The sequence below is a fragment of the Periophthalmus magnuspinnatus genome, chromosome 8 (assembly GCF_009829125.3).
Source record: "Periophthalmus magnuspinnatus isolate fPerMag1 chromosome 8, fPerMag1.2.pri, whole genome shotgun sequence".
In the NCBI taxonomy this organism is placed as follows: Eukaryota; Metazoa; Chordata; class Actinopteri; order Gobiiformes; family Gobiidae; genus Periophthalmus; species Periophthalmus magnuspinnatus.
This window is the reverse complement of record NC_047133.1, coordinates 5,753,750-5,824,310: the sequence shown is the minus strand read 5'-3', so window position 1 is coordinate 5,824,310 and position 70,561 is coordinate 5,753,750. Positions and strand designations below refer to the sequence as shown.

The following is a 70,561-nucleotide window of genomic DNA, read 5'->3' as shown; positions in this document are numbered from 1 at the left end:
CTTTTATTTCTTACAACAACTCTTTAGTTCACAAAGTTTAGACAATGCCAGAAAAACTGAATGTTAAACCTGCACAAAAAGCTGCACTTGGCTCTGTCCCGGTGCACGGCTCATGTTTGTCCATATTTATTTATTGATTTGATGTTTTCTTTTTGTAACTGCAGGACTCTGGGTGAGGCCTGGACACAGCTGAAGAAGAGTTTACACGATGAAGCAGAGGTTCACCTCAAGTTCTCCAACAAGGTACACACCAGCTGTAGTAGTAGCAGTAGAGGTGTGTACTTCCAGTTAAAAACCCCGTGGAGAGTAATACCAGTAACAGCATATTCTGTCTTAGCCGTATTGTAATAAAAATGGATGTACTTGTACTTGTACTGTACTTGCATGTATTGTAGTACTGTAATTATTAGTATTTAATAATTATAAGTATCAGTATTAGCAATCACAGATGTTTCTAGTTGAAGCAGTGCAATAGTGATACTACTATGAACAATACTGAAGTAGTAGTAAGGTGAGTAATGAGTAAAAGGGTCTTGCTGGTATTCTAGTAGTATAAGCTAGTATAACAGTAGTATTAGTTGTAGTAGAGTAGTAGTAATTGTCCTTGTACTTGTAGTCACATAATGAGGTGTTGAAGCCCTTAATAGTGATAGTAGTGACGATAGTATTATAAGCAGTATAGTAGTAGTAATAGTAATGTACTTGTACTGGCAGTTACACAGTGAGGTGAAGAAGCTCTTGTTGTAGTAATAATAGTAGTTGTAGTAGTAGTAGTAGTAGTAGTAGTAACTGTAGTTGTGTACTTTCAGTTGCGCAGTTGGAGTTGGAGAAGCCCTTGCTGATACTTTAGTGGTAGTAGTCGTATTGCCGTAGTAGTAACTGCACTTGTACTTTTAGCTGCAAAGTGAGGTGAAGAAGCACTAAAAGTAGTATTAGTAGTAACTGTCCTTGTACTTGTAGTTGTATTTTAGTTTTTTTTGTTTGTTTAGTTTATTATAAGCAGTACATTATCGCATAGTAGTAGTAGTACTTGTACTTGCAGTTACACAGTGAGGTGGAGAAGCCCTTGCTCGCGTTCAGAGGAGAACACTTTAAGAAGGATCTGAAGAAGTACGACCACGACATCGCCGACCTGAGGAAACAGCTGGCTTCCAAGTACGCCGGGGTCGAGAAGGTACACGCTTTTGTACTGTAAAGCGAGGTCAAAGGTCATTCGTGCTCATGTTTTTGAAAGAAATACCCAAACAGTCCACAAATGTTTAACCTTATCATTATTTGTTTGGGATCGGGGACAGTTAGGTCTTTAGGGTTGAAAAATGGCAACACTTTCTGACGCTACTGGGGAAAATGACAAAGATGATGATGAACTTTGTGCCACTTTTTGTTTCATGTGGATAGGAACAGTGATTACAGAGATATTAACCATAAACCAGGTCAACAAATCTGACAACTAAACAGCAAATTCCACCATAGAATAAGGAGACGTTTAAGATCTTTGGCGTTAGATTCATTAGTCTGATCTTGTTGCAGGCGCGTAAAGCTCTGGCCGATCGGCAGAAGGACCTGGAGGTGAAGACACAGCAGCTCGAAGTCAAACTTAGCAACAAAACAGAAGAAGACATCAAGAAGGCGCGTCGGAAATCCACTCAGGCAGGTACGACAACACCGGGGTACTACAGACTATGAGGATGAAGTACCCCCGTTTAATTGAACCCATTTAACTCTTTTAACATGTTTGTTGTGTGTTCTGCCACACGTCTGACTCAGCTCAGAGTATTCTATAGAAATAGAAACAAAAACTGTTTGACCGTAAAAAATGAGCCGTTTTACTGAAGTCAGACTTTACTCAGCTCTGATGTTTTCTTATCATCAGTTTAAATACAGAATTTTCACTGACTCAAACAAGTATTTATCGGTAAAATTGTTAATATTCCGAGAGTAAATTTGATTGAACAAATCTCAGAAATGAAATGTGTGCCAAAGTATCATCAGTGTGAAAAACTGTGCCAAATCGAGTAAGGTGCCAAATCGGGCAGTGATAGAGCCCTCACTCCATCCCTCAGCTCCACAAGAGACAAAAGAGTGAGGTGAGAGCCCCCCCTGCAGGTCGACAGTGGTGTTACAGGAAAGTAAACTGTGACAATGAACTAAGAGGGAGGGGGTTTTCTGCTGCAGAATGCTGTAAGATATAATTTGTTTGCACATTCTACTTTCTGAAATCATGAAATATTTAATGACTTGCAGTGTAGTTATAATAAATATGTGTGTGTGTGCGTGTGTGTGTGTGTGTGTGTGCAGGGGACGACCTGATGCGTTCTCTGGACTTGTACAATCAGACTCAGTGCAAATGGTTCGAGGAGATGGTCACCAGCAGCATGGTAAACACACACATCATATCATCTGTAATACAAGGCAGTGTGTGATTTAGCAGTGGATGTAGTAACCGCAGTAGCAACAGTACATCAGTGGTAGTAGTAGTAGTAGCAGTAGCAGTAACAGTAGTAGCAGTAGTAGCAGTAATAAGCAAGGCAAGTTTATTTTTACTGTATAGTATAATTCGTACAGAAAGTAAGTGCTTTGCAAAATAAGAAATCACAATACAAACATGTACATTAAAGTAAAAGAATGCAGAATAAAAAACCTTTCAGACACCTGCAGAGTTAAACAGAACTGTTTTGAGCCTGGACTGTCAGTGTAGAGGCCGGACTCACATTTTCAGAAAGACTGTTTTTAGCTGCCTAAAGACCTGAGCACAGGATTTATGTGCTCATACTTCCTGGTTCTAGTGAGGATCTGCAGACAAATGATACGTCTCTCCAAGTCTGGTTTAGACAGTATAAAATATTTGTAATGTTTTAGATGGTAAAAAGCTGCAGATGTTGTTGAGTCCATTATTACCCCTAGATTTCTAACCTAATTTGAAGATTTTAGAGAGAGAGAATGGAGGTGACTGCTGAAACTTTCTCTTTGTTTCTGTGGACCAAAGACTATGACTTCAGAGTTTAGCCAGAGGAAGTTGTTTTGTATCCACACACTGATCTGAGTGTCATCTGCAGAGTTGTGGTAGGACACATTATTGCTGCACATTAACTGGCCTAACAGAAGGATGTAGAGACTGAACTTTCGGTACTTTCTGTCTTCTAGACTTGAACCAGTTTAAAGCAGTACCAGAGTAGTTTCTGTAAAAAGATCCCATGATCCACAGTGTCAAAAACAGCACTCAGATCTAACAGGATCAAGACTGAGACTCTGCCTGCATCAGTGTTCAGGCGGATGTCATTTGTCTCCTTGATAAGAGCAGTCTCAGAGCTGTGGTGGGTCTAAAACCTGACAACAAAAAACAAACAGGAGTCATTTGGAGAAAGTGAATAAGCTGTTGGTAAACAAGTTTTTCAAGGGCTTTGCCTAAAAATGACAGATTTGAGACTGACTGGTAATTGTTCATTATTGTGGCATCAAGACTGCTCTTCAGGAGAGACTTGATAATTATAGTTTTCAAAAATCTTGGGAACGTTCCAGATTGAAGTGACATGTTAACTATGTGAGTGAGTGATGACAGTAAACTGTTGAGCACAGACTTTAGAAATCTAGTGTGTTACACATGGAGGCAGCGTGTAGATAAACTCAGACTGGTGACGATCTCTGGGACAGTTTTGTCAGTTGTCAAGTGTGTAGGTGGCTGCAGGGGTGTTCTTTGTGTTGTGGAATTGATGGCATTTTTAATGCCCTGAACCTTCTCATTAAAGACACTGCAAACTCATTGCACTTAGATGTGGAAATTAGTTCTAACGGCAGCAGAGCTGGAGGGTTTGTTAATCTGTTCAGGACTTGAAAGTTGTTACTGCAACTTCCAATAATGTCTGAAAAATGCCTCTCCCTTGTTCTACATAAACTGTAGTTGTACATGTGCATCTTTTCTCTGTAAATCTCACAATGAACCTGGAGCCGCCCTCCAGCACTCTCTCATCTTGTCCTGGCAGAGTCATCATTCCTCCATGACGCTTTCTGCTTGTCTTTACCTTTTTAACCTTCATTGGGACAATGGTGTCCAGAACATTCAAAACACTCGAAGTCACAGAGTTCAACAAATCATCAACATTAGAACATGAGGCATTTTCAAAGTGCATCATTTCCATGAACAGTGCACCTGTGTTATCATTTATGTGTCTCCTGTAGGACCAGCTGTTGTAGCAGCAGTAGTAGTGGTATTAGTAGAAGCAGCAATAGTAGCAGTAGTAGGAGTAGCAGTAGTATGTTTAAAGTCCTCTGGTTTCTACTCCTGTGTGTTTTTTTGTATTTCAGGAGCTGGAGAAGTTGGAGGTGGAGCGTATCGAGTTCATTCAGACTCACCTGAGACAGTACACCACCCTGAGACACGAGACCGATATGTTCAACCAGAGCGTACGTACTTTAGTGAGAGGAGTAAGAGTAGAGATCAAAATGGTCATCACTGTACTAGTAGTACAAGAGGCAACTTGTTTATTCCAGCTTCCTGTTTATAGGTGACATTTTGATGACATTTGACCATCCACTAGGGTTAATTCCGGATTAATTCCGTGCAGTGTTTTTCCCGCCTTTTCTCCTAATAAACACAGTTGAAAGAAGTTTACATATATTATACAAAATGACACATATGATTTTTTCTCACTGTCTGACATGAAATCAGATTTAACTTTTCCTGTTTTAGATCACTTAGTATTAACAAAATTATTTCTATTTGCTAAATGCAAAAATAATGAGAGATGGATTTTTTTTGACATTTTTTATGACTTTCTTCAGTCAGTCAGAAGTTTACATACATTTCATTAGTATTTTATACCATTGTCTTTAAACTGTAGGACTTGGGTCAAATGTTTTGGATTTCCTTTCACAAGCTTCTCACAATAGTTGAAAGGAATTTTGGCCCATTCCTCTTGACAGAACTGGTGTAACTGAGCCAGTTTGTAGGCCGCCTCGCTGACACATGACTTTTCAGGTCTGCCCATCGCGGCTTTGTGATGACCACTCCAAAACATTGACTTTGTTATCCTTAAGTCACTTTGTAACCAGTTTGGCAGTTTGCTTTGGATCATTGTCTATTTGTAAGACCCATTTGTGCCCAAGCTTAACTTCCTGGTGCATCGTTAATTAACTCATAACTAATAACTAATGTTGTCAATAAACCTATCAGAAACATAATCATCTGGGCTTTCCCAATTTTTTTAAATGCATAGTAATCCTACTGTATATACACTTCTGCCTTTGAAGAAAGTAATGAAACATTTTATACAAAAATCCTTCTCTCATTACTCTGGCATTTAGCAAATAGAAATATTTTGATAATCCTAATTCATCTAAAATAGGAAAAGTGTAGTCTGATTTCATGTCAGTGAGAAAAAAGTGAATGTGTCTTTTTATATATTAAAAGAAAAATTCAAATCTGTCAATGAGACGTTTGGCTGCTCATCCAGGCGTCTTCTTCAGTTCTGGTCACATCACTGGTGGACACTGTTTTATATCTGTCTGAAGGAGGAGCTCACTACACTGAGACTAACACCTATTGTTTACAGTTTGTGTTTGTTTGCGAGGTCTAATGCGTTACATTAGGAGTGAAGCGACTTCGATGAGCAGTGAAACGTCTCTACTCCTACAACTGTTTGTCCAGTTGACAGATTTGAATTTTTCCTTTTACTATGGATCAGACCTGGACGACTGAGGGACACAGACATCTTTTATATAGTGTATGTAAACTTCAGCTGTAAACAGTGTGTGCAGCTTCAAAGGTGCTGAGCCCAACAGCGCAGCAGAGCTTCAGTCACACCTCAACAAAACCGCTCTGACACTGGAGTCGCAGTGGACCAGGTGCAGTCGGAGCGAGGCTTAATAGAAGTGGACTAAGTGAGTGCGATGTCACCCACAGTCTACAGCTGTGACCAAAAGCTCATCAAAGCTAGCACTTATAGCAGCTAATCTGCAACCAGGGACCATATCTGTAAATGTGAGTGCAAAACCAAAGAGTCAATCAGGAGTGTCAATCAACCTGTTGCTAATGCTAGTGGGATCGACCTGAAGGAAATCACTGTAATATATGTTTAATATGTTGTTTTTTTTCACTGTCTGACATGAAAACAAACTCAACTTTTCCTGTTTTAGGTCAATTAGGATTACCAAAATTATTTATATTTGCTAAATACCAGAATAAAGAGAGAGACACTTTTTTGGGACAAATTTTCTCTCCTTTCTTCAAAGTTTATATACAGTAAGATTATTATGCATTTAAACAATTTCAGAAAACCTAGATGATGATGTCATGTCTTTGGAAGCTTCTGATAGGTTTATTGACAACATTTGAGTTGATTAGAGACACACCTGTGGATGTGTTTGAAGTCACACCTGAAACACACTGCTTCTTTGTGTAACGTGGTGGGAAAGTCAAAAAAATCAGCCAAGATATCAGGAAGAGAACTGTGGACTTGGAATGATCTCTCTGGGAATGTCTAGTCATCACACCGCTCAGGAAGGAGACAGATTCTGTGTCCTAATTTGTGTTCGAATTTTGGTAATCCTAATCGACCTAAAACAGGAAAAGTTTTGTCTGATTTCATGTATATATGTGTAAACGTGAGCTTATTACTGTTTAGAGACGCACACTGCTGTGGTCTACATAAGAAAAGAGTTAGAAGGAAAATATAACATCAGTAGGCATGATGTTCAAACCTCCACAGCCCTGATTGTCTTTTGTGATGTCACGTGTTACTTCAAATTTACAGAGGCCACTGGAGAAGTCAGAAATGTACACAGATCAGTAGCCAAAAAGTGGATTCAGTGGATTAAAATGAGCAAATATCATCACAGTCCATAATAATATTTGTGTTGTTTTAGACTGTGGAGCCCGTGGACCAGCTGCTGCAGGCCGTAGACCCAGCCAAAGACCGCGAGCTCTGGGTCCAGGAGAACAGAACTGGGGAGGTCCGACCGGTGGACCTAGACATTTAACCCCTTCTGCTGCCCCCTACAGGACTGTCCCAGTGCAGCACCAGCATGACCCCTCCCCTCCCACACACACACACACACACACACACACACCCCCGCGCTTCATCCACGCCACACTGCAAAAAAAAAAAAAGTTATCTGCACCAGGCGGAATGGCTTCAATTTACGATACTTTCCCATGCATTTTGTGAATCAGGTATGAGTGTTTTCAGCTGGTTTTATAATATAAGACTCCACGGAGAGACGGGACTTTGTAATAACTTGTAACTTTTCCGGTGAGGGGCCTGCACCTGCTTGTCTCCATGGAGATGTCATTGCCTTGGACGGAAATATTCCACAGTATTCCACAGTACGATAAAATAATCTCTTTATTGTTTCACTCGGGACATTTATATATCCGTCTTGCATTTACGTGTTTTTATTGCTCAAAAACACTGAGGCGTGCCCTGGTGGCCGTTACCCGCTTCTTTTCTCTGTGGAGATGGATAATGCCATACTACGGAACATTCCAGGCTAAGTCGTGGTATCTTCATGGAGGCAAGAAAGTTTGATGAAGTTTGAAAGGAGAGTTATCGCTGTGGCAATAACTCATGGGGATCCAGTGTAAAGAAGGAAATACGCGGCAGTCCCTCCTCTAGAAAAGTTACGTAGTGCTCTTTAAATTCACGAAACCTGTCAGAAAGATCTTAAAAAACACGTCAATTAAAGTGCATATGAGAGATTGGACAACCGCACTCATTTTACTAAGATATTTTTGGAAATTATGACGTCACTTTAGGGGATTTCATAGCTGTTACCTAGCAACCATGTCAAACAATGGGCCAAAACTCGTAATGTACACCACAATTATTATCTGACGAATAGAAATATAAGAAAACACCTTTATTTACTATCAGAAAATCTATGTTTCTTATGTGGAAAATCGTGCCTGACCATTGGATAGAACTCTCTCTATCGTACTGTCTCCACTTCCTGTAATTTTCCAGAAGCGTTTTGCGAAGAAAAGTTGAAAAATATGAAAGTTTTCTTCGCGAATCACCTCTTGATTCATTTACAACAAGTATTATCCCGCCAAATTAAGTCCAAATTAGAAAATCATTCGTCGTACGCGCTTTAAATTCAAATCTGGAGCGTGAAAAAGATGAGTCCAAACTCTTCAAGTGGCTGCAGTTGGGGTCGGTCTGCGCGGTGATCTCCGTCGTGTAAAGATGATAGCTGTACTTTTGATTTGGTGGCAGATTTATTTTCGTATTTTTGGGTTGAATGTGGGATATTCTATTTTGATAACTTGCTGTTCGGTGGGTGGTACATGCATGTTCCAGTACTGGCTTTATCCGTGTCTTTATCCGAGTCTTTCTTTGGGATTGTGGCGCTGCAAGAAAAAAAGCCACGAAGTCTTAACTACACTGTAAAAGTTCAAAATGGAGTAAAATGAGTTGAATTCTGAATTTGGATCAGCTGATTTAGGTCGTAAATTCAGGCCTGTTGACAGACTTTGGAGCTAAACAACTTACAAAGCAAATCAATCCAAATTAGTAAAAAAAGAGTAAAGAGAATTATGCATTAATTTTGTTTTAAATCCTGCCTGGCCAAAAAAAAAGTCACCACCCAAAAAAAAAAAGGTCACACACTCTAATACTTGGTTGTTCCGCCTTTAGCTTTGATTATGGCATTGTTTCGATTTCGTTTCTGCAATGTCACAAGATTTATTTCCATCCAGTGTTGCGTTAATTTCTCACCCAGATGTTGCATTGATGATGGTCGAGTCTGACGCTGCACAAAGCTTCTCCAGCTCATCCCAAAGATTCTCAATGGGGTTAAGGTCTGGACTCTGTGGTGGACAAATGTGTGAAAATGACGTCTCATGCTCCTGAACCAACTCTGTCACAATTTGAGCCCGATGAATCCTGGCATTGTCATCTTGGAATATGCCCCGTGTCATCAGGGAAGAAAAAACCCATTGATGGAATAACCTGGTCATTCAGTTTATTCAGGCAGACTGTTGCTGAACCTAGACCGGACCAACTGCAGGAGGCTCGTACCTATTTGTTTAGTGAAATCCAGGTGGTGACTTTTTTTTTGGGCCAGCCAGCTCCTCGTACTTTCTATTTTAACGCATTGATTTATTTGTTTCACCCTTGATTGAAAGCGACGGCGGCCATCTTGTATTTACCTTCCTCTAAAAATCCCGTCTGTTATCGTGCCGCCATATTTCTTTTGGTTTCGGTTTGAAGCTCAACGGTCCTGCCCACATTGAGAAAAAAAAAGAAAAAAAAAAAAGAAAATGTCCCATCCATTTTTCCCATATAAACCTTAAAAAAAAAAAATTCCAGTTCTTGTGCTACTTGTACTTCCAGAACCTTAGAGCAGGACGGAAGACTTAAGCTCCTCCTCTCTCTGATCGGTTCCTCCATCTGTATTCCATCTGCTGTATGAAGAAATAGCACAGTTGCCATAGCGATTAGCAATTCAAAACGAAATTGAGCATCTTGTAAACGGCCTCAAAATGGCGCCTATAAAACGGGACACTCACGGAGAGAAAGGGAGGAGTTCGCCTGGCTGATGAGACTCGTCCTGACCATAACCTCAACCGAGACGGCGTCCGGAGAAGACCTCACAGTGCCTATCGCTCCACACTGAATGTTACGGTCGCCGCGACAACAGTGGACAGTGGGACGTTCCGGGACATTTTTTTTGGACAAATATTTCCGTGGGGCGTGTACAGTGCTGTTGTTTATTTTTGGTAAATGTACAGAGTATCTTTATGGAGGTGTAAAAATGTTGGCAAAACATTTTCGAGATGGAAGAATATGATGTAACGGGTCGAACGGGGCTGCTCCCAATCCAAGTGCATTCATAGTTTATTGAATTTAAAGTTTGGCGCTTAGATCTCGGCAGGTTTAGAGATGTTCGTGGCCAGTAGTAATCAGATAACACAAAAATTAAATAGTTTTTTTTTGTGTGTGCGTTTACAAGAGAAATCTGATCATCCAAAACACCAGGAGACATGTATCTGTTTCTTTTTTTAGACTAACCTTTATATTTCGAAGACAAAGTGCAATGAATTTTAAAATAACTCTTTCAATCTTCATCATTTTCGCTTTGCCTTTTGTCTTTTTTGCACAATAACTTGTCAAGACCCGCACAAGTGTAAACAATCCGTATGAAATCTGATTACTCACGTCAGATGTAACTGTTTGCGTTGCTATTTTGACAGTGCTGGAAACAGTTTTGCAGTTTTGTACGCAAGTAAAAGTACAGTTACACGTCTAAACATCTGCTCAGTACTGATCTACCAATACAGCTGCCAAAATTGTACTTTACTTTACATTTTCAGTTAAAGTAAAAAGCACACATGAATAACACTACGCGCAAATTTTGAAACAGCCTTTTAGATCAGAGTTTTGTAGAAATTAAACAGTTTAGAGATTAATTTAGTCAGTTCAAAGCACAATCTACATTTTCTCTAAGCTCTGACCAATCAGAGCAGACAACGCAGAGTTTTTATGTGAGTTTGTCAGTTTACAAAGGAGCAGAGAGAAGTAGATTTGGTTAATTGGGACTTGGGACAGTACCAGGGCCGGCTCAGCTTATAATCAGACTGAGCAGCTGCTTAGGGCCCCGAGGCCACCAGGGGGCCCCCAAGACCCCATACATTTATATTGAAAATAATATAATATATGAAGTTTTATTGGACACGGGGCTTGTGTGTTTACAGCAGCCTAAATATCCCTCTAAAACAATTACATTTGTTTTATATCTATAGTAGTAAAATATCTGCTGCTGCTACGTTTGTTTTATGGGCAGAGGTGAGGGCAGCTCTGTGTTTACACCGGAGCAACGACTCTTTATAATGTAAATGTAAGCCCACTGTCGCCAACTGGAACACATTAAAATCCACCAGAAACGAAGAAAAAAATGTCTAGAATCCAAAAAAATCTTGACCTCCCCCTTATATGTTGTTGTGACTGTGGTAGTTGTGACAATCTGGATGTTTTCAGTCTGATGTTGTTCAGATAAACACAAAAACAACTGGTCAAAGTGATGAGAGCAGAGTCAGAATGTTGTTAAATCGGAATCACCAATAGCTGAACCAGGAGGCATAAACTGTCAGGGGCCCCAGAGACTAATTCTGCTTAGGGGCCCTTGAAAGCTGGGACCAGCCCTGGACAGTACTCATGGTTTTAAATGTAACTAAGTACAATTACATGGTTAGAATTTTACTCATTTACAAGGTTTAAAAATCTACTCAGTGACAGTAACGTGCATATTTGTAATTAGTTACTTTCTACCTCTGCATTTCAATGATTGGATTGAACGCCAGAAAATCAGATCATGATGGGATTTTGGGGGGTGCGTGTAAACAACGAGACTAAACCCGGTGTATCAGGTTTAATATGACGATATCTCAACTTGTTCTAATGGAAACTTCATCAAAGAGGCACAGCTGCAGCTACAGGACACTAGCATAAAGGCCAGAGATACATTTTTTTAATATAATAGATGCACAGTATGTTATTGCAGCGTGGCAGTTTACAAGAGCACAATGCCATGGTAGAGAAGCACAGGTTATTTCTTAAACGGGCTGTTTTTACAGAACAAAAACATGAAAAAACAGAAGTGGTTCATTTTAAACGCGCTGGTCCAAAGTTACTCCTCACTTATCTACACAGTGGACTTACCTTTGACCTCAAGAGCTGCTTATACACTATATCTGTACACGTTTTGATCAAATACATAATTGTTGGACATGTTTACACCAGAAGTTTGAAAATCTAGGCCTTGATCAGATTCAATTTGATCTTAAAGGTGCATGATGTAACTTTTCTGATATGGGTTTTGGTTTGATATTGTATATGTTATTGCCGATGTTCCACAGTACATCATTTATCTTGCATTTATTTAATTACAGGTGGTTTATTGTTTGTTTTTAAGCAGTAAACATTCATACTGTGAGCTGCTTCAGAAACTCGTCATGGATAAGTTCAGTGCTTTACTGTGGAACATTTTACACAAAGCAGTAACATCTCCGTGGAGGATAAACAATCCAGGGGTTTTCTTCTTTCAAAATAAAACATCTATTACATGTGAACCTTAGGAACAAGTGAGTGAGAACTTCAGATTTTGGGAGCAGCCCTGGGGAAGGATCCTTTGTGGTGTTACTGGTCGTTGTGTTGCACAAAAACAAAACTGCATGTTCAGCTCAGCAGACGGCACTCCCTGCGGTCAGTGTGTGGTCGTCTCCTCCTCTCTGTGAGGAGGTGGTGGGTTACACTCCTGATCGCTCTGAGTGGAGTGTGTATCTCCTCCCTGTGTTAATGTGGCAGAGTGGTTTTCCTGTCTCCTCTCGTAAGAAGGTTTTGTGTGTGCCTTTAAAAAAGTCAGTGGGAGAAGAAATTATCGTTTGTACTTCACTAGATGACCAGAGGAGGGCGCTCTCTGCTGGGTTTTGTATCTGTCACATATGTCTGTCTGGTCTGTGTCTCATTTATTTAAAGCAGAGGGTCTGAAATTACAGAAAAGAGACTAAACCAGGATTAAACTGGGACTAAACCGGGACTAAACCAGGACTAAACCGGGACTAAACTAGGACTAAAGCAGGATTAAACCACGTCTTAACCTGGACTAAAATAATGTGTAACTGAACTTGTCCGTATGCAGCTCCTGAACATGCCGCAGGTCGAGCACTCTGCTTTAAAGTCTGATGTCGAGTCTTTATTTGGTGGATTTTTGGTGGAATTTTTCGATGTTTGTCGATGTCGTGGCCTAAGCGTCAAATCGTGTTCCTTTGGTTCAACTTTTGGTTCTGTGGAATGCAATGTCCAAACAATAAAACTAAAACTTTCAAAATGTGGATTTTTTAAATTATTATTTTATTTTAAAGGAGCATTTTCACAAAGATATAAGTGAAGATAAATAAATGACTAAAGATAAATATATGACTAAGCACACTAAAGCAGAATATTACAGGTTGCTATATAATATAATAATAATTATATAAGGTTGCATTTCTATTCTAGAAATTGGTTGGGTGCTCCCTTAAAGAGGTCAGTTCAGATGGGAGGAGCTCAGAGTAGAGCCACTGCTCCTCCATGTCATGGATGCCACTCGCTGGTGGGACTATGTCTCTAGGCCGGTCTGGGAATGCCTTGGTATCCCCCTAAGGAGCTGGAGGAAGTGTGTGTGGAGCGGGACGTCTGGGAGTCGCTGCTGAGACGATCTGGTCCCGGATAAATCCACAGAAAATGGTGGATGTGTATTTTCAGGTATATAACTCTATGGGAGATTCACTGTTTTTGAAAGAAATATCCCAACATAAGATTCACAAATGTATCATTATTTGTTTGGATCTGGTCACATTCATCTTTTAGCTTTAAGTCCTTTTGACTGAAAACAATCACATCTTTAAGGTTTAATAATGGCACCACTTTCTGAAGCTACTGTGAGAATATTCACTTTTGTTTATTTATGCTACAGCCAAGACATTCAATGTTGTGCCAGTTTTGTTTTTCATGTGGAAATGTCCAGTAAATAAAGATATTAACCATAAACCAGGTCAAGAAGTCGCTGACCCGTCGTCGATACCTACGGCGTTAATAAAACTCCTGTAATTTAACACATCAAACGCAAAACACAAGCAGATACCGAACCCTCCGGCAGAAAAGGTACACAGTGCACCTTTAATCAGGCCCTGCGAGGATTGAGTTGGACAGATGGACAACAACAAGAGTATTAAACTAATATAATCTGCTAAAACATGCTCCACTTTCATGTATTCAACCCAATTCAACTCATTACATCACCACTTCAACAGGTGGATTACATTTTCTGTAAACATTGCACATTTGTGTCTCCACATTTAAAGTCAACAACTTCAAATCAAATATCGGTTTTACTCATAATAATAACCCTGAACTTAATAAATGTAAGGTAGATTGTGTAACTTTTCTGCTTAAGCCGACCTCCTGCTTGGCTTTTCTCCACAGAGGTGTTGGTGCTTTGCTTGGAATGTTCCACAGTACGGTTTTAATACATCGATTATTTTCTTAGCTCACATTTATTTTATTATGAGGGTTTTAATTGCTCAGAAATACTTCGAAAAACATGCATTCTTACCAGATCCCCTCTCCACAGATCTGACCACTGATCCACTCTCTCCATGGCAATAGACACGTTAATGCCATACTGTGGAACATTATAGATAAAGGAACAATATTTTCATAGATTTTTCAATTTTTCAGAAGTGAGAAAACCGCTTGTGAGTGTTACGGTAAATGTAATGTAAAAAATAAATAAATAAACAACCCGAAAACGGTTGATAAATGTTACTCGGATGTTACGTACTCGCAGATAAACTACAGATTCAAATATTTGTGCTTAAAATGTGACTAAAAACCTAAACTTTCCCCAAAAAAACACATTAAAAACAGAGCTACTAAACTGTTCAGTAACTGGAGGACTGAAGAAAAGAGTGAAAGCGTGAAGGGGCGACTACAAACGCTTGGCTGCAATCAGGGCAGTCATACGTAATGTCACCAACTACCTAAAATGGGCAGTCACCACTAGGAGCCAGGACACACCCACTTTTACACATTTATTTGACCACAAAGCTGCAGATTTACCTAGTTTGAGCTAAAACTGCCCAAAAAAATGACGAGTTATTGCTTTGCTTTGGCATTAAACAAACAGTATCTATGTTGCATTTTTATTCAATTGCAGCTGGATTTTTACGATAGATGTTTTAAATCATACTGCGGAACATTGTGCGTGTATCGCCGGTGTGTACTGATGATGTCATTCTCCCAGATGTGTGCGACGGTCACATTTCCCCTGTACTTTAACATGAAATTTCCAAGAGGTAAATTCACAAATGTTGAACCTGATCGTTTCTATTAGTGATTAAACCCAAGAATTCACTGCACGGCAACAAAAATCTGGTTTATCTCTGTCTGTATTAAATATTATTGGTTTATTAAATGTTGTGATGTCATCTGAAACGTAGCAATGCACCTTCAAAACATTATTATTATTATTTTTTATTATTTTATTTTATATTTTCCATTATTTTCTATTATTATTATTTGGTCAACTAGATTTTTCCTTGTTTTTTCCTTAATAATTTGTCATCCAACCACCATTTTCAGTTGAACAATTGAAATAAACTTGCACATTATTATTCTATAGGTCTAAGGTGGCTAACCGGAGGCACTACTCTGTCTAAACCTCCGCTACATTTGTTGAGTTAAACATGTCCTTTTGAAGTAACACTTAAAACAGGGCCATGAATGCACAAAATGCTCCTGAAAATGTGTCGTTTAAATCAATTTTTTTGTGTTTTTAGACCAGCTAACAGCTTATCTGGCCGTGTTTGCTAATGTGTGATGTCATTCCACAGGTAAAACAAAAAATGGGGCGTGTCCTCCACCTGGGACTATGACATCATCACCATCTAAAACCTGAAAATCACCGTTTGATGTTGGTTGTTTTTGCAGTTTCGTGTATTATTACGTGACTTTGTGCGGAGTGGAGACAGGAGGACGAGGGTTGTGTTCGCTGACCTTCATCTTAAGAGGATCCAGCGGATTGTTTTCAGACTAAATCAGATAAAGGAGCTCTGCCTCTCAGCCTAATGAACCACTCATGACTGCACCGGGACAAAGCGGAGAGGAAATGAGGGTCAGGCAGTGGGTTAAAGATGTACTGTGCAACTTTTCTCCACCTGTTCGCCTCCATGCAGTTGTTTTTGCTTTGCTTGCTCCAACGTGGGGCATTAAAGTTGTATATCCCCATGGAGACAAGCAGGAGACACCGCGAACAGGTCAACTTACAGGTCAGATCTGTGGCGAGGTGACGAAAACATATAAAAAAACACCTGTAATTCAGTAAATGCAAGGTAAATTACAAAAAAAGCAATAACATTTCCAAGAGATGCGTAAATGACAAACCCTGAGTTACAAAGTGCTCCTTTAAAGCTCCTTTAAAGGGGATGTACACCCATTTGTTTCCATTATAATAAAGTAAAAAGTTTGTCTTGTCCCAGAACAGATAAAGTGTAAAAACAGCTCTTCAGGTCAAAATGAGAACACTGTGAGTTGCATCTAAGTAACAATGGAGCACTGTTAGCATGATAGTTAGCATTACTGTGATGCTAAAACCCTGCTCTGGCCTCTGTAAGTTGTGAAAATAGTTTATAAACTTATCGCGGTGAATAATTAGGATGCTACGAGGGCATTAGGAAAGTAAATAATGTTCTAAATGAAACTAGTTCTGTTTTTCATCTCGTATTCATTTATTTTTGTGTGTTTTTTTAGTAACAAATACCTTGAAAAACATGCATTCTTACTACAAGTGAGTTCACACACGCACAGATCCGACCTGTAACTTGGCCTGGTGACGTCTCCATGGTAACAGATAAGTTTAACACCGAAGCGCGTCCGACAAAAAACAGAAGTTACCATCAAAACGTGTCAAGGTAACACGTCAGCTATATTTTTCTGATATAAACGAACAGCTAAATATCAAGCTTAATGCCGTCCTGTGGAACATTCCAGAAAGTTACAATAGTGGAACATAGTTAAAGCTTTTTGTTTACATAAGAAAGGGAGATTCAGGAGGTTAATTTTTAGTCACATGACCGACAGGAGCGGAACATTTGTCGAGTCCCATGTTTTTGCCACGTCCTTAATGAGATGAGCCTCTGCGTAAAAAATAAACACATTTCCGGAGCCCGAGAGAGCGCCCCCAGTGGAGAGTCTGAGTCAGTTCTTCTTCTCCTTCAGTTTGTCCTTGATTTTCTGCGGCTCGTCGTATTGGATCAGACGCAGGATTTCCTTGTTGTCCATCACGCCCTGAATGAACTCTCCCTCTGAGATTTTATCTGCGACACACACACACACACAAAAAAACATATTTGAAGTGGGACTAAAAACCTAAACTCCGCCCACAAACACGTTTCAAATGGAGCTGCTGAACTGGGCGGCACCTGAAGGACTAAAGAAACTCCGCCCCTGCAGCCAGGTGTTTGTCATTAGAAACACCTGGGCAGTTCTGTGCGATGTCACAAACTACTGTAAGTTGCAGAGGCCCCTGAACGAGCGCACACAAGATTCAGTTTTTGAACAGAAAGCTGCAAATGTACCTCGTTTGATCTGCAGTTTGCTCTCCAAAACTGACTAGAAACAGCAGTCGTGGATTTAGTCTTTAGTTCCACTTTAAGATTAGGTAAAAATCTAGATATTTCTATTTTTAACATTTTGGTTTATGATATAATTTTACTTCCTGGTTGGACATGAGCAGCAGATTCCACAACTATTACTTAGCAACCGTAATGTTAACAGACCAAAACTTGTATACATTTAAATTAAATAAATAGTTACCGTATTTTCCGGAGTATAAGTCGCACCAGCCAAAAAATGCATAATAATGAAAAAAAAACCAACAACATATACTTCACATATAAATCACATCTGAGTATAAGTCGCAGCCCTGGCCAAACTATGAAAAAAAGTGTGACTTATAGTGCGGAAAATACCGTAATAATACCTTTATCTTCTCATATTATTTGTATTTTTATTATTGTCCCTGTATTTTGGATGTTATTTTCCGTGTTGATGACAGATTGTTTCCATTTACTCACTGCTATTTCCTTCTCTACTTTTCTTTTCATAGTTTTTTTTCTCCACAAACTGTCACTTAACTGATCTAAAACTATGATAAATATGATAAGTTTAAACATAAAACCTGCCGTATACACTTTAAATCCACAGAAACGACCTGTGAGTAAATTACCGTTGTCCTTTTTCCCAAAATAGTTCCAGATCTTCTCCGCTCTCTTCTCCGGAGTGTTCTCGTCCTCGGGCAGGTTCTTCTGGTCCTCCTCTGGGATCATGTTGAATATCGACTGTAAAAAATAAAAAATAAATCTTCAAACTTACTACTACTACTTAATAAATACATGAAGTAGTTCCACAAGTGAGAAATGATGCACTACGTATCGATATAGTTTTACAGTTTTAATTTAAGTTTATTTATATGTGGCTAAAAATAAGGAATCCATGCACAGAACATGCAAACTCCACACAGAAAAGCCTAACCTCAGCTTTTGACAGTTTACTGAATGTCTCTCCCCACTCTTTTCCCCATTTCACACATAATAAAGTCTTGAATATCATAGTTTTGTGGCCTTACAGATTATTTTACTATATTATTTTACACCTTTTTGTAACGTAAAGGCACAGTTTGCAACTTTCTGGAGGTGGTTCAAGGAAAAATTAATTTAAAGCCATACTTCGGAACGTTCTGTGGAAGATTATAGCCAAAGGAAAAGCTTCTCCATGGAAACACCTACAGGCCAAATAAGACTAAGGTTTGTGGAGAGGCAAGCCCACTCACAGTGAGGACTGTGTTTTTTTCTATATTTTCAGGGTCATAAACACGACCAAAAACAGAACATTATTGGCTCGAAACTTATCTTATTGAACTGGAAACAACAAAAAAAAACAAAACTCCAATTTACATTAATCTATTGAATGACATAATAAAACATGTCCAACTAGAAAAAAGTGACGTGTTTCTGGAGTATTTTGACAAACAGGTGAATATGCAAGTACAGAGTATGTCACCTGACCCCGCCCCTCCTGCTTTTATTTTTATTTATTTCATTTTCATTTTTTAAAATTATATGTCTGTTGTCTTCTTTATGCAATTACTTTGCATATTGAATTTATTATTATTATTATTATTATTATTATTATTATTATTATTATTATTATTATTATTAGTCAATATTTTTTTACTTTACCTATTAAAAACTTGAATAAAAAGATAAAAAAAAAATGAAAAACAGGCTTTTTTTTTAGGTTACTGTGTTGGCTAAAAAGTTACATACTGTGGCTTTAACTTAATTCAAATATATTCTAATATTCTAGTTAAAGGATTAGATTTAATTGCACACTGTACGTTATTTATCTTTAATTTGATGCATATTCTTATTCTTGCACTTTTCCCCCCACTGTGGCACAAATAAAGTTTCTCTCACCTTTTCTTAACAGGCCATAAAATTAGACGATACGTAAATTTAGTACAAAATTTAATCAAATCGGCCCTACCCTTACGATCTCTTGTATCTCGTTTTTGCTTATGGTCCCGTTTCCGTCCACGTCGTACAGAGCGAACGCCCACTCCAGCTTCTGCAGAGTCTTTCCTCCGGACGTGAGGTGCAGGGCCACGATGTACTCCTTAAAATCGAGCGTTCCGTCCGCGTTCGTGTCAAAACTGCGGAAAACGTGTCGCGCGTACGCCGTCGGATCCGCGTTGGGGAAGAAACTGGCGTATATCCCCTCAAATTGCTCTTTGCTAATCTTCCCGTTGGGACATTCTTTCAAAAACGACTGGTACCAAGTGCACAGCTCCGCTTCGGAATATTTTGTGTTTGATTTTAGCTCTTCTAAAAGTTCCTTAGACAGTGCACTACTCTTTGTATTCCCCATTTTACGAGTGAATGCTCAAAAAAACTAAAACGTAATTAGCTCGTATATATAGCGTGGAAATTGGGGGGCACCTCTGAGATGCACTGTTCCTACGGGATTATAGCGATCGGTTGCTAAAGTTATTGAGCCGCTATAGAGATAAGAGGATAGACACGTCACTGAGCTATGAGCTGTCTGAGGATTAGCCGTGACAGGTGCTAACCCGAAACTTCAACATCTGCGAAGACTTAACCATTTTAATTATAGAAGTCAATCTGGAAAGTGCTGAGTGAAAGTAATGTAGTATGAATATTAAAGGGGACAAAACACAGCGTTGAGGGACACCACAAATTCAGTTGTTTGCAGATTAATGTAACTTTCTTGTGCTGAAAGAAATCCAAAAACATCATGTGCAATAGCGTTTAGTCGTGTAAACTCTGTACAAAAACCCAATAAAAATCAACAATATTAATTTAGCTTGCTCCCTGCGTGAAAAAAATATTATTTTACATCAAGTTTAAGTAAAATATAATTATACAATATTGTAAGTCATGAAATAATTAATATATTACCTCTTTTATGATGCAGTAACACTTAAATTGTATCTTTATTTTATCAGAACATTAAGAATAATTTACTTAAAACATCTATCCAGAGACAGGTGAAAAACAGACCTCTACCAAACGCTGACATATTTACATCAAAATGTTGATTACTGTCCCTGAAATACATACAAAATAAAATAAAGAATTGAAATAAATAAAAAATAAAATAAATAAATACAAAAAATAATGCAAAAATAAATAATAAATACAAATAAAATAATAAAAATAAATAAATACAAAATAAGATAAAGAATTGAAATAAATAAAACATCAAATAAATAAATACAAAAAATAATGCAAAAATAAATAATAAATACAAATAAAAGAATAAAAATAAATAAATACAAAATAAGATAAAGAATTGAAATAAATAAAACATAAACTAAATAAATACAAAAAATAAAATAAATACAAAAAAATGCAAAATAAATAATAAATACAAATAAAAGAATAGAAATAAATAAATACAAAATAAGATAAATAAATAATAAAATAAAAAATAAATGTATGTAATTCATGTATTTATTTATTACTGTAGGACCCACAGTTTTGAACACCGCTCTTTAGAAAAAGGATCTAAGTTTGTTTTAGAGATTTGTTTTTGTTCATGTTTTCGCAGCAGCAGTGGACAAACGAACGCAGGTACTCGAGGTAATTCTGATAAACCTAAAAACATGAATCTGAACCCGTGTCTCTGTAAAAGCATGACTGTATGATGTAATATAAGAGTGTAGTTTGGGGTCACGAGGGGCAGTGGGCAGGGGATGAGCAGAGGCAGATGGGAAAGTCCAGTGTCCTGCTCCACGGAGACCCTCTAATAATGAAACAACGCGATTACATCCAACCACGAGGTACAAAAGACTAGAATTCTACCACTGTAATCGGATTGTGTAGTTTTTCATGTTAAAAAAAATTAAATAAAATAGTGGTACTGTTCTTTCTTATGGTTAATATAAAAAAAGGCTCTGTACTCACATTTTTTTTTAATGTACTGTATTTTCTGGACTATACATTGCTCCGGAGTAAAAGTCGCAGCGGCAAAAAGATGAAGAAAAAAAACATATATAAGTCGCATTTTTATTTTACAAAATCTGAGACCAAAAACAGACATTTTACCTTTAAAGTCAAGTTATAATAAAAACAATAAAATAGAGAACAACAGGCTGAATATCAGTACAGCACGCTAACGCTAACACACAGACAACAAACTGATATGTTAGCGTAAGATATTAATATTTAATCAGATAACTAAAGCATAAAAAAACAAGCTAACAAGTTTACTCTGGATCTCACTCCAAATCACTAAATCCCACTGAATTCTTCATCCTTGTCGTTTCTGGACAACTCCGCCTGCTCCAGACGTAGATGAAGCGCTGGTTTTACGTGGCTGTCGCACTGGTACGAGCCTAAAGTGTCCTCGCAGTTATATATTTTAATAATTTCACATATAAGTCGCACCTGAGTATAAGTCGCAGCCTGGACAAACTATGAAAAAAGTGCCATTTATAGTCTGGAAAATACGATATTTGGGTAAAATGTGTTTTGTCCCAGTAGAGATTTATTGTATAAGCAGCTCTTGAGGCCAAAATATGTCTCTATCTAATAATGAAGCGTTTTATTAGTACCAGGAAGTCGTTGGTAGAAAAACTAGTCTCTGATGAGCAGCACCTCACTGATGGATTAGCCTCCTGTGCATGTTTTAGGTTGATTGGGCGCAAAGTAGCAGAGTGGATCATCTTATTCTCAGAAAGGAGGTTGTGGGTTAGACTCCTGATCTGTCTGAGTGCCGTGTACATGTCCCTGTGTGACTGTGGCAGAGTGGTTATCCTGTCTCCCCCATGGCTGGAATATGACAGAGTATTTACATAATCTTTATCATGAGATTACTGGCATTTGGTGGATTTTTCTGCATATGTGGCTGCAATGAAACAAACTTAAACACTTGCAGAATACAGGATTAAAATGCGCCGTCCGCTCTAATCTTTTGTAGTGGTGCAAGCAGAGGATGCCCGGTGCATAATTTGCTTTTTGAAATGGATAATATTGCAGGGAACGATTTGAGAAAGGGGAGGAGCAAGTACAGAAGGATGGGCTCAGTTTTGCCATCTTTTTTTTTGGGAGAGAGGCAGAGACGGCACGGAGAGAAGAGTCGTGCGACAACATGGAGCGGAGGTTGTTTTGCTGTGGCTAGAATATGTGTGTTTAGTGACCCAAGAAACCCCAAAGGAAGAGTAAGATTATGAAGAAGCAGAGGGAGTCCATGGGATTATAAACCTTGGATTAGAGCCGCGCGCTGTGAAATCAGACCATGAGGCTAAAGCGTGGGCGCAGGGCTTCGCTGGCGCTAACTCTCAACTTTGTGGCATTCGCGTTCGCATTGTCGGCCGTCACCACGAGCTACTGGTGCGAGGGGACCCGGAAAGTGGCCAAGCCCTTCTGCACGGGGCCCCCTCTAAAGGTGAAACAGTCGTACTGCATCCGCTTTAACAGCTCCAATGTGAACGACTCGCGCTTGGTGCAGTACATCTTTGAGTCTGGAGAGGAAAAGTTTCTGCTCAGGAAGTTTCACACGGGGATCTTCTTCTCCTGTGAGCAGGCCGCAGACATGAACGGTAAAGGTTTAAGAGCAGGGGCTTTGAACGGGGATGTTTAAAGAGCCAGTCAGAAAGAGGCAGTTTAGACATTTTGGTGATGATATGCTCACATTTTTCATTTCTATACATTTTTTTCCTCATTGATAAATACACCAACAATTGATTGGTGATAAACTGTTGGCTTAATGTTATTGATTTACAGTTACAAATTTCCAGTGATAATTTCCAGAAATAATTATAAACCCCGATCAAAAAATGTCATATTAAAGTCTGGTGTAATACAGGAAACATCTATATTTATTTACTACTGTTTTTCTTTTTTCGTTTGTTTGTTTTAAAGCCACAGTACATGACTTTGGATGTTTTGAAGTATGGTTTTAACTTTACCTCAGTGGAATTATACAGGTGCTGCGCCAACTCAACAGAAAGTTACACACTGTATCTTTAATGTCACATTATACTGACTCTACTGACTTTTTTCACACAAACTACTAATAGAAAATACTGTTTGACTCTCTAGCAGTTTTGTTTTTTATGTTATTCCACCTATGAGTTTAGTATAAATTTGCAGTGAAATGAAAAGCAGTTTGTAAAATACTTAAAATAAATATATGTTTAAATTAGGATCATTTAAATTACAGATGTCTCTACATGTTTATAAATGTCTCCACAGGTTTTGACTGTCGGGATTTCTCAGAGATCGCTCCTGAACACGAACGAGGTCAGTTTAAGATTTGCTCATATTGTAATAAAAATGCAAATAAATATCAATTATGACAATTATGATTAAATATGGAATTATTCTTTAAAAACTTAAAGAAATGTCCTGTAACAGGTCAGTTCTGTGGAGGAATGATGCCAGAATGCATGTTTTCTAAGGAATTTAATACCAATAAAACATATGCACCGTTTAAAGCCAAACTGTGGAATATTTGGGGCAAAACATATCCAAAAGTCCACCAAAAATGATGTAGTGCACCTTTAAATATTGTTGTATCAAAAAGTCAGTTGAAATCATTTTTCTGCTAATTGACAGCTCACATTTCACAAAACACAAATGATCAGTTATTAAGTTAAGTTAAAGTTATTAATGTACGAGAAATAGAGTCCAGACTTCGTTCCTTTTGATAAGGAGCAGCGTCTCTACTCTGAGCTCATAAATCTGAATTTCTAGATCTCAGATGACGTCACAACCTTCTACTGCCAAATGGTGCAGTCATTTCTTTGTTTGAATTATAACCAGTTCCAAGATAGAATAAGGTCATTGCTGCGTAACGGCTTAAATTAGCAACTGATATAAGATGAACCAGTGACGAGGTTCTGAAGGAGAGTTATAAGGCAAAAACTAGAGCCAAAAAGAAAGAATTATTGGAGCCACAGGTAGAGCTTAGATTAACTGTACTGACAGAACGAACAAAAAATATTTACTCACAAAACAAAAACCACAATCTCCCTATCTGAACTCAGATTATATAAAGTCCTGTCGGCTTAGTAGTCTGTTATTAGTTAGTCAAAAATCCTTTGATGCAGTGTGGTACCGTCTTACCATACTCTATATACAGAGTATAGACGACTATACTGATTGTTCGTAGTGGTGGGAGAACAGTCTGCTCTCAGAAGGACACACTTTGGCTCGGTTCAGTTCAAACAGGAAGACTCGCCATCCTCCTCTTCAGCGACAAAACCAGTTTCAAGGTCCACTCTAAAAAACCCGACCTGTATGGAGAACAGGGTTGTTAATATAGAGTTTGTATTTCTAAGTTACTATGGCCTTAGTATTAATGCAAGAAGTTTAACACTAACACTTTAATATTAATGATTATTTCTATCAATCATATTCTTCAAATAAATACTTTCAGTGTAGCTTATAATCATGAGATCTAAACAATATATCCCATAAAAGCATCAAAAGTTTACATTTTACATGTATAAACCATGAACTATGGTAAACTCTACTTTTAGTAAAGCGCCTTTAAAGATGTAACGCACTGTAATAAAACATTACTCTTAATCAGGGAAAATAAGTCACATTTCTTTGCAATATAATAAATTTGTATTTGCAATATGACCAAAAATACTGAATTAAAATCGTAGGATCATGTAGAAAACAAACTATTTAAAGTCAGAACGATGAGCCCGACAGCAGCAGCGACAGAGAGAGGGGCAATGTCTTTCCAGTAGAAAGTGAATTGTAGCCAAAGTCGATGGAGCCGGAAATGCGCCCATGCTCACTTCATTTGGAACGTGATAGCTAGTGGGCTAACTATGTCCATTTATATATACAGTCTATGGGTTTGTCACTAATAGGAATTATCAGGGTAAAGTTAAAGCTTAAATCTCTCTTTCAGGTGTCCATTCTCCACAGGTTGTCTCTTGCTTCAGTCTACCGTCTGAATTTGATTATTTGGTTGTCCCCAGGTGTGCTGTGGTTGTGCATCACGGCGGAGTCCCTGTACCTGTCTTTGCTCTTCACTGGAGGATTCCTCATGATCCTGGAGACGTGTCCTTGTTTTAGCCTCATCAACAAACTCAAGCTCAGTGCCTTCGCTGCTCTCTGCACCGCCGCCTCAGGTAGTGCAGTCTGCTCCTCTCTGTAAAAGGGTTATGGGTTAAATTCCTGATGTCTCTGAGTGGAGTGTGCATGTCCTTCCTGTGTTACTGTGGCAGAGTGGTTATCCTGTCTTCTTCTCCCAATAAGTGTGCGTGTCCTCTCTGTGTTAATCCAATGTATGCCAAAGGGAAATTCACTGCTCCAGTTGAAAAAAGTTTTTGAGGAAAAGTAGATGCTGAACACTAAACATTCTTGTAAAATAGATGAGTGTTTTTTAGGTTCTTCAAGTTTTGCTGTTATGCTTGACAAATTTTGATGTTTTTTTGTTGTATTTGTTGCTACTCTTCATATTTTTCTTCACATCACATTTTTTGGTGGATACGACAACCAGGATTGTTTATACAAGAAAATATCTGCTGGATCTACGAGTAAGCGGTATCTTTGGTGTTCGTTTCGTCATCTGGTTCCAGTGGACGTAAAGAGGAGGTGCAGAGGCTGCAGAGATGGGAAACGAAGGAGGAACAGGAGATGGAGCCATGTGTGCCAAGGATTTTTATGGGAAATGTAAACTCTTTGCCAAATAAGACTGATGAACTAGAGGCTCTCATGAAAAACAAGAAATCCTATCATGAGAGCAGCCTTGTACTTTTCACTGAGTCCTGGTTGAACAATAACTTTCCAAACTCATCTGTGGATTCACACTGATCAGAGCTGATAGAGACACCTCAGGTGGGAGGAGTAAAGGAGGAGGACTTATGTATGTAAACAGCCGATGGTGCTGTCCAGGACAGGTGACTGTAAAGGAGAAGATCTGCTGTGACGGTGCTGAACTTGTGAATCTGGGCCTGAGGCCAAACTATGTGCCAGTGTCCTGATGCCCTCTTCATCATGTCATGTCACGCTAAGCTCACATGTGACTTTGTACAGTATGTTAAGTGTCCTACAAGAGAGAATAGAACACTAGATCTTTGCTAATGTCAAAGAGGCCCACTGCGATATAGCCCTGCTTCCACACGGAAAATCTGACCAGAACCTGGTTCTCCTTCAGCCAAGCCAAGTGTACTAACACAGTCAGCTGTCAGAAAGACTTATTGAAAATGGACAGCAGAGGCTTGTGTCTAAAGGACTGTTTTAAGAGGACATACTGGATTGTACTCATGGATGGATGTGGACATTGATGAAATGACAGTGTTTTACAGACTATGTTCATTTCTGTACAGAGAATGTCCTAAAGAAAACTATCCGCTGCTTCCCTAACAACAAGCCATGTATCATGAGTGAAATTAAGTCACTTTTTAATAAAAAAAAGGAGGCCTTTAAAAGCAGGGACAAAGCTAAGAAGGGACAAAGCTTAAAAGGTGCTTAAAAGAAGCAAAGAAAGACTACAAAAACAAAGTGTAGAGGCAGCTGCTGAACAACAACATCAGAGAAGTGTGGAAGGGAGTCTCTAATATCACAGGTTACAAGAGAAACAACTCTGTAACTATAGATGAAGATGAGGGAAGAGCAAATTAGTTCAACAGGTTCTTTCACATGTTTTACAGGAGCCTGTTCTAGCGCCTGCTCTCCCTTCACCTTTACCAACTTTGACATCTTCTTCTCCAGCATCACCATCATGATCAGAGACTCCACCCTCAGATTTTCTACTTCCATCTCAACATCCATCATTGATCAGCACTCCTTCTCCTCCATCTCCGCCTCCTCCTCGGTCCATATCATCGTCTTCAGGTTCCTCCACTAACAGTCCTGATCAACCCACTCTGTCTGAACCAGCTGTACTGACGTAACTGAGGAATCTGTGGCCTGGAAAAGCTGAAGGTCCAGACGGCATCTGTCCACAACTTCTAAAAGAATGTGCTGGTCAGCTCTCTGTGCCATTGCAGAAGCTCTTTAACCTGAGTGTTCAATTAGTAGGATCCCTACTCTGAGGAAAAAAGACCTGTATAGAACCAGTACCTAAAGTACGCTGAAGTACGCTGCTCAGCTGATCAGTGAGCTGCTGGAAAGAACGTCGCAAGAAGTCCTTCTTCCTGACTGCCATAAGACTGTACAGTAAAGAGGTTTATGGCAGATGAAAATTTGTGTGTGTGTGTATTGTTACAGTGCTTACAGGGGGGAGGTTTGATTCCTGCTTTGACTAAGTTGAGTTGTTTTGTCCTTGGTTTGTTGGACTAGAGAACATTTCATAAACACAACCTTTTTGCTGTAGATGATGATATTTTGGGACTGATCTGCCCATCTATTATACATGTCCTTTATCATGTGACTGACGTGATTACCACCAAACTTTATCCATTAAAAAAACAAAAAAAACAAACAAAAAACACCTTAGCTCGTCTCTCAAGTCCGTGGTAAGTCCGTGGTCAGACTCTGGACACTTGGGGCAGGTCAGCGGTGAAGTGGCAGCCGCTCTGTCCAGGAGGCTGTGGAGGATTTGTGTTTGTGGATTAATCCGATTGAAGCAGTGTTTTTGGGCCGTGTCAGGAGCCCCACCCCCCTGTCCCTCCAAGATAATCCCAGGATGAGCAGCTTGGTTTGGGCATGGTGAGCCTCCTCCAGGACCGCCGCGGAGGGACTTACAAACCCAAATGGAGGTTTAGAGGCCAAAGTATAAGTGGTGAAGCCCCCCTCTCAGACGGCGTAGAGGCCAGTACTCTGTTCCAACATTATCACCACCTGTTTCCTTTGTTTTACCCAGACCTGCTGTTGGGTGGGCTGGGAGTCTCTACCTCGAGTGGAGTTCATGTTTGGAGCGTGAGACTGACGGGGATCAGTGTCTGTAGTGATGTGGTCACTGCATCACACTGTTGTGGTGAAGAAGGAGCTGAGTTTGGTTAGTTCAGTTCATTTTCTTTGGTCAGTTAGCATAATCATTAATCATGTGACATGAATAGCACAAAAACACAAAAATAACACATAAAACTTTGGTTATTCTACAGACTGAAGAGTTTTAGGCTGAGGTTTAACACTTATTTTGCCTAATCCTCTTCACATATAGAACACAAGATGGCAGAAAATGTATTTACATAAAAAAAACAAAACAAAAAAAACAACAACTCATCTGTCATGAATGTAGAAAGAAGATCTCTTTATAAACACACACAAACACACACAGAAATCCATACACGTCGATATTCATACACACATCGACTCTTTAGGCACATTAGCTGAAAGAGACCCGATCCTCTCAGATTGTTCCTACTCTCTCTGGGTTTGAACGTCTCTTGGACTGAGGGAGGATATTATTTTGTGGCTTTAACGTCACATTTGCAGCACTGAGATCAATAAGTTCATGTGTTTTTAATGTGATGCATTTTATTGGTAGTTTCAGAGTTGTCAGTTCACTTTGAACTTTATATAAGAAGTGGTGTAGATTTTACCCAGAGCAATACAAGTGTCATCAGTGAATAAAATAATAAGACAAATACTTTCTAGATGTTTTAAGACTTTGCAGATGTCGTTTATATAGACTATAAATAATGGGGGTCCCAGTTCTGATCCTTGGGGAACTCCTTGTGTGATATACAGAATATATACAGAAATTACATTATTTATTTGAACAAACTGATCTCTACCAATTAATTAAGTTTTAATCCAATCAAGAGCAGTACGTCTAATATCATACCTCTCAGTTTATTCAAAAGTTTGTGTGGTCTATTATGTCAAAGTCTTTACTTACTTTACTTAAGTCTATGGAAACTAAACTGTACTTTCTTAAACTAAACTGTACTTTCTTAAACTAAACTATACTGTTTCTTATCAGAGGCCGTTGATCTCTTCTCCACCAAGTCCATCCCCGCCATCGAAGTGAATCTGTTAGATCTGAAACCGTGTTGTTGTTCACTTCACCGATGATGCTTATCTATGATTCTGTCGAGTCTTTTCACAGTTGGTGAAAAACATTTTTTTCTTTTCTTTTTCTTGTTGCTCCAGGTCTTTGTGGGATGGTGTCTCTGTTTAATTGTTGTTAAATATATATTTTCTTGTTGTTGCAGGTCTTTGTGGGATGGTGGCTCACATGATGTTTACCACCGTGTTCCAGTTGGCCGTTGCCATGGGACCTGAGGACTGGAGACCAAAGACCTGGGACTACAGCTGGTCCTACGTGTGAGTGTCCATTTCCTCACGGACACAACAGGAGTGGGGAATGAGTGCCAAAGCAGGTTTAGAGACGTGCACTTAAAGGCCTTACAAATGTGACATGTAATAAAACCTAGATGTGCCTCCTGTTTGTCACCATAGAGACAGATAAACTTAATGCATTACTGTGGAACATTCTAAGTAATTAATAACATTTGCACGGAGACAAACAGGTGCAATCTGGAGTGTGTTTTTTTACTTGTAGAAAATTGAACTACCAGTATTTAAATACATATTTCACTATAGGCGATTTATTGAGAATAATTGTGGACAATCAAAGTAAATATTAGTTGCTGCTTAAGCACCTCTACCTGGTCCTCCTCTAGTCCTGGTTTAGTTCTGGTTTAGTCCTGGTTTAGTTCTGGATTAGTCCTGGTTTAGTCTTGGTTTAGTTCTGGTTCAGTCCTGGTTTAGTCCTGGTTTAGTTCTGGTTCAGTCCTGGTTTAGTCCTGGTTTAGTCCTGGTTTAGTTCTGGTTCAGTCCTGGTTCAGTCCTCGTTTAGTCCTGGTTTAGTTCTGGTTCAGTCCTGGTTCAGTCCTGGTTTAGTTCTGGTTCAGTCCTGGTTTAGTCCTGGTTTAGTCCTATTCCAGTCCTGGTTCAGTCCTGGTTTAGTCCTGGTTCAGTCCTGGTTTAATCCTGGTTTAGTCCTGGTTCAGTCCTGGTTTAGTCCTGGTTCAGTCCTGGTTTAGTCCTGGTTCAGTCCTGGTTTAGTCCTGGTCCAGTCCTGGTTCAGTCCTGGTCTTGTCTTTTCCATAATCCTGGTCTTTATACTGGTCTTAGTCTTAATTTTGGTCTTGGTCTTGGTCTTGGTCTTGGTCCTGATCCTGGTCTGGTCTCTCCGCAGCCTGGCCTGGGGGTCTTTTGGGACCTGCATGGGATCTGCGGTCACGGCTCTGAACCACTACACCAAAACTATTGTGGAGTTCAAGTACAAGCGGAGAAACATAGCCAAGAACCTGGTGCTCAAACAAAAGCTACTGGAGCTGGACCTGCTGGACTACGACCCCTACGACCCCTGTGACCCCAAGATCACCTACGACCCCTGCGATGCCGAGGTGACCTTTCACTAGGGATGTCACGATGTCAAATTTTACTGAGACAAAATGACACAATTTAAAGCGGAACTAAACACTAAATCAACTTTTTTTTTTGATAAATTGTGTATAGTTGTCCCTGTCCCTGAGAAAAGTGTATAAAGTGTGTGGTGAGGGGTTTTACAGCTGCAAAACGTATAGAATAATTGTAAAAATAAAGATGACAACTTCGCAGATTTCGTCTATTGCGGGTTATTTTACGAACATAACCCCTGCGATAAACGAGGGACCAGTGTGTATAGTGTTTTAAGAGCATTATCAACTGTTCCTAGTCATTTTTTGTCAACTTTAATTCAAACTAGGTCAATTTGCAGCTTTGTTTGTTCTGCCTCTTGTGGCCTCTGCTATTTCCAGTACTTGGTGACATCACATATGACTACCCTCATTACAGCCGGGCGTTTCTGATCACAAACTCCCGGCTGCAGGGGTGAAGTTTTTGAAGTGTGGACCCCTGTTCGACCAATCACACTGTTCTTTACACATCCAGACCCCGCCCCTCTCCCTCCTTCACGGTACTGCCCAGTTTAGCGCCTCTCTCCGAAATGCGTTTGTGGGCGGAGTTTCGGTGTTGTAGTCATACTTTTCTCGTCTTTTCTGATCATACTGTGACCTGAATAATTCCGATTATCGATTAACCCGAATAATCACGCCGTCTCTGCCTCCGACCTTAAGGTGATCTGTGACCCTGAGCCGACCTTCGACCCCTGCGATCCCGAAGCTGTCTTCAACTCCTGTGACCCCGAGTGCGACCCCTTTGATCGCAGTAACCCCGAGGTGAACTTCGACCTCCACCTGAATGGACACCCCCTACAGGACGTACGCGTGGACTGAAGGTGGAAGAGGAGGAGGAGGAGGAGTTTTGGAGGGGTTTTTTTCTCGTTATGCCAGATGCCCCGTCTGTCATGTCCAGCCACATAACAGTGACTGAAGTGGACGATGGGCGTGAAGTGTCTTGCTCAAGGGCACAGCCTGAGCAGATTTGAACCTGAATCTCTCTGGTCTCAGGTCGGACATTTAAAAACGGCAGCAGTGTTCAGTCCACTAATGACTTCCGCAATAAACCAGTCGTACGGTGATTTGGCGGATTTGTTTTATGCCAGATGCCCTTCCTGTCTCAACCTGCCACATTACAGTGACTCGTGTGGACGGTGAAGCTGAAGTGTCTTGCCCAATGACACAGAGTCAGAATTCTGGTTTGTTTTGGAGTTTAAAATTTTGCAGACATCTCCTGTTTAGCTCATTAATGAATCGGCGTAAAGGTGCATTCTGTAACTTTTCTGATAAAGGGTTCTGCGCCATCTGCTTGATTTGTCTGAAATATTCCGTAGTGATTTGTCTATCTCCATGGAGACAAAAGGAAGACAGCACCAGGGAAAGTAGTTACAGGTCAGATCTGTGTAGATGCAAACCTGCTTATGGGAAGAATGTTTTTTAGATAGTTTTGCAAAAATAAAAACACCTGTAATGAAATAAATGTTAAATAGATACGTGTCAAACTCTCCATGGAGACAAGGTAGTAATGAACCTCCACCAGAAAAGTTACATAAAGCATCTTTAAAGGATCATTTTGAGACATTTCACAGTAGTATAACACTTCCAATGACAGTTTTTTTTTGCACTTTTCTATATGAACACCAGGCTGATGGTTCGGCTTTAAGGACCGTAGGCGCAGAATGACAGTCACACTTTTGACTGTTGAAAAGGGCTACATAAGATTAATGCATTGCTCATTTTATCAGTGTTCCCGTCTAGAGTTTGTGTAATCCTGATACGATAAAAAGAATCCAACCAAACCACGTGTAGGTCTCCCAAAGTCCTCGCTCTGCTCAGTGGAGTTCGTGAGGAATGTCATTCTGTGGAACATTCATTAACTGTATATATCACAAACATTCCAGGTAAAATAATAAAATCTTAACGGACACAAGGATACAGTGGGCCCTCCAGCAAAAAACAAAACAAAAAAAACACCTACACTGCACCTTTAAATGTGAATGGATAAACGGTGTAGAAGAATTTCAACAATTTATCTTCCACTTACATTTCTCAGTTTAACGTTGTCTCATAGGAACCATATTTACACTATCATCTTTCCTTGTCACGTCATTGGCACATCATTGTCTAAATTGTGGCATAATACTGTCTCACTACATTTGCTCCTCCTCTGAAAGGATAGACAGGGGGCTTGAACACTCAAAGACTCATGTTCGCTTTTGAAATAATACTATGTTCACTTTTCAAATCCCACCAGGCCCGTATTGATGGTAAATAAACTTCTCCTGCTTAAGACGTCCAGTTTGTCTCCAGCCTTTTACTTCCACTCTTTCTCGGAGAAGGTGAAAACTTCTACAACAAACAGCATCTTAAAATAGAAGGAACTGTATGTTTTGTTTTTAAATAAAACTTCGACTAACGCTGCCCCCAAATACAAGGTAAACGACATGTTCAAATCAAATATGACTTTTACTGATGACACTTGTTGATTGATAATGTTGATTTATTCTTAATTACAAAAAGAATTGAACATGGTGTCCCCTGAACTCGTATATGTCCTTTATCTGCAGGTTTAGGAATTGTTGTGATTGCAGTGCCTTTCTAAATCTATAAGAGCACAGATTACAAACAGTTACCTTTGATTATAATGTTACTCTACTGTCTACCGCGAGCAAGCACATTGATTTTGCGTAAACCTTAAACGATACAGGACAGGACAAAGTCACTTATAAAGCCTGAATGATTTATTCTGTTCCAATATGGAATAATTAAGAAATCGCTACATCAATTGAAGCATTAATTAAGTTACAAATCATTCTCCATTATGATAGAAAAAGCTGTTTAAAAGGAGTGAGGGTCATATTTAAAGTCCCTTAGAACAGGTGACTGGGGTAGTTGGTCAGCAGTAAACATGACCACGCTCTTCATGCAGCTGCCTTCCTCATGAGCGTATGAGGTCTGTGTACTTCTTCATTGGGTTTTCCTGCAAATATTTGTGGATGTACCAACAGGAGACTTGAGCCGTCAACTGCTCCTCCACCACAAAGTCCAGAGCCGCCTACAAACGACAAAAAACCCCACAAATTCAACTTTTAACACGAATGAAACAAATGTATGGTATTTTTTTGTCATATGTCATTTGTTTGTTTTATTCCTGGAGTTGTATTTTGTTTCATTCTTGCAAGTTTGAGTGCGCCTGAACGGGGGTGGGTAATACTGGCAGACATCAGTATTTCAATATTTCATGATCAGTGGGTTTCCTCCAGGATCTACAGTTTCCTCTGTCAACCCAAAACATGCACGACAGGTCAAATCCTCCAGTTAACGTAGTCCTGACCAACACTAGCACAAGAGCTGGAGATGGGTCCCACTGCTCCTGACAGGTTTAACCCAGACGCACTGAAGGATGGGGCAAATGCAGAGGGCAAATATCTCTACGGGGACAATAAAGTGTGACTTAATCTTAACCTAAAATAAATTCAATCCAACAGAAATTTGTTAAAACATGTCTTTAAATGTCTAAGTTTAGGTTTAAGCATGAGACAAATGTTAAATTGGTATATAATGTATTACCCATTACCCATAAAAATGCAGAAATATAACTTTGTACCTTTATTTGGAAGATGAAATGTAGCTTTAACATGACATTAGGTTATATCTATTACATAAAAGTGACTAGACCAGGACCCAGATTGCATTATTTCCTCCCAAGTGATGAAATCTGATGGCAGTGTATTTAGTTTGTGTAAGACAGATATGATTAGTTTAGTACCATTGAGAGCAGAGCAGCCAGGCCCCTCCCTCTGTACGACTCTGGGACAAATGTGGACATCAGCTCCACCTGCTTGTCACCGGTGAATCTGTAGGACAGCACAGCCTCCTGCCCTGGACACATGGTAAGAGGCACAATAAACTTTACAATCGATAATAACTGTACTTCATGTTTTAAATGATGCTGTATGATTGAACCAGGACCTGTATATCTGTATCAAGAATAAACAAGGAGTAATTTGTAATAACCAATATATAAACCAATTCTAAACTCTGAACTTTGAAATAACCTGGACTAAACCAAGTCTAAATAAAGTTCTAAATGTGGTCTAGACTAGCCTACATATCTGGACTCAACTTGGTCTAAACATGGATTGAATGAGGACTAAACCTAAACCAAAATCCCAGTCCAAAACACAGACTAATGCAGGACCAAACTAAAGATAAACTCCATTTAAAGGGACTCATATTTGGAATAGTCTTCCTTTGACAATAAGAGAATGTTCATCTCTGTCCACATTAAAACTGCACCTTAAACTGTGGCTGAAGGAAAACCAGGTCTGTGAGCACTTTTAGCTGCTTTTATTGTATTTTTGTAATGTCTATGTTGTATTTGTTGTCTGTGTACCTGCCTAGGGACAACAGATGGAAATTAGTTGGTTTTTTTTGCTATAATCTGGCAAATTTACACTGTGTTTACAGATGTTCATTAATATGTGCTGTCCCTATCAAATAAATAAATAGATAAATAAATAGATAAACTAGATATGAAGCAGGACTTACTCAGGAGGACCAAGGTATATACAATTGACTAAACCAGGTCTAAACTAGGATTTTACCAGGACTAACCCAAGTTTTGCTCATTTAACTTGTCTCAGATTAAAAATAAAAAGAGAAATCCAAACCAACCAGGTCCAAAACAAGACAAAAACAGACCATGTGTTCAAATTAGTAAGAACAATACAAAACTACTGCAGTAAATAATACACAAAAATATTAACAGCATAGATTAAAGTGACTGTAATGTGTTTTAAAAAGTATATCTAAACGTATTTTTTTCTGGATATCCATGCGTTCATAATATCAACAGGCCACAGTGAGACCACGATGTTTCCTAGAGCCTCTCCCCGGCCTCAGAGCGCGGTCCCCGTGCTGAGCTGCTTAGCCTCACCGCTGTCTGGAGCCACGGTGAAGCGCTGGTTCTCCCGGTCGTGTCGCACCCACAAACCGCACATTTTCCTGGAGACAGTGGTACAGAAGGCCGCAGGACGTGTCTTCAACGTCGGGTTAAGGCGTGTGAGGCCGGAGAGGCGATTAAATAACATTTTAATGATGAAACTGCGCGTAGACGTTAGAAAAGTGCAGAGGAGGCGCTGTTGTAGTGACAGAGCAGCGCCACTAGAGGGCGCACTAACCAGTCCAATAACATAATAATAATGACCTGAGTTTGACCCCAGTGACCCCAAAACAAGCCAAAAACATGATTACTAATAACAAGAAAATTAAAATACAAATTAAAAAAAAAAAAGTTTATATATACAGTGGATTCAAGTAATGTTTCTCTTTTTGTCTTTTTTCCTAAACAAGTTTTAATACTTTTTACAAAAAGTAACCTATTCATGCATTTCAGCTTTGTGTTATAACTGAAACTTGGAGAACAATTAAAAAAAAATATGGCACTTTATTTTAAATTGTTTATTGCTATGAAAACAATCAATTCTGTATCATTCTGAAACCCATGAACGTGTTTTTCTAGGGCTCTCTTGTGCGGTAAATGTTGTCTAGGTCTAATAAGTCTGTTTAAAACCTTAACTCTAGTGTAGTTTACTGAATAGCCTATGACATTATCCATTTTATTTGATGTTATTATGAAGTATGTCCTTATCGTGATTTGGTAAAATAGCTAAATGTAAAATATGAATCATTTGTTTAAGTGAAATATTATGAAATCATTAGTCACTAGGCCACAAATGGGTTTTTTTTATTGCACACATCACTTCATCAGTAAAACATGTTTCCAAAATGTAAATTACAATTATGTCTTTAAAAAAAATAAAAATAATAACACAGTAATATATAAAATACTACATACAGCTTCGTTGATAATGTTAAATCATATCAGTTTATTTCCAAACATCATATTTTTGCTTTACTAATAATTTAAAACACATGAATTAATTATTAGTTAATAAATAAAATAAAAATAAATAAATAAATAATAATAATAATAATAATAATAATAATAATAATAATAATAATAATAATAATAATAAATAAAATCCAAACATATACTCTCCCTTTTCACTTTCATAATCCATCTCTCACTGTCAGTCACAGTCTTCCTCTTTCCCTTCTTCACCACCTTCGAGCTGCTCTATCTCCACTGCAGCAGCAAAACCACCAGCCTCCTCAGCTCTCTCCTCCTTTTCACCACAACTGGAGGCAGAGATAATATCACAAACAAATCTGTCATACTCTTATCTTTAACGCATCAGTGACGTATCTACCTGCCGAGGTCTAGACGCCAAAGTTTAAACATTCACTGTCACTCACTGCACCTTTATTGTCTCTCTGTTAAAGTCTGTCAGGTAAAAGAGGGAGATTGAGCATCTTCTGTGTTTAATCGAAATATACACGTGCTTTTTTCATACTGCAAATGTCAAATAAACTGAAAAACAAAACAAAACAACCAAAAAAGAACAACAAAAAAACAAAACAAAACAGTAAAAACAAAACTAATCTAATTATTAATCTATTACTAATCTAAAAATCCATAAATATTCTAACTACTACATTACTCCAATATTAATCAGACACCTAAAACTTTTCAGGTGGAATTTAATGTTACATGTATTTCACTACATAACAAGAGTTTTTATTTCTTTAAAATACATTGATAAACATGTATTATTACTGTGAGTGGGGTTGACTCTCCACTGATCTTAACTGTAACTTAGCCTGGTGTAGTCTGCCTTTTTCCATGGAGATAAACAAATTTAGTTTATCTTACACATCAAATGTTCTTTCTGTTTTTGTTCCCTGTGGATAGACCCAGTAATGACAGAGATATTAACCATAAACCAGGTCCACACATCCACAGATCATTACTGCAGAGGGTCGGCGGCTGCATCCTTGACTCCAGCTGCCATCACAGCGAAGAAGACGTTTGGGAAAAAGGATCGCATGTAGACGGCCATTTTGGGGAGAGACGGCGCCATGAGGACCTCTCTTTTTCTATTGTTCAGCGTCTTTACGATCTCAGTGGCAGCTTCGTCCACAGTGACCCCTAGAGGCTTCCTGGAGTACAGCCCTAGCGACGAACAGGAGTGAAAAGGCTGATTAGGCCAAACTCGATTTCGATACTAAGCAATAAAAGCTCTACTCAATAATGAAACCGATACCACAGTGATAATACACGGACAAATTTAGCCCATAGTAAAACTGCAAAAAGAAGTTGGATGATCATTTTGAACCAAAACACCAAATTCTAACATAAACAACTTGGCCATAATGTCACTGTTTACGCAATTAAGAATAAATCAGAATTAGTGTTGGTTGAGTGTGTTCTCACATGACCAAAGGGGGCGCTGCTCCTCCGGTGCAGCGGTGGAGCTGATGAAGGTGTGGTTGATGGAGCTCACACTGATGCCATACTCCTCCACCTCCGCTCTGAGGCAGTCGAAGAACGCCTGCACCGCGTGTTTGGACGCCGCATCTGACAACAGCACAGGCTCAGTATGAAGTTTATATGTTTTATTAATTTCTTTAATGTTACTAAATGTTTGTCCAAGAAATAAATAAAACAATATTAAATACAAATTTAATAAAATAACATTTTTTTCAAACTGATCTATTAATTTTCTGTCTTCCTTAATTATTATTTATAAATATGTTATTCATGAATTTATTTATTTAGACCTGGTTTAGTCTCATTTTAGACCTGGTTAAGTCGCATTTTAGACCTGGTTTAGTCTAATTTTAGACCTGGTTTAGTCTCATTTTAGACCTGGTTTAGTCTCATTTTAGACCTGGTTTAGTCTCATTTTAGACCTGGTTTAGTCTCATTTTAGACCTGGTTTAGTCTAATTTTAGACCTGGTTTAGTCTGCCTTAAATTCCTACAATTTTCCTCTTCCTGAACATTTTGGGATGATTATTTGCAAATATTTTTCATTTCCACTTGTTGGGAAAATCTAATTAGTTTATGGTCAACGCACACATTAAAGCAGCATAGACTTATTTAAAAATGATAGTCATGCCTCGCCACATAAAATGATATGGCGGGCCGCATTTGGCCCCAGGGCCTTGATTTTGACACACATGGTTTAGGGTTTAGGTTTAGGGTCGACATGTGCTGCTGTTTATCAGAGACTCACACGTGGCGCGGAAAGGCACCGGGAGCTTGGCCTGGATGCTGTTGATAAGCATGATGTGTCCGGTTCTTCTGGAAATCATCGTCGGGAGCACGGCTGTGGAAACCAGACGGGAACACGGCACGGTTAACAAACGCCGTCAATACATGGGAGGCTGTAGCTCAGTTGTGTTGAGTGTTTGTCCACCGATCTGAAGGTTGGAGGTGCGATTCCAGCTCCCACAGATAAGTGCTGTCATTGCGTTTTGGGGCAAGTGTCAAGATCCTAGTCTGTCCTTGTGTTTCTGCCCATGAGCAAACCTACGCCTATTTACACAATCTGAATATTTTGAGTGTTTTACGTACTGTTCTCAAAAATGTGAAGTTGAAACTATTTTTGAATCACAGAATTCCACAAAGGGACCGAGAATCCAACGCACGTCGCCAGATCGTCCGCGTATGGTACAGTTCTGCTCAGTCTAGTATTTTTGTGTATGATCTCTGCAGTCAGCTGGTTATTTTCTTTTTTTCCCCCTTTTTCCGTTAGATCCTGGTCCTTGGAACTACCCTGCACCTCCGCCTCCGACCCAGCTCACCCCGACCGGTACGAACACCCCAGCCTCTGACCCGGCTCCATAAACTCCATTCAACTTTTTACCCCGAGTCTGAATCTTTGATGCCCCAGACTTTACGACAGCAAAACACTTAGCCCACTTAGCCCCCTGTGCCTGTGTACGCTTTTGTTTTGGGTTGCTGGTTCAAAGTCTGGCAGTTTGAAATAGTCACTAGTCAAGCGCATTCATGGGAAAAGTCCTCAGAAAGGTTTTCATTCAGCGTGTTTATAGAGCTTATAGTTTATACCTTTGGTCAGAGTCACGGGGCCAAAGTAGTTGTTGTCCATGAGCAGCTTGTCCATCTCCAGAGACACGGTGTGAGCTGGAGCCTTCACCTGAGCATCACAACGATCATGTTTTTAAAAGTCGATTACACCCGGTGACGTGAAGCAGAGACATGAGGCCGGACCTTGATGGAGCTGTTGAGGATCAGAACGTCCAAACAGCCGTAACATTCCAGGACCTCATCCACAGCCTCAGACAGAGAATCCATGTCCCCGAAGTCCAGAAGAACCAGCTTCACCGGGAACGTCTGCGGAGAAGTTCAGATAGAGAGCTTTTAACGCTATGGGAGATTCACCGTTTTGAGAAAAGTATCTAAACTTATGATTCACAAATGTTTAAGCTTATCGTGAAGTGTTAGCTCCACACATTTCTCATATTAATCTTATGGCTTCAACTGACAACACTGACGCCTTTGAGATTTCTGAAGCTATTGTGAAAAAATAATCTCACTTTTATTTTTATATGGACAGAGAAGATGTTAAAATTTGTGCCACTTTTTGTTTCATGTGAACAGATCCAGTGATTACAGGGATATTAATCATAAACCAGGTCAACAAATCTGCAATCTGACAGTTAAACAGCAAATTACATCATGCAATTTTGATTCAACACTTTGTCTGAGTCTCACCAGAGCAGGATCTGAGTTGCGGCTCAGTTCTTCAGACAGCTCCTCCAGTTGGTCCCAGTCTCTCCCACACAAAACCAGACGAGCTCCTCCACGGTGAAACAGACTTGCACATTCTGGAGATGAGAAGAGGCTAAGATTTAGTCTATAACTAGTGTATGAACTTGAACCAAACTTCAACACTGCTGAGGGCCCTGTAAGGAGCAGTTCTCCACGTCTTGGTCAAGAACTTAGCTGGAGGATTTGACCTTATGGGTTGATGGAGGAAACCCACCAAGACACTGGAAGAACATGCAAACTCCACACAGAAATGGAACCCCCCCCCCCCTGCAGTGCTTCAGTTCAGTTTAATTCAGTTTCCTCTTAACAGGGTCATGGATTTAACCAACAGAAAGTTATAGTAAAAGCCAAAGTTAAATCTGTCAACTGGACAAAAAGTTGTAGGAGTGAAGATGTTTTGCTCCTCATTCGAGCCGCTTTTTCAGTTCTGGTCAGATTACTGAGACAAACTTAGCGTATTCATACACTCATACACAGAAAGTGATAAAATCCAACACTGAAACAGAGGCTCTGGTCTAGTCTTGTGGTCTCACCTTTCCCGAGCCCCGTGAGTGCGTCGCTCAGCAGAACCACCTTGTTTCTCACAGATGTTTTGGAGAGCAGCCCCAGGACCAGGCCATAGAGGTAGAAGAAGCCCGCCGTGAGCACCACCACCGCAGGCACCAGCAGCACAGTGGTGCTCCACAACCACTCCATCCCCAGAGACGGCACCTAAAGACACGAGATTTAAAGTTACACAATATCAAAACAAGCTCAAAGATTTACTGTTGGTGAATCACTGGCTCTGCTCTGGTGTTGGGCCACTCCAGCCACTGCTGCTCTGGATCAGAATTTATCTACACTTTATCTACAAGAGCAAAAAGAGCGGAGATCACACGTATGTTTGAGTTCTCTGCTCACTCTCATAACCTGTTTGCTCCTGAGGCTTTGACCAACCAGCCTGAAGTAAATTTGCCTTTATCCAGAACCAGAACATCCCCATGGAGATTATCCATCATCAGTCTGTCTCCTTCATGTTAAATCTGCACCTCCACCCGTCACCCACACCCAACTCTCCAGCCCAAACACCTGACTATGCAGAGGACCTCCACCTGCACCTCCAAAAGCTTCAGTCTGTAGGAGAAACACTCACACCAGAGTTTCAGGTCTGGAGAAGGAGAAGGTCTCAACATGCAGCAGAAATACTCAAACATGTGAATGAAAGATTACGAGTCCAGGTGATGTGTATGAAGAAACTACTTTTAGATTGAGTTTAGTCAAGTTTTACTCAAACGTCTTTTACTCTGCACTCTGCTGAAGCCCATAGACCAGACTGTCTATGTTCAGATCAATGAAGCATCAGTGTTTTCTACAACTACGCTGTAAAAAAGGAATGTTGGCGTTAGTAAAACCTACAGTGGAATATAGGAGTTGATTTGAGTAGATTTGACACGACACAACCCAGTCAAAACCTTTAAAGTGCAGTGACAGAAATACTTTTTAACTAAAACATAGTTAACATGATTATATTCAAGATTTTACTACAATTGTACTTACCTTTTTTGTTTGTTTGTTTGTTTGTTTGTTTTTAGCTTTTTTCTGGTGAATTACATAGAGGTAATTCCATTAAACGTGTCTAAATTACACAATAATTATAATTACACTAATACAACTACAACACCTTAATTTTGTCCCTGCATTTTGTTTTAGAACTGCCTAATCCTGCCTGTATTTTTGCACTTTTTCCCCCACAAACCATCACTGAAATGATGTAAAACTACGATATATATTTACCACAGACACTTTTCAAAACCAAGTAATATTTAGAAAAATGTGAAAACCTGCCGTATAAATATTAAACTATCAAAACAACAACTTTCAGCTACTCAAATCAACCTTTTTATATATTCCCATTTGAGGTTTGACATTCTTTTTAGTGCGTCATGAGTTTGATGGACATGGCTGACGACTGCACACTTGTTTTTACCCCGATTTGTGGCTCTGTGACATTGGACTCCATCTTTACTTTTGTAACTAACTTTTTTCACAATTCTGCAACAAGAACAGACATTTTAAATGGAATAATGTGAAACAGTTTCCAAACGCCCGGTGAGCTTCATGTGCTGAAAGAAAAACTATGACAATAAGTATTTTAAAATGTGGAATTAGTAAAGACAGTGTCAGTTTCTGGTCTGTGCCTGTTCTTCATGCAACAGAGGCACGGAAATCAGAGTCTGAAGCAGTGTCTAAAGCAGAGTCTGAAGCAGAGTCAAGTGAGTAGTGTCTAAAGCAGAGTCTGAAGCAGTGTCTAAAGCAGAGTCTGAAGAAGTGTCTAAAGCAGAGTCTGAAGCAAAGTCTGAAGTAGTGTTTAAAGCAGAGTCTAAAAATGTGTCTAAAGCAGAGTGTGAAACAGAGTCAAGTGAGAAGTGTCTAAAGCAGAGTCTGAAGAAGTGTGTAAACCAGAGTCTAAAGCAAAGTCTGAAGAAGAGTCTGAAGCAGTGTCTAAAGCAGAGTCTGAAGCAGAGTCAAGTGAGTAGTGTCTAAAGCAGAGTCTGAAGAAGTGTGTAAACCAGAGTCTAAAGCAAAGTCTGAAGTAGTGTTTAAAGCAGAGTCTAAAAATGTGTCTAAAGCAGAGTCTGAAGCAGAGTCTGAAGAAGTGTCTAAAGCAGAGTCTGAAGCAGAGTCTAAAGTAGAGTCTGAAGCAGAGTCTGAAGCAGAGTCTAAAGTAGAGTCTGAAGCAGAGTCTGAAGCAGAGTCTAAAGTAGAGTCTGAAGCAGAGTCTGAAGAAGTGTCTAAAGCAGAGTCTGAAGCAGAGTCTGAAGAAGTGTCTAAAGCAGAGTCTGAAGCAGAGTCTAAAGTAGAGTCTGAAGCAGAGTCTAAAGTAGAGTCTGAAGCAGAGTCTAAAGTAGAGTCTGAAGCAGAGTCTAAAGTAGAGTCTGAAGCAGAGTCTGAAGCAGAGTCTAAAGCAGAGTCTGAAGCAGAGTCTGAAGAAGTGTCTAAAGCAGAGTCTGAAGAAGTGTCTAAAGCAGAGTCTGAAGCAGAGTCTAAAGTAGAGTCTGAAGCAGAGTCTAAAGTAGAGTCTGAAGCAGAGTCTGAAGCAGAGTCTAAAGTAGAGTCTGAAGCAGAGTCTGAAGTAGAGTCCGAAGCAGAGTCTGAAGAAGTGTCTGAAGCAGAGTCTGAAGCAGAGTCTGAAGCAGAGTCTGAAGCAGAGCCTGAAGCAGGTGAGATTGTTCCAGTGTTTTATACCCGTCCCAGAGTGGGGGGCTACACATTCTACAGATAATAAATTTAAAGCAACGCCGAACAATGTGTGACTGCAGGAGTTTTTTTTTTTTACCCTTCTCTTCGTGGAGGTCACACATTCCTGAGAAAAAGGAAACCACAGATAAGAAACGTGGCCTTAACCAAAATGACCTGAACATCTCTGTTATCGTCCTCAGTGTGATACTCGGACACTGCATCTCAAACCTGAACCAAACATCCCTTGTAAACGGCCATATTTGTTTTGATATGAACGGACCATGTGTGTCTCTGATTGGCTAAAGCACCTGTCAATCATGTCAATCTGAAGTTGGGGATCCCATAATGCAGTTCAACAGTGTGTGGGCTTTTTATGGCGACTAACTTCATCGTGTTCATTCCTGCAAAACAAACGTAAACTTTTCTTTTGTTTGATACAGGACTTTCTGAAACCAGCTCATTTTACTCCCTGAAAACTCACAATATTTAATAATCACGTTGTATTTGTTGAGGTTAAAATTGCTGTGAACATTTGTAAACATTTGTATTAGTCGACTGTATAATCTGTCTTTGTCCCTGCAGCTGTTCAGATCCAGAGCTGTATTTTTAGACGATCTCCTGAACAGATTTCACACAGGTCTTTGAATGTCACACGAGACTGAACAGCTGCAGTGCCATGACGCTTCAAACAGAGCGCTGCAAAAGAGTTATCTACAGCACGTTACTGTAGTTTAGCCTAATGAGTACGTCTAGGTTACTATAGTATATATTTTTTGACGAACATAGACTAAAATAAAAGCATGTCTGTGTATATTTCAGTAAAAAAACAAGACAAAAATGCATCTTTATAAATGCATTTCCACAAACTTGTCTGCTATTTATCCTGGATTTACCCCTGGAAATGTTCCCTTTTGGCTAGAATATTCCACAGCATGGCATAAAACTTATCTCCAGTGACAATGTTCATGCAGGGAACACCTCCAGAAAGCTACGTAATATTACTTTAAATCACCGATATGCCATACTTGTTTTCTAAAGCGACGTGATCTAAACAGTGTTGATTTTTTGACACGTTTTGAAAGGTTATTTATTAATTTTATAACAATACTTAAGTAAATCATGGACTTTCTTATTTGAAACGTTCTCTGCATTGTGGTCTACTCCATTCAGTGCAGTGGAGAAACTAAACAGCGACTCCGTAAGAGAATGTATCAACAGCGTCGAGAGAGCTGCTCGGGACCCCAGTCTGCTGTACATCTCCATCTCAAAGACACTAACCACCACTTTGAAGATAGTGAGGTGCAGATATTAGCCAGAGAAAAGAAATGATTTGAGACGAGAGTTAAAGAAGCTATTTTTGTTAGGAAAGACAATCCTTCTTTGAACAGGAATGGGAGCCTTAGATATCACCTTTCCTCTAGTTGTAACTCAGACCCAAAGCAAAACAAAGAAAATAAAGAAAACAAAGACCAAAAGACTAGACCAGAGCCTCTGTTTCTGTGTTGGATTTTCTAACTTTCTGTGTATGAGTGTATGAATATGTTAGTTTGTCTCAGGCACAGTGCACACTTAAAGAAACTGTAAACAAAAGCTGTTAACAGTTTCAGCGTCGTTAGCTCCACCCTTCAGACAGATATAAGGCAGTGTCCAGCAGTGATCTGACCAGAACTGAAGAACGAGCAGCCAAACATCTTCACTCCTACAACTTTTTGTCCAGTTGACAGATTTAACTTTGGGTTTTACCGTGTTCTCAGCGTTGGACTCACACTGTCTTGATGTGGACATTTTTAGTCATAGATGTTGAAGAGTTTCAGATCTTACATCATAATGACATCATACTCCCTTAAGGACAAGAGCCAGTTTTTCCTAGGATTTCTGTTGTATTTGAACATGAAATATCCAAAAGGTAAACAGTTGTTGGTCATTTATGTTATGTTTATGCGTCCTTCAAACAGGTAAATCTAAATATGACAAATCGTGCTGAGGAATGAATGTCTTTTTTAACATCAACTAAAATCTCTTCAACTTTTGGGATAAATTTGGGAAACAGGCTGGGAAAATAAACTCAGAAACAGATCCCTCAAAAGGAGATAAATGTCAGATTCAGAACTGCAGAGGAGTTTGAATCCAGAGCGTAAGTGTCTCTCTGGACTGAACAATCAGACAAGAACTGAGTGAACTGAGGGAGTACTGTATTTTCTGGAGTATAAGTCGCACCATCCAAAAAAATGCATAATAATGAAGAAAAAAACAAACATATTTCACATATAAACAGCATCTGAGTATAAGTCACACCCTTGGCCAAACTATGAAAACAAAGTGTCCAGAAAATAAGATATATATTTATACGTTACCCTGGGCTGATTAGAAAATGAAAGGCATTTGCAGGGAAAACAAAGAGGCTGGGAAACGGAGATACACTGGGGATAAACATAAAAACAGACAGAACTGTGACACATCGCTGTATTGTGGCAAAAGACGAAATGAAATCTGTCAACTGGACAAATCGCTGCAGAAGTGAGGACGTGTCGCTGCCCGTCCACGTCGCTTCTTCAGTTGTGGTCAGATTCACTGCTGGACACTGCCTTATATCTGTGTGAAGGAGGAGATAACTACACTGAAACTGTAAACTCAGCCTTAACGACCGTATTCGACCTCTAATGGCAGTCTATTGTTCTCTTTGTTGCCGTTTGTTTTGGGTCTAAAGGATGGAGTTGTAGATCGGTGAGAGATTATGTCCCTCATTCCAGTTCAAGGAAGGATTGTCTTTCCGAAACAAAAATAGCTTCTTTAACTTCTTTAAAATCTGCGTTTGAACAATCTGCTCCTTTAAATCAAACCGTCCTGTTGAATGTTTTGACGTCATCTGAAACCCACCGGTCGTCTTTATTATCTGTTTTTATTTAGTTTCCATCTGGTCTGTGGCGATTTAACTTAACTCAATTGCAGCGCCCACCGAACTGATGCATTTAAAGCTGCACTAAGTAACTTTTCTGGAGCAACGTCTGCCACCTACTGTCTCCATGTGAATCATTTTTGCTTTGAAAGGTCCACAGAATGGCATTAAACGTATCTATTTCCACGGAGACACGCAGGCGACACCACTAGGCCAAGTTACAGGTCAGATCTGTGAAGAGGAGAGCCATTCACAGTAATAATGTCATGTTTTATGTCATTTTGGGGGAAATAAAACATTGATAACTGAATGAAGATGCATGCTGGACAAATATTTATTGACATGCTGTGGAACATTCCAGGTAAAACAATAACAGCGCCGTGGAGACAAGTAGATGGGGGACCCTGCTCCTGAAAAGTTTCATAGCGCAGCTTTAAATACTCCAATATTCTAAATTCTTTTTGACGTGTTACTGTGTAAATCTTCAGTCTAAATCAGGACTCTTGACTTACCTGAACAGTTTTCCCAAGTCCTGGTTTTGGTCCTGGTCTTATTCCTGGTTCTGGTCTTTGTGGACCTGTTTTAGTCCAGGTCTCTCAGTCTGGACAGGTCCGAGTTTAGTTCTAGTTTCAGTCGTCTTGGTTTTAGTCCTTGGTCTTAGTCCTCTCCTTGGTGTTAATCCTGCTCCCAGTTTAGCCTCCAGTCCTGGTCTAGTCCTGATTCCTGTTGTCCTGGTTTGGTTTCAGTCCAGGATTAGTCTTAGGTCTCAAACTGGTCTCTAATCCTGGTCCAGTCCTGGTCTAGTCCCACTCTAGTCCTGGTCCAGTCCTGGTCCAGTCCTGGTCCCCGTCGTACTACAGGTCTTCCGGGTCTTTAGTCCTGTGGTCTCAAACTGGTCTAGTCCTGGTCTAGTCCTGGCTCAAAATCTGTGACAAACCTCGACTGGTTTAAAAATAGTGCAGAGCTGAAGAGAGACTGGTCACATGACATCACGACATTCCAAACTGCCCATAGTTTAAAGACACACTTTTCTGCTTTTCTGAGGTGTTACTACTTTGCATAGAATGTGACATGAAACTTTTATAACTCCATGGAGACAAGACACTGCTACAAATTTTGGATACCTGTAATAGAAAAAAATGCAAAATAGACATTACTGCACTTCACATTTCAGACAAAACTATAAGAGAAAAGTTACACAGTGCGTCTTTAACACTGAGCAGGAGGCAGGTCAGAATTTTGTGATAAAACTGACATTTTAACTGCAAAAAAAACAACATAAATTTGTGATGTATCTTGGTATTTTAAGCTGATATTACCCACAAATTTCTTTTTAAAAATAACGCATAACGATTCCAGCAGATGTTTTATTTCAACTACAAAATCTTCTTTAGAGCTTTTTATGTCACGAATCGAAGTTGCCACGGGCGACGGCATCATCATTTGGGTTGTTTAGTTTTGCGTAGGTCTGCCGGCCTCAACAGCAAATACGTTTTACGTTTATGGACGACAAAGACGGTTCAACGCCTCACAGAAAATCGGTGCAGTGTTGACTTGGAGCACATGGATGTTTAACATTTTACACAGATCAACCGACTTTACGTCACACTCCAGCTTGAAACAAATGGGATTCCTGCTTAACCGGACGTTCCAGGTCTGATCCAGAGTAAAAGCCAAAGTTAAATCTGTCGAAAAAGTTGCAGGAGTGAAGACGTTTCTCTGCTGCTTCCTCAGTTCTGCTTAGATGGAGGACAGACGGTGGACACTGCCTTAGATCTCATGTCAGACTCATCATTTTTGTCTTAAAATGATCATATTAACCGACTTTACATGATCCTGGTGTATTTATTTCACTATTGTGCCTGTAAATTAAGATATGGACATTAATAACAGACAAATCACGCACTTTCTTTCCCTGAATCTGCTTTCGTAAGACTTTGAACGACCACAAAAACACAGGCTGGAGATGAACAAAATGAACCATCTCGAACATTTTTAACAGGTCTTTTTGTTTTTTTACAGCATATCCTTCCTAGTGCAAATGTATCATCACTTGTTTCCACAGGCTGGTGTCGGAGTAGGAGAACTTTGTACCTGATGCCCTCCCTGTGAGTCACATGGATCATTCTCTCTGCATCGTCTGTTCTGTTCAGTGTGATAAGTTCTGTCACTATATTTAAATTATATTATGATCATGTCAAGTCTTCACTCTGTGCAGCTCCAGTTTGTGTTTGATTCACTGAAAACAGAAATGTGGAAAACTAAAGGCTGTTTTTGTGAACTTATTTTACTGTAAAACCTTTTAAAGACATTTGATGGTGCATACAAGCCTTGAAGTAAACAGATTTAAATAAAAAACACAATAATAATACACATAAAAAGCTTAATAATTCATGATTAAGTAGCATAAATATATTCGATCACACTTCGTCAACGTGAACACATCATTTTATTACATGCAAACGCTTTACATATTATTTTCACAGCAACTTTTATCTTTCATTGTGGTTTAGCAGGAGCGACGGAACGTTACCTTCAACATCCTCGCTCCTGATTGGCTCTCTGGTTGCTATGATACGCACAGTCAGAATTTGAAATGTGAAACTCCTCTAATCTTCAGCTTCAGATTCTGTGCTTTTCCCCATCTGGAGTCTGACATCATCACATTATGGACTATTTTAACCATCCACTTCGACAAACGCATCTGAAAATGAACTTTGTAGCTAAAACCGGCAGATTAAATGTTTTTTTCTTAAGGTCCGAGAGATACAAGTTTTGCATATTTTACAAACAAATTATAGCAACGGTTAAATGTATTTACATCAAATCACAACAGAGGAGAACCATAAACACAGGAACAGACTGTAGTGAATCAATACAACAAATACTCCCACAGTTTACAGTCAAAATGAACAATATAATACAATAGAATATAAAATAACTTAATAATAGTCTTACACTCCACTGTTCAGCCTGGGAATTGTTGTATATATATTTTCCATATAACATATAAAACGCAGAGTCATTTACTTATTATTATACCTTAATTATTATATATTATTACCCTTAATTTCTCACTGTTTTCATGAAGTTGCCACGAAACCGTCAGGATCATTCCAGCTGCTCGTCTCAACAATGAAACTACAAACCACAGATCAGTTTTAAAGCCTCGCGCAGCTGTTTGTGCATGAACATTAAACATAAAACTAAACTTCTTTGTGTCATATTTCAAAAAAATCTACATTTAAATTAATAAAATTCTTGCTTAACAGAAAGAATAAGGTGGATAATCAAAAATAAACAAATACATTCATTAATTATCAATTGATCTAAATGGATTTGTTTGTTTTGGCAAATTAAACTCTTACAGGTCAAAGGTTCACTGTGTCACTTTTCTGATTGAGAGTCCTGCTTGTCTCCATGGAGATGTTATTGCATCACCTGAAATGTTCCACAGCACGGCATTAAACTTAACGCAGTCGCAGTGTTTATTTTACAGTTGCTCTTTTGCTAAAACATGCCTTAAAAAAAAAATTCTTTCAGCGACAATTTATACTTACAACACGTCTCATCACACATTTTCATTTCGTAAAGTGGAACATTCCTGCAAAATATCTGTGTGGAGACAGATTCCAGACTGTGGTGATACACCCAGTAGGGGGCGCAAGAGCCAGATTTCCCTGTTGATGACGCTGTACATCGCCACGAAATATCCAAAAATGTAAATTCACAAACGTTAAACCTGATCATTTTTGTTTCTATTAGCCGTTAGAATTCACTGTATTACAACAAACACCTGCATTTTAACAGTGTGCGTCTCATCCGCCTCCGTCTGCGTAAAAATAAACGTCGTGATGTCGTGAAACCGAGCAACCGCAGCCCCTCCACCGGAAAACTCACACCGCGCACATGTAAATCAGTGAAGTCTGGCATTAGCGCCGATTTCCGTGAAGATTTTCCCCGTTAAGATGAATCTGAAGGCGGATCTGAACCAGCTGTGGGTGTAGGCGTAAATGAAAGGGTTAAACATGGAGTTCAACCAGCCCAGGAACTTAAAGGCCTCCATCACCGGAAGAGGCACCGAGAAGTGATGGAAGGGCAGGTACGTGACGCAGATCGAAAACGGAGCCCAGCTGATAAAAAACACGCAGATCACCATCGCTAGCGTCAACGTAGCCTTCTTCTCCACCCTGTTAACTCCCTCGGACAGGTTAGCGGTGTGGATGCTACGCGCTTGTCTCCGCACCGCCAACAGAATCTTCATGTACAGCGTTAGCATCACCACGAAAGGGATGTAGAAGACTATCACGGCCGCCACAACCGATAACTTCAAAATCTGGACCACAGCGCAACGTTCTTTCGGTATCTTCTCGCCGAAATTTAGCACAAAAGATAAAGTTAGCGCCACGATCCAAGTCACAAAAATCATACCTGAGATAACGCGGGGGGTTATTTTGGTTTGGTAGGTCAGCGGCTGGCACACGGCGTAATATCGCTCGACGCAGATGCAGTAGAGGCTCAAAATGGACGCCAAGCACAATATGCCGTCGAAAAACCCGCGCACTCTGCAGAGGACGCCGTGAAGAGGAGAACAAGGCGTCGTGAACAGAAAAATGACGAAAGGTAAAACCATGAGGCCGACGAGCAGATCGGACACGGCCAGAGACAGGACCAGGTAGTTGGTCAAAGTGTGGAGCTGACGGAAGTACACGATGGAAATAATAACCAGGAGATTCCCAGAAACAGTGACGAAAGTTAAAACGGCCAAAATGATGTCGATAGCCAACATAAACGATACGTGCTGCTTGTTGACGCAGAAGTCCACAGTGGAGTTGGGAACAGAAAAGTTGTCCATTTTTCGGTAAAAGTTGATAAAAATGGGTTTAGTTTGAGTGGAGAGAGATGGAGTGAGGTGGGCTGCTCTGATGCTGCTTATTTAATGTGACGCTGAGAAAAATGTGCATATTCATGAGAAAGGAGGGGCCACGAGCACAAGAACAACAACAACAACAGAGGCAGCAGGTGTCAGTGACTGTGATCAGAGGAGCAGACGACGGACACAAAGAATAAACGTGAACCACTGCCTCGTGTGTTTATTTTTAATTTTATTTGTGTTTGAGATAAGACTGAATGAACTGATATGATCATCAATCAATAATTGATTTGATGAATTATATTAAAATACATAAACAAATATTAATACATAAAACAAATATTAATCCCATGTAGAACTGCACTATATTAGAAAAAAAAAAAGATGCATTATCCTAATTTAGTCTAATCTGAGACTAAACCAAAACAAGACAAGACGACAGGATCCAAATCTGCTTTTTGAGATCTGAATAAAAACAACAAAACAGTAAATTGTGTTAATGTGACGTATTTAGCTTTTTCCAAATATTATTTATTGTGCACAGCCAAAATACAGAGATACTTTTGCTGTGTGTTGAGCAGATCTCATCTCATACGTTTCATACATGTTTGTAGACGTCTACAATACTGATCATCTGTGTGTTTTTATTTTATTTTTTATTTTTTTTATTTGAGGCAATTAATTTTGCCATTTAGATTTTTTTTTCCATTTTGAAGTCCAATAATAATGATTCTGATTCTGACACAGGTTACACGTCAGGTGTGTGGAGAGGTGGGTCTGATTTTTCAAGTTGTTTTTTTTAGATGTCATGACACATTTATGTGACATTAATCTAATGTCTTTATTCTTTGTTTGTACCAGAAACACGATATTATGTTTCCTCCTTACGTAACAAATTGATTTATTTACATTTATTACATTTAGACCCAGTGGAACCTGGATCTCTCTTGTGAGCGTGTCGTGACCTGGTCGTGTGTTCAACACTCTCAGTTCAAATGGTTTTCATCAAGAGCATCAAAACACAGACGAGGCGTCGACCAAAGGGCCATGGACTGAGGTCAATACAGGGACTAATTCAAATTTGTGCATTTATAACAAGGTGGACTGTGCTCATGCTCAGATCATCAATACAACACACTAAATATTTAGCTTTAACACGATTTTTCAGAGTTCTGCTTAAGATAATATAATAATTCACCGAGAAGCCTGAGGCTCAAGAAAAACAGGTCTGAGGGCGACATTTGGCCTTGAGCCGTAGTTTGGACATGTCGGGTTTATAGATTCAAAATTTTTATTGTCACAGAAAAGAAAATTACATTTAGCACATCAAACACTCCATAGTTTTTATTGTAAAGTGCAATACCATGTCCAATAATCCTCTGTACACAGCTTCATCAGTGCTCCAGGGCCACTCAGCTCAGACACAAGTGAAACTTTAGGGTTTTGGAAAAGGCCGATGAAAAACACGGTGTCAGTTTGATCTGTTGCTTTGTTTTGACTGAGTTTGAGCCCCATTTGTCATTAAAGAGGTGGTTTTGGAGCTTTGTACCATGTTATAACATTGTTCCCTCATCAGAAACACGTCTGAAGAGGTTTTACACGTCATGCATGGATGTTTGAGTCATTTAGTGATCTCTCCCAGGTATTATTCAAACCCTGCTCATGGTTAACTGTAAGATTCTGTACAACGCTCCGCCCATGAGCCCACGTGACAGTTTTCCATAAATTTACAAAAGCATCAACAAAATAATACACTACAACTTCACAAACCTGGTGTAGTTCAAATGCGGCTGTAACAAGCAGTGCATTTTCATTTATATGTTGGACCCTGGAATTTTTTTATTTCTGATTTTTTAATAAAGTAAGAACAGAGATGTGGACACAGACAAATGTAATGTGAAAAGCTGTTCCTTATTTACCTGGCATGTTTTATTTATTTATAAACCAAACCACGTCATGCAGGATCATTTGTACAGGACACGTCTCCTTTGAGTTCTGTGCATCACATTTACGTGGCAGTAGTGTGAAAAGTGTGAACGACCTCTAATCAGCATCCCCAGAGTCACCGAAACGTGTGAACAGGGACCTGTTATCGGGCCAGACTGCGTCACACGGGTTCTGCTTCTGATACGAGCTGCGCCGAGTCTGACCCACAGGACTTCACACATTTAATCACATCAGCTCACCTCTAAAAACAACTGTGACGGCTGCAGCGGCGCTCTGTGCAGCTGGAGCAGGTGGAGAAGGTGGAGAGCGGCTCTGGTCCTGCACGTGTCAAAGGGCCTGACACACCTGTATAAGACCCGCCCACAAACAGCCAATCATCACCATCCACTACGAGCTAAGAGCAACCTGCAGCGAACAAACAAGACCACAGACGTCCAGAGATTCTCCAGTTTGAGCCAGAGATATTTGCGAGGTATTTTCTAGCAGTGCAGCACTACATCAAACTGCTTTTTTATTTTATCTACGAAAAAAACAAAGGAACAGTGCAGTGCAAAACATAACGGGACTTGGCAAGAGATGGAAACATGAAGAGGAGACAAAGAAACAGACAAGAAAATGTTAAACTTGGTACAAAGAATAGGACAAGAAACAGAAATAAAACAATGATCAGAGCTCGGGGCGGGTGGAGGGGATGGGGTTGAGGGGGTGGGGTGGAGGGTTACAATGAGCTAATGTTTTATTATTACTGAATGAATGAGTGAGTTTCGTTATGAAGTTAAAACTAGTTTTGCCATTCAGCTTCAGGGTTGAGTCTCCATTCTCTTTTATTAATTTTTCCTTTTCCTGTCTTCCCTTATTATTTCCCTTCCTTTCCTCCTCTTTTCCTTTCTCCCCCTTTTTTCCCCTCCCCCTTCTGCTCTTATTTTTCTTTTTTTTATCTTCTTTTATATCTTGATTTACTAAAGGTTCAGGCTCAGGTAAATAAGTGGATACAGGACTGACCAAAGATGGCGCCCCCGGGTCCGGCTGGAGTGGTCGCAGCTCTGTTTATATACGGCCTTGTCTCACGTTATCTACGCTACAATGACAATAATAACAGCAAACTCTGCCTTCAAAGAAATCAATGCAATCTACATGGTATCAGCAAGCCTCAAAGTATGTACAGGCCGATGAGGACATGCAAACATTTGGGTTCGGGAGGTTCAGGCACCTTCATCCACCTGTATCTGTATAAGAAACAAACAGGGCGTTAAAACGGAATTAAAGCCTCAGCAAAGCCTCGTCTTTACCATCTTCATCCATCTCGTGCCGTCCGGTGACATCCACCAACGCCCCGGTCCGATCCACAACAGCTCAATGAAGGAGAGAGTCCGGAACCCAACGATAGCCGAGCAAGTGTCAAGATAAGTCATAGCCCAAAAATTAAGACTAAAGCCCCAAAGACGCAACATTACACACAATATAGCTGCCCAAAAACAAAAGGCATCAAAAATATTTCAAACTGTTAAAAATGCAAAAAATCTATGGGACGAAAAGCTTAAACCAAAGGGGATTTTTGGGGCATTTGAACATAAGTGTTGCACAAAAATCAAAACAAATTTAGCTGCTATTGTCAGACTCTAATCTGGACTACACTGGACTATCTGAAACCTCTACACCCGCTACTTTATCTCATGTCCCAGGAGGGGGAAGGGGTCATGATATATGTTAAGGAAAATATCAAGAGTGAAGAAATAGTCCTCACGTTAGATAATCTTGAACATGTTGGGATCAAAATCACAGTCACCACAAATGTCCTGTATCGTAATAGTAGTGTATCGGCCCCCAACAGCTAAAGACACATTTTACACCCTATTTGCAAACATTCTGAAACGGTAAAATACCAAAGAATTAATTATGATGGGAGACTTCAACCTAGATTGGCTTAATAAAACACACAGAAAGAAGCTTAAAGACATAACAAACAGCCACCACATGACTCAACTTATGAGAAGCCCCACCAGGATAACAAGTTCCACCAGAACCTTCTAAATCTAATCTTCACAACCAAGCACGCATCACAAAAACATACAGTCTATTAACAGGCTTATCAGACCATAACCTCACGCTAATCATGTGAAAACGGTCAAAAACTAGGTTTAAAGACCAGCAAATAACACAAAATCTACATTCTTTGCCGTACATGCCAAAAATAACCATCGATCTCTAGCAAATGAACATAACAACATGACAACAATCAAACATAGAATATCCAAATTCACTAGAACACTGTCATGTAAGAAAAACTAAAATAAAAGTACCATGGATAAATGGGATCTAATGGGATTTCATGAAAAGAAGGGACTCGACACGAGAGCTATCAAGACAAGTTACAATACTGACAGAAATATCTTCAAATCTTTGAGAAATAAAGTTACAGCACAACTTCGCAAGACAAAAGCTGACTTCTGTCTACAAGTCATCAAAGCTGCAAAAGGCAACATCAAACAACTCTGGAAAAGTATCAATAAAATCACAGGAAGAGAACAGACAAGAAAGGAAACTATAACTCTAATGGTTAATGACACTATCACCTCAGATAACCTGGAAATTAGTAATCACTTCAATAACCATTTTATCCAGTCACTTCAAATACTCCATGAGCAATTCCCAAAAACACTACACAAAGAAGCTGAAATAAACAACCAGTACAAGTTGAGTCTAGAACCAACAAACAAATCAAAAGTAAACAAAACCCTCTCCTCTGTTAAGCTCCCGTGCTAAGGACGTCCATGGACTAGATACAAAGACGCTCTTACTGCCCCATTAACAAGACCAATAAATTTATCTATACTGGAAAACACATTTCCCAAATCATTGAAAACAGCCACTGTCAACCCAATTCACAAAAGAGGAAATAAGCAAAATATTAATAACTACAGGCCAATAAGTTTTCTCCCCATTCTGTGAAAAACCCTTGAGAAAGTGGGAGTGGAACAGCTCAACACTTGAGACTGAAAACCTTCTACATCCCATGCAGTTTGGATTCTGAGCCAACCATTCGACTGAAACCGCCTGCTGTCATCTTATTGAAACAATAAAATCAAAACTGGATGATGGAGGAGTAGTAGGAACAATATTCTTGGATCTGCGCAAACGGATGTACCATGTGACACTGATTTAAACCCCTCAGGATCCAGTCAAAATGTGAGGGTTTGACGGAAAGATGTGGACAGAGACAGTTTGGAGACAGTTTGGAGACAGTTTGGAGACAGTTTGGAGACAGTTTGGAGACAGTTTGGAGACAGTTTGGAGACAGTTTGGAGACAGTTTGGAGACAGTTTGGAGACAGTTTGGAGACAGTTTGGAGACAGTTTGGAGACAGTTTGGAGACAGTTTGGAGACAGTTTCGAGACAGTTTCGAGACAGTTTCGAGACAGTTTCGAGACAGTTTCGAGACACTTTGGAGACACTTTGGAGACACTTTGGAGACACTTTGGAGACACTTTGGAGACACTTTGGAGACACTTTGGAGACAGTTTGGAGACAGTTTGGAGACACTTTGGAGACACTTTGGAGACACGTTGGAGACACGTTGGAGACACGTTGGAGACACTTTTGGAGACACTTTTGGAGACACTTTTGGAGACACTTTGGAGACACTTTGGAGATTTAGAAGAGTGAGGAGAGAGTCAGGAGAGAATGGAACGTTGTTTTTAAATAAAAATCAATGCTGTGTCCCCTAAACCATAATCACTGTCCAAACCTCAACGTTACAAAAGCACATCGTCCATCCGTCCTCACCTCACTGTAAATCATCATTTCCATTTTCATCATTTCCATATAATCATTTTACCCACTGCAAATTAAGAGTTTCATTTGCCATTTTGCTGACAGTTTTATTCACAGGTTTTCTGCAAAATACCACACACTTCAAATTCTTGCCAACTGATATTTTTGTGTCCAGTAGATGTCCCACTAGAGCAAATGAAGCTCCAAGAAACTTTGCCCTGGAGCGAAACAAACTGGATGAAAAGGCTTCAATGCTTCATGAAGCTTCATCTGCCCATCACTATGTATTTGGTCAGTTCAGTTTAATTTAACACATCCATCTGCTCTTACCTGACTCTTCACACGGTCCAGACACAGAGGGGGCGTGTCCTAAGGCGGCCATTTTTAAAGCCTCGGGTGTGGCCGTGGGCTGGACCATGTGAAGGGAGAACTTTTTCTTTTTGCTTTAATGTGTTTTTCTATTTTGAGTTTTGAATTAAAGGGATTTAGGCCCCCAGAAGTAAAGCAGTATAGTCTAAGATCTTGCTAAAATTGTACCTACCGCACCTGAGAAGTAAATGGAGTTCACCTGGGGGAGGAGCTTCTGGGTTGCGAGGGTATAAAAGCAGGGCGAGCCAATCTTTCGGGGAGACCGTTAGTGTAGCTGGGTACACGTGGGGTGTTTCATAGTTTTTTTTTTTTGTAAATATGGGTTATTTTTTCCATGCTTTACCACAATGCCCTGTTGTTATGTGCCACTTAGTCCAGGGGTGGCGCGCAACAAAATGATGTTAAAACCGGGCGTAGAACAAAACAGGAGCGTGGAAACGTGGTCAAAAAATGATAAATCAGGTTTTACTGTTACAAAAATAATACTTAAAAAGGTGTACAAATTAAATAACTGGGTAATACAAATACAAAATAACTAAAAGATGCTGCAACAGAGGACCCGCTGGTTGCTGATGTGGTGTGGGCTTTTACTCCCGAGTTGATTGCCTGACCACTCCAGGTGCGGCTCAACCGGTGGGTGGATCTGCGTTAGTGGAGGCCAAAACAGGACTGGTCCGTAACACCTGTAATACATTTTGGTAACAGAGAATTTGTCCTGAGTCTGCCTCCTACTTCGACCACATCAGGCCGTCTTCCCCACAAAGAGACATTAGATTTAGTTCAAAATGATGGATGAACAGTGAGCTCCTTCGTTTCACACGTGTCACAGGAATAAACAAATCTGATTGGACGGCCGAGTCTGGTTCTGAGCTGAAATGTGACGGAGGGAGCGGTGACCGGACTGATATAAAAAATACAAATCCTGGACTTCACCTCTGACACCAGTCGACTTATCTAAGAGCTGGGTGAAAAAATACAAATGTAAGCAGACATAACACAAGTATAAATAAATAAAAGACATATTATTCTATCATAGCATCTCGCATCCTGTGGCAGAAGGATAATATTTTACATGTTACACAGTCGGACAGCAGAGGGCAGCATAAAGCCATGAAGAGAGGACACAGAGAGAGACACAAGCTCAGTCCTTCACTCAGAGAAATCAGGAGTCTAACCCACAACCTCCTCACTGAAAAGAGGAGACGGGATAACCACTCTGCCACAGTAACACAGGGAGAACATGCACGCTCCACTCAGAGACATCAGGAGTCTAACCCACAACCTCTTTATACTGAGACGAGGAGACAGGATAATTACTCCATAAATGTTGAACTCTCCAAAATCCAAAATGCATAAGCAGAGGTTGCACGTGATTGGCTGGCCGTGCGCCCTGTTGCTACCCATCCCTGGGCAGATTTGGTAGTTTAGGTTTCCGTGGGGACAGTGATCGGTCGTGTCGCTGAAATTAGACAGAGACGAGATGAAAGTTTAATGTGTTTTAATGACAGCTGCAAAAGTGGGTCAGACCACAGACAGGGCTAAGAGAACAGAGGAGGAGAGTACAACGCAAATGAGGGAGAGTACTTGGACAGAGGAGCTCGAAATGTTTTCACGAGGACATTTAAAGGTGCTGTACGTGCGTTAAAGGTGCGCTATGTAACTTCTCTGGTGTAGGTTATGTGACCTTCATGCAGACAAGCAGGCGACGTCACCAGGGCAAGCAGAGGTGAGGCGAGCTTGCCCACGGTAATGTTTTTCCAAGGTATTTTTGAGCAATTCAAACAAAAGAATAAATGAATATATACAAAAATATACACGTTTGATTACTCTTATGGTTCCTCCAATTTTTTATTTTGGGCAGTTTATAAAATTACAGTAGTTAAAGTAGTGTTGTTCTTTGCATCAACATTCTTTAGGAGGTGAAGCTAACTAGAGGCTCTGCTCTGTCTGAAGCTCTGTTACTCAAATTCAACTTTAATCTGACCTTTATTTTAAAACAATCTGATGAGAATGAGCTGATTTAGTTGGAACTACAGCAGGTGAGCTGATTTGTGCTGCTAAACAAGTCAAATGACATTACGCATTCACGGGTTAGCTAGTATCAGCTAACAGTTTTTCAGTTAGTCTCTTTCACCCTTTTCTTGAAAATCAAAAACCTAAACAGGGGCATAAATGCTTGTCTTCATCGCAGGCTCTATATTGTGTTGTTTAAATCGCTGCTGTCTGCTCAATCACATGTCCCGCCCCCTCCTCCCATTGGCCGGCCTGTGAGTGATTGACAGGTGTCTGTAGAGTCTGCTGAAACATGACGGGGTTATTTTGGTCCAAATCCACTTTTTAAGACAAAGGAGATCGGGGTGTAATCCTGTGTTTTGGTACAGCCTGTTTGAGGTATAATCCCATCTTAATCTGCAACTCTCTGCGCTGCACTCTCAGATTTTATATCATACTTTATCATTGTAATATCGTTTTGTTTGGGATTATTCATATATTGGATTTATTTCACAGCCGTCAGCGTTTTTCATTTTGATCCACTTATTTATTGGGACCGATCTTTTTAAGATTTTTCTTCTGGTTCTCACTTTAGACTTGGAAACTGGAGTCCAGGTTTTAAACCTGCTTTTGTCCTGGATTAGACCGGGTTAAGAGCTGGTTTAGTCTTGGACCAGTCTTGGAACTGGTTCAGACATGTTTTAGTCTTACTTTAGTCCCGTTTTTGTATTTGGTTTACATCTGGCCTAGTTCCGGTTCAGGACCCTGTTTAATCCTGATTTACACCTGGTGCAGTCCTGGTTTACTCCTTTTTTAGACCGGTTTTACTCGGATTTTAGACCTGGTTTAGTCTTGCCTCTGGACCGTTAATAGTCCTCATTTAGACCTGGTTTAGACCTGTGTTAGTCCTGGTTTCGACCTGTTTTAGTGCAGGCTTTGGACCCTGGTTAGTTCTAGTTTTGACCTGGTTCCTTGCTTAGTCCTGGTCCTAGTCCTGGGCCATGGCTCTGGTCCTGGCTCTGGTCCTGGCTCTTCTTCTCTGGTCGTCTGGAGCCTGGGCGGGTTCTTCTGTGGTGTCGGTGAGAGTGTGTCAAAGTTCAGAGTCGCTCTCTGGTTTCACCGTGAGGTGCAGCGGCCGTGTCCTCACACAGGTATGAAGAATTATAGCTAAAATACTACTACTGTTACTACTACTACTACTACTGCAACTAATACTACTACTACTACTACTACTACTACTACTACTACTACTACTACCCAGCTCCAGCTAAATTGCCAGTAGAATTAATTTCCACATCTAAATGCAATGAGTTTGCAGTGTCTTTAATGAGAAGGTTCAGGGTATAAAAAATACCATCAATTCCACAACACAAATAACAACCCAGCAGCCACCTACACACTTAGAGCGGACTCACTTTGCACCTGTAACTGACAAAACTGTCCCAGAGATCGTCACCAGTCTGAGTTCATCTACACGCTGCCTCCATGTGTAACACTCTATATTTCTGAAGTCTGTGCTCAACAGTTTACTATCATCACTCGCTCGTATAGTTAACATGTCACTTCAGTCTGGAACGTTTCCAAGAGCTTTGAAAACTACGATTATCAAGTCTCTCCTAAAGAAGAGCAGTCTTGATGCTACAAAAATGAACAATTATTAACCCATCTCAAATCTGCCATTTTTAGGTAAAGTCCTTTTAAAAAGTAGTTTACCAGCAGCTTATTCACTTTCTCCAAATTAACAACTCCTTTGATGTTTTCCAGTCAGGTTTTAGACCCACCACAGCTCTGAGACTGAGGCTCTTATCAAGGAGACAAATGACAAAACCTGGAACAATCTTCCTGAAGATGTGAGACAGATGTGAGACTTTGACAATGTTTAAATTCAGGCTCTAAACTGTTTATCTGTGCATATGACTGAAAGGTTTTTATTCTGCACTTTTCTCCTTTAATGTTAATTTTATGATGATTATGTATGTTTTGATTTGCTTGTATTGTGATTTTAATGTCAAAGCACTTTGAACTACTTCGTGTACAAACTGCTGCTGCTACTACTGAGGTTCAGAGGTTCACTCGATTTTGAGGCTTAAGCTTCATTTCCACTGGCATGGTTCTCTTGGGGCCGCCTCGGTGTGGGACAGTTAGGCCCAGGTCATTTTTGGGCGTGACACAGGTCCAGTACGACACACCCAGAGGCGTGATGTAGACCTGCACCGCCACGAGGAGCAGGACAGCCACAAAAAGACCAGTGCTACAGGAGCATGAACAGAGAGTAACCATAACCACATACAGTCGATGGGCACAACAGTGAGAGAACAGGATATCTTGGATAAACAATCATCATTAACATGGCAAAAAACAGATATAAACAGAAAATAACAGTTTCTCACCAGACTCTGACTGAATCTTAGGATATACAGCCGCACTTCCAATGATGGCAATTTATATGCTGAGCAATAAGCTCCACAAACTGATGGAGCCAGCTGTTTCCTGTTCATCGATGCACGTCGCTCCCGTCAAGATAAAAAAATATTACATTTGCAGTGTATGATGCAACTAGCACAAGCAAACCCCAATGCATTAAATAAAGAGTTCAAATGGGGCGTAGAGGTGCAGATAAATGAAACACATGCAAAAAACTGACAATAAACCGGAATTAGTTTAGTGTTCACGCGAGCTTTAGCTTTAGCTTTAGCCTTGTCTCGCAGCGTCACAAACTTTGAATACTAAATGTCTTTTGTGATTCGCTGAGCTCAGCCTAATGACAGGATAATTCAGATAATTCAGATTATTTATTAAGTTATTACTAGTTCATTTTATTTTATTTATTTATTTTTTAGAAACGCTTGTAACGCCCTCAAGTTTTTGACCAACCAGTAAAATGTGGACAAATGAATAGACAGAACCTAACAATAATATATTAATGTATCACAAGAAGGTTGTAAATCCCAGTGGAGTTAAAATAGGGGAGTATACTCTAAAGTGCTGAAGGACAGGCTGGGTGGAGGCTGTGGTGGAGGTGAGGTCTGTGTTTGGGGGTTGTGTTTGAAGCGCTGTAACCGTGGAGCTCCTTCTTTTTCTCACCTGGACAGAGTTCAGACAGTCTTTATCATGGCAGAGGATGACACACATCCGGTTTTGGCTTTAGGAGCTAGAAGTTTCATGGCAAATTTGATGAATTTGGAACGAGCCTGTGCCACTTCTCAAAGTGTACTGCATTTTTAACTCTACAGCGATTAACAGGAAACATTAGCATTAAACACACACTGTGCTTCTTGTTTTTTGGGGGTAAACTACACCAGCACAATGCTCAATTCTGACTGCATGAGATTTGTAGATTGTTACATCCCTATTTGTTGTAATGATGTTTTTAAGTAGTACAATTTCATTTAAAAAGCATATAAATGACAAAAATAACAGTTGTACAGTTCAGTACTTTGATTTAAAGACTTGAAATGACCTGAAGCTTAAAGTAAAGAACTTGGACTCGACTTGAAACTTGCAAAACAAGACTTAGTCCCACCTCTGCTGCTGTTTCCGCTGTACTTTTTCAGGTCCCAGTTGGTCTACCGATCCACACTGTCCGACTTTTACTGGACCGAAACCTGCTCCAGTCTCTGCCTCCAAACGCCTTCCTCCATCTGCACCGCCTGGAGAATCTGGACCTGTCCCACAACAAGGTCTGAGTCTGGTCTTAAACTTGGTGTAGTTCTGGATTTTACCTGGTTTAGTCCTGGTTTAGTCCTGGTTTAGTCCTGGTTTAGTCCTGGTTTAGTCCTGGTTTAGTCCTGGTTTAGTCCTGGGCTAGTCATAGTTTAGAGACTGGTTTGTACCTGGTTTAGTCCTGGTTTAGTTCTCCTGGTTTATCCCAAGGTAAATCCTGGTCTGAACTTGTCCTGGTCTGGCTCTGATTCAGATCTCGTCCCTGGAGCCTGGATGTTTTCGGGGATTGGTCGGTTCTCTGCGTTTCTTGGATCTCTCGTCCAATCTGCTGACGGTGCTGAAGCCTGAGTCTATGAGCGGACTCCGAGCCCGGACCAACCTGACCCACAATCCCTGGCACTGTGACTGCAGTACTCAGGTACCAGTTTATAGTACCACCATTACTACTAATATTACTACTACTGCAGTACTGTTTGACTATTTCTATTATTGTGCCTCCAATACGTCCACTGCAGTGTTCAGATACAGTGTCTGCTAACAAACTAAAAAACTAATGAACAAACTAGCAAACCAACCAACCAGCGAACCAACAAACTAAGGAAGGACACATTGACAGCAGTACCTCTGTGCTCCTGCAGGAGGCACTCCCTCAGCTGCAGTTGGACCCATTGTCTCTGAACGACGTAATCTGCCAGAGCTCCAACATCCCCAACCTGGGTATGATACTGCTGATGCTACAATTACACGCTGTTACTACTACTGTGATTACTAAATGCCAGTACTACTTTTACTACCACTGTTACTAGTACTGTTACTGCTACAACTACCAGGTTATACTGCTGCTACAGTCCTCTCCTCTCACGCAGGTGCAGTGGGGGCCCCGGTTCTGATCCTGGTCCAGGACTGGGACCTGTGTGCATCCGTGCGGCGACAGGTAACTCCAGTTTCAGATGGAGGGCAGGGGTTTATATAACTCTGTGGGAGAATTTTGAGAATTTGAAAGAAATATCCAAGTTTATGATCCACAAATGTTGAACTTCTTCATTATTTGTTTGAGACTGGTTACACAAACGTGACATATTAATCTAATGAGTCAAAGTCCTTTCAACTGACAACTATCACGTCTTTAAGGTTGAATAATGGCACCACTTTCAGCAGCATAAAGTACATCTATTCTTCTACAATAGCTTCTGAAAGTATTAGTATATAGTATTATGACTGATAGGATTTTCCAGGTGGACTTGTTATATGTTATATTTTGTGTTTTCTAGGTGGACCTGGTGATGCTTTTGACCATGGGTGTGTGGTTTCTCGCTCTCGTACTCTTCCTCTTGTTCTACGTCCATCAGAACCAGGTGCATGCGAAGCGCCACCTACAGTACATCAAGACCATGCACATGTACCCGGACCCAGAGACGGAGCCAGAACCTGCCCCGGTCCAGGATTGAACCCAAGTTACGCCAAAACCCTGAGTCTGACTTAATCCAGGACTGAACCCATTCAACACCCTAAAAACCCAGAGCCTGACCCAGTCCAGGAATGAACCCAAGTTACCTCAAAACCCAGAGCCCGAAGCAAATCAGGTCTGAACCCATAACCCCCAAAACCCAGAGCTCGACTCAATCCAGGACTAAACCCAAATTACCCCCAAATTTAGAACCTATAGAACCTGACTCAATCCAGGACTGAACCCCTCCAAGTCACCTCAAAACCCAGAACCTCCAAAGACATCTCCAAAGAGTCATTATGTCATGAAATCTTAATGCCAATGCGACCAAAATACATGTTTGTCAGACAACTGAAGCCAAAGTAACACAAATGTTCCCTTCAAACTGTTTTTATGTTCTCTTTTGTTTCTTCATTAAGCTAATAAACATGTGAACACTCCGGCAGTTATTTTATTTTTAGCTTCTCTTTTATTGTTTATTGCAGCAAATTAACTGCTCAAATTCCTGATTTACACTGAAGATGGTTTGTAAATTGTTGCTATAGCGAAACAAAAGGTTGCTGTAAACCCATAGACCGTATAAAGACGTGGAGTAAGTGAGTGTGATGTCAACCGTAGCGTTCGACTCCAGTCAAATGAAGCTCATCAGGGCTAAAGCCGTTATAGCGCCGAATTTGGAGCGAACTTCCATATTCGTAATTCCGACTGTGAGTATCATAGCAACCAAAGAGCCAATCCAGAGCGAGGCTGTTGAAGGTAACTCGCCTCTCTGACCGCACCGCCAGTTAAGCACGGAGCGGGTTCTTAGCAACGCTGTCAATCAAACCTGTTGCTAACACTAACGGGACCGACCTCGGGGAAAGAAGACGCCTGATTTGTCTGTTATTAATGTTCATATCTTGATTTATGGACAAAATAGAGAAATAAAACACCTGGGTCACGTAGAGGAGGTTAATACGAACATTTTAAGACAAAATGACGAGTCTGACAGCTGCAGTTACGGAGACAGGGGCCACAGTTTTTCAATAGAAACTGAATTGGAGCCAGAGTCGATGGAGCCAGACGCGCAGAACGATCACTTCCTATTTGGACCGTGGCGACTAGCAGGTTAGCTACGTCCATAGATATAACTAAATCCAAACTGATGGTACAATATCAACATTCAAATTTGAGTTGCAGTGAAGCAGAGCAAAGGATCATGGTCTACGTAGTCCCATATTGCCTACTTATTTTTACCTGATGGACCAAAACAATGTGCTAAAGCAGGATTTACTATATCGTTTTGAGTTTTGAGACTTTTCAGAAAGCTGCGCTCTACAGCTTTTCGGTTGTCTTCATGGAGATGTTATTGCTTTGCCTGGAATGTTCCACAGTATGACATTAAATCTATCTAGCATTTATTCAATTACAGGCGTTCTAGGCAAAGTATTACCCATTTTTGAAACTCTCCAATAGAAAAGTTACATAGTGCACGTTTAAATTACACTGATGAGATGAATATTTTAATGTTTTTCAATCACATTTCAAATTTTTATCATTTCGAATTTGAGTTTTGTTTTAATTGTGCTGCTGACAGGAACAGGAGCTTTGTCAATGAGCCGCGAGACGTTTGCATATCTGAATACAAAATGTCTCCCTCCGTCTGTGCACCAATCAGTGAACTTGACTTTCTCTGTCTCCTGCTCCGAGACTCGACTAATAAGACACACGTTTGATTAGCGAAACGCAGATGGTACAGACAGTTTAGATCCTGACGTTAGGGTTAAGGTTACGTTTATATTCTTGATCCTGTTGGGAAATTTGTCATCTCTATTTGACCTTTCTGTGTCTGTCTTTACTGGGGCTCAACCATCAATCAGGTCATGTTTTTGTCAGCACAGTGTAGTAGTGTTTTAACTCGATATCAGTATGAAGGAATACACTCGATACTTTTTATTCAGACAACAGAGTGTGATTTTAAACATTAAATCGTAGTACTTTCTTTTATATTAGCATGTGGCCTTACGTAATCTCTATGTGTCTTATACCTCTTCTGATACAGCTGAACAAAAATAAAACTGTTCAGGAAAGGTTCATTTCTGCCCTGTGAATGTGACTTTTTTAGATTTGGTACATGCTCAAATGAGTATTTAGTTTCAATACTAGTTTTAGTATCTGTGCGTTTGCATTTTTGGGGCATCTCGTGTACTAATGTAGGCTACGTGTAAATTTGCGTGCATATTATAGCCTGCACATGTGAATACATTAATCAGACACTAATTATTTACACATTTATTTATAAGTTTTCCTGCATTTTTTGAACGAATCACATTATTATAAAGAAATGGTCAGACTATAATATTTATAATGAGTAGGTCTAAATCGAAGTGTCATGTTAAAACTATTCATTTGGAGTCCTAGAGCACGGGGGTCTAGTGTGGTAGTACTACGTAACATTTTATAATATTACAGAATTCATAAATGTTATCACACTTTACCCCACTGGAAGAAGTTTATAATATTAAGATTTTCGTGATGAGGTCCTCTCCCTTCACCGTCTGATGTCCAGTAACACATTTGACAGCTGTGCATCATGTTGTGGCATGTGAATTGTCACTTAAATCTGAGTGGTTGTGAGGATTTGGGTTTTGTGTGTGTGTTCTATGCTGTCTTTCCCCCTCCCTTCCGTGTCCTTGCCTGGAGCTCTGTGGAGACTCTGGCACCAACTACTCCACACCTGCAGCTGATCTGAACTCAAGCCTCCACCTCTGGAGTACAAAAGGGCTGAGGATTATTACAGCGGCGGACAGATCGTCATGTCATCTTCCTGTATTTCTACACCTCATACTTCATGTCATCCTCCAGTTTTCTCATCCGTGTATCCTCCATGATCCCGCTCCTTGGAACTACCCTGCACCTCAGCCTCTGACCCAGCTACCTACGACGGGTTTGTACACCTCAGTCTTTGACCCAGCTTCCTACTACCAACTCCTCCAACCAGCATTCACATCCTCTTGTTTGCAATAAACTCTGTTAGACCTGTACCCCGAGTCTGTATCTTTGATCCCCCAGACTTTACGACAGTGGTATTGAAGTGGCGAAGGCCTCCCATGTCTGATTTTGCTTAAGGTTGTCTGAGGGTTACATCTGACCGCAGAGGACATTGCAGGCAGCAGAAACCAATGTTTTTGACCAGAACGCTACAAATCGACCTAGTTTGTGATAAAGTTGCCCAAACCTGAGTAGAAACAGTAGACAATGCTATTACAACACCATGTACACAGTTTAGTAGCAAAAAAAAAGTAAATTTTGTGTTTATTTCTAGTTTAAACGACAGCTGGGGGTGTGTGAGGGCAGAGCTCGCAGAAACGACGGCTCCGTTTGGATAAAGACTTGATTATTATCTGAAATGAGAGTCGCTGAGCTGTGGGATGTCTCTGTATCTGAGGCCCGGTGTTGACTTAAACAGATTAAAACAGCTCAGCGCTTTGTGTGAGTTTAAAACGCAATGACTTCTTTGAGTTTTTATCAAACGTGGAACTTTAAAATGGATGACAAACAAAAGAAAAGGAACCGAGGCTAAACGTTCAAATAAGGAGACAGGATAACCACTCTGCCACAGTAACACAGAGCGGACACACACTCCAGACACTTCAGAGAGGTCAGGAGTCTAACCCTCAACCTCCTCCTTACTGAGAGGAGGAGACAGGAGAGTTTTGACCCTGTTCAAATTGTATGTATGATTTTCCACTTTTTCTTTGGTGAATCTTAGATCAATGTGGATGATGCAAAGATTTCCTGGTTGGTTGAAAATCCGCCCGAGGAGACAGACCAGAGCCAGGAAGCTGAAATATGTATCTGCAAAAAGAAATGTCTGTGCTATTGAAATTAACTTGAGAATATCTTCTTTTGAGAGGAAGTGTTAAAATGACAAAATGATTCTGCACAAACGAAACAGGTCTATCATTTCAGGGTAAAAAAAAAAAAGACTTCCCTGGCAAATCAAGATATCTGTGTTTTCTATGGAGAGCGACATCAGTTTGGTCACCGCTCCCTCTGTCGCGTCTCGAGCCAGAACCAGACACGATTGTCCAGATTTGTTTGTTTCAGTGATGCATGTGAAACAAAGGAGCTCATTGGTCACCTGTCATCACATAATCAAACCGCTCTCACCTCAGATTAACAGAGATTCATGCAGTGCTCGCTGATTCTGCAGAAAGCAATGTTTTTCAGTCAGATTTTTTTTTTTCCCCCTTTCTTTTTTCCTCGTAAGCAGCCATGCGTTTTGATATGGACGGATCATGCCTGTCCCTGATTGGCTAATCCATCTGTCAATCACACCCATCTGAATTTGTAAAGTATTGAAGACGTGTGGAAAGTGGTCCCTCATTTATCGCGGGGGTTACGTTCTAAAAATAACCCGCAGTAGGCGAAATCCACGAAGTATCAGCTTTATTTTTTACAATTATTCTATATGTTTTTGGCTGTAAAACCCCTCACCACACACTTTATACACTTTTCTCACACAAGCGTTAACATTTTCTCACATTTCTGTTTTGTTTCTTCATTAAGCTAATAAAAGTGTGAACACTCCGGCAGTTATTTTTGTTTTTAGCTTCTCTTTTATTGTTTATTGCTGTAAATTAACTGCTGAAATTCCTGATTTACACTGAAGATGGTTTGCAAATTGTTGCTATGGCGAAATAAAAGGTTGCTGTAAACCCATGGACCGTATAAAGACGTGGAATAAGTGAGTGTGATGTCAACCGTAGCGTTCGACTCCAGTCACATGAAGCTCATCGGGACTAGAGCCGTTATAGCGTCGAATTTGGAGCGAACTTCCATATTCGTAATTCCGACTGTGAGTATCATAGCAACCAAAGAGCCAATCCAGAGCGAGGCTGTTGAAGGTAACTCGCCTCTCTGACTGCACCGCCAGTTTAGCACGGAGCAGGTTCTTAGCAACTCTGTCAATCAAACCTGTTGCTAACGCTAACAGGACCGACCTCGGGGAAAGAAGACGCCTGATTTGTCTGTTATTAATGTTCATATCTTGATTTATAGATAAAATAGAGAAATAAAACACCAGGGTCACGTAGACGAGGTTAATACGAACATTTTAAGACAAAATGGCGAGTCTGACAGCAGCAGTTGAATTGGAGCCAGAGTCGATCGGAGCCAGAAGCGCAGCCACGATCGCTTCCTATTTAGAACGTGGCGACTAGCAGGTTAGCTACGTCCGTGGATGTCTCTTTCGTTTAAACTCTCTCAAAGTTCAAACCTTCGTCGGCGTCTTTGTCGGTGCAGAACGTTTCATCGACGTTGTGGGTTTTGTCGGGGAGAAAACAAATTGCAAACGTACAGCACTTCAGAGTCACACTGCGATCCAACGTTTATGTAAATTTGTCTGAGATTTGTACAGGAGACACGGCACGGAGGAGACTGATGGACAATGGTCTACAGTCCAACAGCCAATCAGGACGCAGGACACAATGCACGGTCAGACGCTGTAAAAAGCATGTAAAATTGCACCAAAAAAATCCACGAAAAACAGCAAAAACGCGAGATCCCAAGCAATGAAAGTGCACATCGGATTCTTCCCTGACCTTGCCAACGGAGAGCTAGTTCGCATTAGCAAGCAGGTGATTTTAACATTTAACATTTGTGTGAAAGCAGATCTGCAAACCATGTGTGTCACCATTCAGAAAAAAATAAAATAAATGAACTCAGTAAGCACAGAGCAGTGGGCAGCAGGTTGATGTCGCATGGCCCCTGCGCTGTGTGACTTTTCCAAAAGGTTCCACCACCTGACGTCTCCATGGAGATGTTGTAGCTTCATCCCACCGCACGGCATTAAACTTAACAGATGGATATTTTTAGTTACATTGATAAAACTGGAGGTTACCATGAAATAGCTGATTGTGTTGTCTGCTAAGTCCTTTCTTTTTTTTTTTGCCGTGTACCGTTTCAGTCAATAAACATTTGCTCAGTCCATACAAAAACAATCGATCATAAGATACAGTTCTCACAAAAGCAGAAGAATCCGCTGTCCCCCCTGTGTGTCTGGAGCTCCTCACATCACAGTTTAGTTATATCAGCTCACAGTTGGATGGAGCTGAAGACTGACCCAGAGAAATCAGACATAATGCTTTTTTTTAATGATTAGTTTTTCCGATTCTTCCCTTCCACAGAATCCATGAGGCCAGAGGCAGAATCCAAAACCCAATGTGTGTTTTTATGGATACAGGGAAAAGTTAACTCTAAACTTTTTCAATCACAGTAACAT

At 40.1% G+C, this 70,561-nt stretch overlaps 7 protein-coding genes across 8 annotated transcripts in view; 3 read left to right on the top strand and 4 right to left on the bottom strand.

Moving 5' to 3' along the window:
* Positions 1-9,230, top strand: part of gas7a (growth arrest-specific 7a) — a 21,881-nt gene extending 12,651 nt beyond the window's left edge. Inside the window, exons 5-10 of the mRNA XM_033970493.2 lie at positions 165-243; positions 1,043-1,174; positions 1,531-1,654; positions 2,299-2,378; positions 4,303-4,401; positions 6,862-9,230. Coding sequence (XP_033826384.1) covers positions 165-243; positions 1,043-1,174; positions 1,531-1,654; positions 2,299-2,378; positions 4,303-4,401; positions 6,862-6,975 — 628 coding nt within the window. The 3' untranslated portion in view covers positions 6,976-9,230. The remainder of the gene's footprint in view (positions 1-164; positions 244-1,042; positions 1,175-1,530; positions 1,655-2,298; positions 2,379-4,302; positions 4,402-6,861) is intronic.
* A 7,429-nt stretch (positions 9,231-16,659) lies between these two features.
* rcvrna (recoverin a) lies at positions 16,660-19,475 on the bottom strand. Its single transcript, XM_033970505.2, has 3 exons — positions 19,080-19,475; positions 17,761-17,872; positions 16,660-16,849 (listed from the first exon to the last, which is right to left on the bottom strand). The coding sequence occupies exons 1-3, from the start codon at positions 19,458-19,460 to the stop codon at positions 16,731-16,733; spliced, it is 612 nt and encodes a 203-aa protein (XP_033826396.1). The 5' UTR covers positions 19,461-19,475; the 3' UTR covers positions 16,660-16,730.
* A 2,689-nt stretch (positions 19,476-22,164) lies between these two features.
* LOC117374680 (germ cell-specific gene 1-like protein) lies at positions 22,165-33,275 on the top strand. Its single transcript, XM_033970865.2, has 6 exons — positions 22,165-22,656; positions 23,312-23,359; positions 25,057-25,209; positions 29,185-29,296; positions 30,174-30,384; positions 31,096-33,275. Exons 1-6 carry the CDS (start codon positions 22,353-22,355, stop codon positions 31,252-31,254), a joined length of 987 nt encoding a protein of 328 aa, XP_033826756.1. The 5' UTR covers positions 22,165-22,352; the 3' UTR covers positions 31,255-33,275.
* An 80-nt stretch (positions 33,276-33,355) lies between these two features.
* Positions 33,356-35,557, bottom strand: LOC117374414 (protein NATD1-like). Its single transcript, XM_055223439.1, has 3 exons — positions 35,357-35,557; positions 34,187-34,299; positions 33,356-33,472 (listed from the first exon to the last, which is right to left on the bottom strand). Exons 1-3 carry the CDS (start codon positions 35,508-35,510, stop codon positions 33,356-33,358), a joined length of 384 nt encoding a protein of 127 aa, XP_055079414.1. The 5' UTR covers positions 35,511-35,557.
* A 1,500-nt stretch (positions 35,558-37,057) lies between these two features.
* On the bottom strand, positions 37,058-47,102 carry LOC117374679 (dehydrogenase/reductase SDR family member 7C-B-like). Of its 2 annotated transcripts, XM_055223433.1 has the most exons (9): positions 46,747-47,102; positions 42,086-42,150; positions 40,653-40,830; positions 40,063-40,175; positions 39,559-39,681; positions 39,397-39,484; positions 38,561-38,653; positions 37,757-37,900; positions 37,058-37,495 (listed from the first exon to the last, which is right to left on the bottom strand). In XM_055223433.1, the coding sequence occupies exons 2-9, from the start codon at positions 42,116-42,118 to the stop codon at positions 37,290-37,292; spliced, it is 978 nt and encodes a 325-aa protein (XP_055079408.1). In that variant the 5' UTR covers positions 42,119-42,150; positions 46,747-47,102; the 3' UTR covers positions 37,058-37,289. The 2 variants fall into 2 exon arrangements, with proteins under 2 accessions (XP_055079408.1, XP_033826755.2); XM_033970864.2 differs by lacking the exon at positions 42,086-42,150 and having other exon boundaries at positions 46,747-47,101.
* Positions 47,103-50,150: 3,048 nt separating this feature from the next.
* LOC117374677 (trace amine-associated receptor 1-like) lies at positions 50,151-51,089 on the bottom strand. Its single transcript, XM_033970861.1, has one exon. It carries the CDS (start codon positions 51,087-51,089, stop codon positions 50,151-50,153), a length of 939 nt encoding a protein of 312 aa, XP_033826752.1.
* A 9,107-nt stretch (positions 51,090-60,196) lies between these two features.
* Positions 60,197-64,297, top strand: LOC117374676 (leucine-rich repeat-containing protein 3-like; the record flags this gene model as incomplete). Its single annotated transcript, XM_055223771.1, has 6 exons — positions 60,197-60,337; positions 62,741-62,866; positions 63,103-63,267; positions 63,488-63,566; positions 63,716-63,783; positions 64,121-64,297. Coding segments are annotated over 6 exons (756 nt in total), but the record flags the coding sequence as incomplete, so codon positions are not given.
* Between the last annotated feature and the right edge of the window lie 6,264 nt (positions 64,298-70,561).

Bases quoted from the DNA above. Each gene is read 5' to 3' on its own strand.
- LOC117374677 (XM_033970861.1), bottom strand. From the start codon at position 51,089: ATGGACAACTTTTCTGTTCCCAACTCCACTGTGGACTTCTGCGTCAAC.
- LOC117374414 (XM_055223439.1), bottom strand. From the start codon at position 35,510: ATGTTATTTAATCGCCTCTCCGGCCTCACACGCCTTAACCCGACGTTG. The intron at 34,300-35,356 runs GTGAGGCTAAGC...CCATGTGTCCAG, and splicing joins CACCGTGGCTCCAGACAGCG to GGCAGGAGGCTGTGCTGTCC. The intron at 33,473-34,186 runs GTACTAAACTAA...TGTCGTTTGTAG, and splicing joins TGGCTGCTCTGCTCTCAATG to GCGGCTCTGGACTTTGTGGT.
- LOC117374680 (XM_033970865.2), top strand. From the start codon at position 22,353: ATGAGGCTAAAGCGTGGGCGCAGGGCTTCGCTGGCGCTAACTCTCAAC. The intron at 23,360-25,056 runs GTCAGTTTAAGA...GGTTGTCCCCAG, and splicing joins CGCTCCTGAACACGAACGAG to GTGTGCTGTGGTTGTGCATC. The intron at 30,385-31,095 runs GTGACCTTTCAC...TCCGACCTTAAG, and splicing joins ACGACCCCTGCGATGCCGAG to GTGATCTGTGACCCTGAGCC.
- rcvrna (XM_033970505.2), bottom strand. From the start codon at position 19,460: ATGGGGAATACAAAGAGTAGTGCACTGTCTAAGGAACTTTTAGAAGAG. The intron at 17,873-19,079 runs GTAGGGCCGATT...TATTTTTTACAG, and splicing joins AGATACAAGAGATCGTAAGG to TCGATATTCAACATGATCCC. The intron at 16,850-17,760 runs GTAATTTACTCA...TGTGTGTCGCAG, and splicing joins TTTTGGGAAAAAGGACAACG to ATAAAATCTCAGAGGGAGAG.
- LOC117374679 (XM_055223433.1), bottom strand. From the start codon at position 42,118: ATGGAGTCCAATGTCACAGAGCCACAAATCGGG. The intron at 40,176-40,652 runs GTGAGACCACAA...TCTCATCTCCAG, and splicing joins ACTCACGGGGCTCGGGAAAG to AATGTGCAAGTCTGTTTCAC. The intron at 37,901-38,560 runs GTGAGTCTCTGA...TGCTGTTGTCAG, and splicing joins GGTGCCTTTCCGCGCCACGT to ATGCGGCGTCCAAACACGCG.